This window comes from Lepidochelys kempii, chromosome 2, assembly GCF_965140285.1.
Source record: "Lepidochelys kempii isolate rLepKem1 chromosome 2, rLepKem1.hap1, whole genome shotgun sequence".
Lineage (NCBI taxonomy): Eukaryota > Metazoa > Chordata > Testudines > Cheloniidae > Lepidochelys > Lepidochelys kempii.
In genome coordinates this window covers 265,037,347-265,109,435 of record NC_136381.1, presented here as the reverse complement: position 1 = coordinate 265,109,435, position 72,089 = coordinate 265,037,347, and the positions used below count along the sequence as shown (strand labels likewise).

General features: G+C 46.3%; 1 long non-coding RNA gene across 1 annotated transcript; it reads right to left on the bottom strand.

The window, feature by feature from the left end:
* Positions 1-17,285: 17,285 nt before the first annotated feature.
* Positions 17,286-50,345, bottom strand: LOC140906093 (uncharacterized). The gene is made up of 4 exons (XR_012157040.2): positions 50,243-50,345; positions 48,256-48,284; positions 41,202-41,305; positions 17,286-19,055 (listed from the first exon to the last, which is right to left on the bottom strand). It is a non-coding gene; the product is annotated as an uncharacterized LOC140906093 (long non-coding RNA).
* Positions 50,346-72,089: the final 21,744 nt, after the last annotated feature.

Below are 72,089 nucleotides of genomic sequence, written 5' to 3'. Positions count from 1 at the left end.
CTGCACCAAACCAGTGAATCTAGCCCTTTATCTTCTGTCCAAGAAGGGCTTTTACATAATACCATTAAACTGTCAAACTTGCTGTCCTTCTGCTGGTTAATTTCCTTATGATATAAATAAAAGCAGGGCTCTGCAGTGTGTCCAGAAATCTGCCTTCAGGATCCTATCTACATTGTTTTAATGGATTGCTGAGTTTTTGATTTATTATTCCAAACGTTGGGGCAATATAAATGTTTCCTTTCTTGTAACGTCACAGAGATTTGTAATCTGCCTCCAAATGATATTCCAATCTGACCACAACAATGAGGCAGCGATAAATTACACACGGACTCCAAATCGAAGAACAAATAGATGTGATGGCTTGTGCTTTGATGTTGTTGATGTGACTCACAATCCGGCCTTTATCTGACAGTGAGAACTGCAGCTCAGAATTGTCAGCCAGGGCTGCAAAAGAGCCAGCAGAGATTTTCTTTCCTTTTAATGACAAATGATAGTTCTATTATTTCCCATCACATTGTGATAACAGCCTAAGTGCTCTAATTCCAACATTGGGGTGGGGGGGGGAGGTTATCCCATGAGGTAGGAAATTGTTGCCATTGCTGGGAAAATGTGATCTTTGCTGGGAATATGATAATTGGCACTCCAAAAGGGTAGGCGGTGGAGTGCTAGATTTCTCAGCTTGGCTAAAGCCATTGGAAATATTTTCATAGAATCATAGAAACATAGAATCTCAGGGTTGGAAGGGACCCCTGAAGGTCATCTAGTCCAACCCCCTGCTCGAAGCAGGACCAATTCCCAGTTAAATCATCCCAGCCAGGGCTTTGTCAAGCCTGACCTTGAAAACCTCTAAGGAAGGAGATTCTACCACCTCCCTAGGTAACGCATTCCAGTGTTTCACCACCCTCTTAGTGAAAAAGTTTTTCCTAATATCCAATCTAAACCTCCCCCACTGCAACTTGAGACCATTACTCCTCGTTCTCTCATCTGCTACCATTGAGAACAGTCTAGAGCCATCCTCTTTGGAACCCCCTTTCAGGTAGTTGAAAGCAGCTATCAAATCCCCCCTCATTCTTCTCTTCTGCAGGCTAAACAATCCCAGCTCCCTCAGCCTCTCCTCATAAGTCATGTGTTCTAGACCCCTAATCATTTTTGTTGCCCTTCGCTGGACTCTCTCCAATTTATCCACATCCTTCTTGTAGTGTGGGGCCCAAAACTGGACACAGTACTCCAGATGAGGCCTCACCAATGTCGAATAGAGGGGAACGATCACGTCCCTCGATCTGCTCGCTATGCTCCTACTTATACATCCCAAAATGCCATTGGCCTTCTTGGCAACAAGGGCACACTGCTGACTCATATCCAGCTTCTCGTCCTCTGTCACCCCTAGGTCCTTTTCCGCAGAACTGCTGCCTAGCCATTCGGTCCCTAGTCTGTAGCGGTGCATTGGATTCTTCCATCCTAAGTGCAGGACCCTGCACTTATCCTTATTGAAGCTCATCAGATTTCTTTTGGCCCAATCCTCCAATTTGTCTAGGTCCTTCTGTATCCTATCCCTCCCCTCCAGCGTATCTACCACTCCTCCCAGTTTAGTATCATCCGCAAATTTGCTGAGAGTGCAATCCACACCATCCTCCAGATCATTTATGAAGATATTGAACAAAACCGGCCCCAGGACCGACCCTTGGGGCACTCCACTTGATACCGGCTGCCAACTAGACATGGAGCCATTGATCACTACCCGTTGAGCCCGACAATCTAGCCGGCTTTCTACCCACCTTATAGTGCATTCATCCAGCCCATACTTCCTTAACTTGCTGACAAGAATACTGTGGGAGACCGTGTCAAAAGCTTTGCTAAAGTCAAGAAACAATACATCCACTGCTTTCCCTTCATCCACAGAACCAGTAATCTCATCATAAAAGGCGATTAGATTAGTCAGGCATGACCTTCCCTTGGTGAAGGAAAGTCATGACCTTCCCGTCATGCCAGTGGTTAATGGAATTTTTCACCATCTGATGTTCAGAGCTTTTGGGTAAAATTGTCCCCAGTATGGAGATCTAACAGCATGCCCATGCACCATTTAATTCCAACTTAAACCCTGTTTTGAGTCATTAGGAAAGATGTAACTGGCACATAGGCCTTGTGCTGACTCTCTGTGCAGGGGTGAATTTCACCCTTTGTCAGTGTTGTGGGGTACAACAGGGCCAAGTCAGTCACTCTTTGGTTGTTTTCTTAAACCACCAGCTCCTGGAGTGAAGTTATCACATAATCTCTGCAGCTTTCTCTGTTTTTTTAAAAGAGAGTTTCTAGCCCTTGTGGTTGCAGAGAAGAGCCTGAAAATGTGATGCCAGGGCACCTTAAAGGCTCAAAATTCAATTTTCACCAATCTGAATAAAAATCAGCTCCTTTTCAATTAATCAAGTCTCACTTTCTTGGTATTTGTGATGTCATTATCCCGCTGACCATAGGGTCTTCCAAGCAGGGAAGACAAGAAGTGAATTTCCATTATGAAAATCAAGGAGGAAAAAAAAATCTTCAACTACCAATCCCACTTCCTCCTCCTATGCTTTTCAGGCCTATTGTTTATGTCATACAGAAACAAAACATAAAAGGCATTTGTGATGGGTTGGATCACAGAAACCCCCTTGGGGCTGCCACCTGATGTGCCAAGACTACTTCTACCCCTGCTTTCCCTGCCCTCCCAGCTTGGGACTTCAGTGCCCTGCCTGGTTTGAGCCAGACCCTCTAGCCTGCTGCAAACCCAGACCCAGGTCTGAAGCACATCTCCTAACAGCTGTAGGCTTAAACTGAAAGCAGCTTAAAAAGTGTTCCTGTCTTTAACACTCAGATGCTCAACTCCCCGTGCGGTCCAAACCCCAAATAAATCCATTTTACCCTGTACAAAGCTTATGTATACAGGGTCAACTCATAAATTGTTCGCCCTCTATAACACTGATAGAGAGATATGCACAGGTGTTTGCCCCCCCCAAGTATTAATACATACTCTGGGTTAATTAATAAGTAAAAAGTGAAAGTAAGATTTAAGTGGTTCCAAGTTGTAACAGACAAAACAAAGTGAATTACCAAGCAAAATAAAACAAAACATGCAAGTCTATGTCTAATACAGTAAAAAAACTGAATATAGATAAAACCTCACCCTTAGAGGAATTCCAGGAAGCTTCCTTTTACAGACTAGTTTCCTTGTAGTCTGGGTCCAGGAATCACTCACACCCTTGCAGTTACTGTCCTTTGTTCCAGTTTCTTTCAGGTTTCCTTGGAGGTGGAGAGGCTATCTCTTGAGCCAGCTGAAGACAAAATGGAGGGGTCTCCCATGGCTTAAATAGACTTTCTCTTGTGGGTGGAGACCCCCTCCTCTCTCCTATGCAAAGTCCAGCTCCAAGATGGAGTTTTGGAGTCACCTGGGCAAGTCACATGTCCATGCATGACTCAGTTTTTACAGGCAGCAGCCATTGTTCACATGCTACCTTGAACGTCCTCATATAGACTTCTTATGTGGATTGGAGACTTTCAAGATCCATTGTCCGTGCTTCTTGATCGGGCATTTAACTTGCAAATTCCTTTCTAAAGAAGCTGACCAAATGCCTTACTAAGGCTATTTAAAATCAAACAAGTATACAGCCAATATTCATAGCTTTGAATGCAATAATGACACATGCATACAAATAGGATGAATAAATTCAGTAGATCATAACCTTTACAGAGATATGTTACATGGCATATGTAGCATAAAACATATTCCAGTTATGTCATATATACATTCATAAGCATATTTCCATAAAGCCTTATGGGGTGCACTGTCACAGATTGACCCATTTTCATCTCCTTTGCAGATCATTGCTATATATTTCAGTGGGTTAGTCCAAGCTAAAACATAGACTACCTCTTGCTCTGTGCCACAAAGCCACCACTGCAGTCCTAGATGCCCTAAACCTGATGGGCCCCAGCGTGAAGGGAACAGATGACCTCACACTCAGTTTAGTGGTTCAGACCCATCTCCAAATATTATCCCTACTTTGCAGACAGGAAATTAGCCCAAGCAGTAGATGGAACCAAGGCCAGAAGCAGGCTGAGAACTCAGGAGGTCTGTGTTTAGATTATTAGACCATACCTCTCCTCACACTGGATTAGGGTTACCACCTGGATGGTATTTGACCAGCCTGCCAGGGTTTTTTTTATGGATTTTCCAGTTGCCAGAAAAATAATTTAATCTGCAGGGGTTTTTTTACGGGTTTGAGTCACACTAGAGTGAGGAGACCGGCACTGTTATCAATCTCATCTATTTGTGTTCTGTCTCTAGATACTATAAGTGGCTGTTGAAGGGGTGGGGGTACAGAGTTGCCTTGTGGTTGGGGGTTGTGTTTGAGGCAGTCTTGCCTGGTGGGGAGGGTGCCGGGTTTTTTGCATTTCAAAGTGGTAACCCTACACTGGATAAGGTGGTGAGATGAATGTTCCAGAGGGACTTTTTTTAGATCCCTTTAATTACAAATAGTGGATTAGATTGCAATTTGGCCTACAAGCCTGCACAGTGGAGCAAGACCCTGCTTACAGCCCTGTGTGGTCTACCCAGGCCTTGGGTCCAGGTGCGTAGAATTAAACAGGTCTGATCACTCACTCACTCTCTAAATAAGATGGGTGAGGAGTGGGCAGGGATGGGTGGACCTTGTGCTCTCGTCTGCTACTTGCTGGCCAGAGGAGCTAAGCCAACACATGAGTATTGGAGTAATAACTTACTGTTGGTATAGAGTGTGAACCTCTTACATCTGGTGAGCACCTACTCACATGAGCAGTCCCACTCAAGCCAACGGAGAATAAGCACTCAGCAGTAGGGGTAAGTGGTTCACCATCTGGCCCTAAATTACTACCAGCATGGAGCAAGGCGGTACAGTGTTTCAGAGTGTGTCTCTGAGTCACAGTGCTTCATGGGGAGATGCAGCTGACTCATCGTTCCTTGCTCAGGGCTGGGCCTAAAGGCATAGTCTAGCCCAGCCAGACTGGTGGTAGGGTCTCTCCCCTAGGAAGCCAGTTTCTGCTTTTCTTGCCCCAGTCCTAGCCCATTTCTTGTTTAAACCTGGTACTGAAGGTGAATGACTCATGATACTGTAGTTCTGTTATAGAAGTTGGAATTCATACAAACAGAAATGACTCTGAGCAGCCATCTGCCAGACAGGAAGGTGTTAACAGTGGGCCAGTCACCCAGCGGTGACTCAAAATACAGACAGCACAGAAAGTGAAGGTCTCATCCTACCACAGGCTGCTGCGAGGCAAATGGAAATATTATCCATTGGAATGACGGGGCACATATCAACAAGCTGAACTGAACGGGACACCTCAGTGCAGGCTGCACAGGGTAGGGATACTGTTGTGAAGGAGAGGAATATGTGGTGTCCCTTTTTACAGAGTGTGAGGGTGAGCTACGGCGTTTGTCATCCTGTTACCAGGTGTTAGTTACAGGTTGTGAATTTCAAAACAGAATGAAACGCCTAATTGATCACCAACTATGATGAGCCAAATTTTCAAATGTGGGAGTCTAAATGGGCACATGTGGGCCAGATTCCAGTCTTAGGTGCCTTAGTGTTAGGTGCCTTCATAGGGCTAGATTCTGCCACCTCTACTCACATGACATGGTACCTTTGTCCTCAAGTCGGTCCCTTCATTTCAGTGGGGCTACTAGTGGAATCAATTGGTCATCAATGTAAAGGCATCAAAAGCTGGTCAAGTTTGCACAGAATCAGTAGGCCTGGATCCTGATGGGGCTTCTGAGCTCTACACTAATAATGAACGATTAGTGTGTCACTTTGAGCAGCCAAATACAGGATTTAAGAGCGTTGTATTAGGTGCCCTCTTTTGATTTGATTTTCAAAAATTCAAGCAGAGAAATGCCTGCCCATCTGTGCATTGAATTTTAGCATGCAGCTGGTGTGTTATGCAGCTAAATGGCCACTTATACTTTTAAATCCCTGGTTTGCACTTGCAATTTGCAGTAATTACATATGCACATTACACCCACAATTACAAGTGTGGTTTTGTGCTTGCAATTGCTAATGCGAGTCTTTTATCTTGTGTTCTGTAACTAAACGTTAGGCAGTGTTTTCCCCATGAATTGAAATTGGGGATGTGTTCAAATTTACAGGGGTGTAAAAGCCGAAGAGGGGTAAAACCATAAGGACGAAGGTGGTCTGTATGGCACCATAGTAAAAACTGAAAAATGTCTCACAACCATTTTATTAGATTTAACTCATGTTTTAAAATCATCACAAGTTAAAGTTGGCTACTCAAGCCTATTGTGAAGCACTATATCTACATCCTTCTTGGTTTCTTGTTGTAATTTTGCACAACTCTGTTAATGAACTTCTCGAATGCAATGCTTTCATCTTTGCTGGCTTTTCATGAGTCCAGTAGTCCAGTCCTTCATGATATGTTCTTGATCAGCCAGAAGGTGACTTCTTTCAGAACACAAAATTCTATTCAATGAGGAAAAAGAAACACTCAGCTGTAGTTGTTGTGACTGTGAGTAGCAAGAGATGAATTCCTACTTCTTTCATCCCAGGAAACAGAGCACAAAGATTGGGTCGAGTCACTAGTGATGATAAAGAAGAAGTTGAAGTCAAATCTTCATTTGTTCATCATATGCTATTCCACCCTGTGTTCAAAATTCTCTATTCTGTCCTGATCACATAGCCGACCCATTGCAGGTAGTGGCTCACTCTACTTAACTGTCGATGTTTTATAAGACAGGCATCTGTAAAAGCTACGTAGAGGTTGAGCAGAATCCAGAAGTCGTTGTTGAAGATTTGTGAGAATCAAGCCTGTGTACTTTTTCAGCTGGCTTAACAAACACTTCTTGTCCTCTTCACTTAAGGAGTCAGTATAAGTGCCTTCCTTAGTCAACTTCTATACTGAAGTCTTTGCTTCTTCCAGTATGTTTTCAATGGTTAACTCTCTGATTGATCCAAGTGTAGCTTCTACTGCTGGACAAAGATCTACGACTGTTGTATTAGATGCCTGGATGGCATTGTTTAGTTACCCAAGCGGTTTCAACAGTAGACTTACAAAAGAGAGAATGGCAATTGTCTTCTCTGAACTCACTCGCAAAAGCAGTCCACCAGCCTCACTATTTAGATCAATCCCATCTTGGTAGATACTTTCCAAAGCCAGTGATAATGGTTGCAGTAATTTTAAGGCAACAGCCAAGGATTGCTCATGAGAAAGCCAACAGCTTTTCCCAGAGTGGACTAAATCCCAGTCTATTTTTTCCAAGACGTTCAATCATTTTGGACTCTTGCTTAAAAAAAGAGTCTAAAAAGACATTAAATGTATGGCTTTTTAAATGTCTTTTGAAGATTCTGCAGCTCATACTATTGTAGTTGGAGTAGATGGCCTCTGCAGTGTGTATAAGAGAGATTAGGGTTACACTTTTCTCTGAACAAAGCTTGTACTCCATCCACTATGTCTTCCAGAGAAGTTTGCAGCTCCATGAAAGGCACAAGCAGCCAGCTGTTTGGGGTTCAATTGACAAGCATTTAACTCTTCTAAGATGTGGGTTGTCACAGATGCAGTGGATGTGTCTTCCATAACCTGAACAGCTATAAATGCATCTATTGACCTACCACTGACATCAAGATAATGTACACAATAACTTAATATTGGATGCCCATTTATATGCACATGTTTTGAATGTGGTGAGAGAGTTCTTCACTTTTTCAGCTGCTGAGTCTTTCACTGTTGCAATGCATGCTTCTAACCAGTCAGCTGAGTTTCTTGCAGAAAGACAGGGAACATTTGCTGGTCTTGTTCGGAACCAGTGTGCAACTTCAGGATTAACAATGCACTTAACATTGGCCTACAGTTTGTAGTGCGTGGTATTTCTTGCTAAAATAGAAAGTATGATGCAACAGCTATGTTTGTTCACATAAACTGTATGCCTAGCTATGTTTGTTCGCATAAATACTGCCTAGTATTTAGTTGTGTCTCAAGCAATCTTAACAGCCTCATTAAGTACTTCTAAAGCTGGCTTTGACAGTGACTAGCTTATAAGGCTTTCTGCATGTTGATGCAGTCCAGAGGCTTGGTGTTTTGCAGCCTTTTCATGTAGTTTGTCAGCACTGGCTTTGCTGATTGGTCTGGCAAACCAAGCTCCTCAATTGTTATTATATAAAGCCATGGTACACCCACATCTTGAATACCGTGTTCAGGTCTGGTCACCCCGTCTCAAAAAAGATATATTGGAATTGGAAAAGGTACAGAGAAGGGCAACTAAAATTATTAGGGGTATGGGACACATTCCATATGAGAAGAGATTATAAAGACAGGACTTTTCAGCTTGAAAAAGAGATTAAGGGGGGATATGATAGAGGTCTATAAAATCTTGACTGGTGCGGAGAAAGTGAATAAGGAAGTGTTATTTACTCCTTCACATAACACATAACACAAGAGCTAAGGGTCACCCAATGAAATTAATACGCAGCAGGTTTAAAACAAACAAAAGGAATTTTTTCTTCACACAATGCACAGTCAACCTGTGGAACTCCTTGCCAGGGGATGTTGTGAAGGCCAACACTATAACAGGGTTCAATAAAGAACTAGATAGGTTCATGGAGGATAGGTCCATCAATGACTATTAGCCAGGATGGGCAGGGATGCAACACCATGCTCTGAGTGTCCCTACCCTCTGTTCGCCAGAAGCCAGGAGTGGATGACAGGGGATGGATCACTCAATGATTGCCTGTTGTGTTCATTCCCTTTGAAGCACCTGGCACTGGCCACTGTCAGAAGACAGGATACTGGGCTAGATGGACCAATGGTCTGACCCAGTGCAACTGTTCTTCTGTAAAAATTAATTATAATATAACAATAAAAGTGTTTAGTAAAGAAACTGCCCAACATAACGACTTCTTGAGAAAGCGATGATGTGAGATAACGACCTTGGCAAATAATGCATTTTAAAAATCTTGGCCTACTAGGAAATGTATATTTATATACATTTCCCAATCATAAGTCTAGCATTCTGGAGCAAAGTCACTAAAACATAGTCCAACAAACAAATGTTCCTTTAAGGTGCCACTCCCTCATTTCCCTCCAGTGCATCCCCATTCATAGTTGTTGTCCTGGTCAGTGGAGACCCAGAGTTCAGAGGTGCTTTCATAGATTCATAGATATTTAGGTCAGAAGGGACCATTATGATCATCTAGTCTGACCTCCTGCACAATGCAGGCCACAGAATTTCACCCACCACTCCTAAAAAAGACCTCACACCTATATCTGTGCTATTGAAGTCCTCAAATTGTAGTTTGAAGACCTCAAGGAGCAGAGAATCCTCCAGCAAGTGACCCGTGCCCCATGCTACAGAGGAAGGCGAAAAACCTCCAGGGCCTTCCAATCTGCCCTGGAGGAAAATTCCTTCCCGACCCCAAATATGGCGATCAGCTAAACCCTGAGCATATGGGCAAGATTCATCAGCCAGATACTACAGAAAATTCTTTCCCGGGTAACTTGGATCTTACCCCATCTAAAAACCCATCACAGGCCATTGGGCCTATTTACCATGAATATTTAATTACCAAAACCATGTTATCCCATCATACCATCTCCTCCATAAACTTATCGAGTTTAATCTTAAAGCAAGATAGATCTTTTGCCCCCACTACTTCCCTCGGAAGGCTATTCCAAAACTTCACTCCTCTGATGGTTAGAAACCTTCGTCTAATTTCTAATCTAAATTTCCTAGTGGCCAGTTTATATCCATTTGTTCTTGTGTCCACATTGGTATTGAGTTTAAATAATTCCTCTCCCTCTCTGGTATTTATCCCTCTGATATATTTATAGAGAGCAATCATATCTCCCCTCAACCTTCTTTTAGTTAGGCTAAACAAGCCAAGCTCCCTGAGTCTCCTTTCATAAGACAAGTTTTCCATTCCTCGGATCATCCTAGTAGCCCTTCTCTGTACCTGTTCCAGTTTGAATTCATCCTTCTTAAACATGGGAGACCAGAACTGCACACAGTATTCCAGGTGAGGTCTCACCAGTGCCTTATATAACGGTACTAAAACCTCCTTATCCCTACTGGAAATACCTCTCCTGATGCATCCCAAGACGACATTAGCTTTTTTCACAGCCATATCACATTGGCAGCTCATAGTCAACCTATGATCAACCAATACTCCAAGGTCCTTTTCCTCCTCCGTTACTTCTAGTTGATGCGTCCCTAGCTTATAACTAAAATTCTTGTTATTAATCCCTAAATGCATGACCTTACACTTCTCACTATTAAATTTCATCCTATTCCTATTACTCCAGTTTACAAGGTCATCCAGATCCTCCTGTAGGGTATCCCTGTCCTTCTCTAAATTAGCAATACCTCCCAGCTTTGTATCATCTGCAAACTTTATTAGCACACTCCCACTTTTTGTGCCCAGGTCAGTAATAAAAAGATTAAATAAGATTGGTCCCAAAACTGATCCTTGAGGAACTCCACTGGTAACCTCCCTCCAACTTGACAGTTCACCTTTCAGTAGGACCCGTTGTAGTCTCCCCTTTAACCAATTCCCTATCCACCTTTCAATTTTCCTATTGATGCCCATCTTATCCAATTTAACTAATAATTCCCCATGTGGCACAGTATCAAACGCCTTACTAAAATCTAAATAAATTAGATCCACTGCGTTTCCTTTATCTAAAAAATCTGTTACTCTCTCAAAGAAGGAAATCAGGTTGGTTTGGCACGATCTACCTTTTGTAAAACCATGTTGTATTTTGTCCCATTTACCATTGACTTCAATGTCCTTAACTACCTTCTCCTTCAAAATTTTTTCCAAGACCTTGCATACTACAGATGTCAAACTAACAGGCCTATAATTACTTGGATCACTTTTTTTCCCTTTCTTAAAAATAGGAACTATGTTAGCAATTCTCCAATCATACGGTACAACCCCTAAATTTACAGATTCATTAAAAATTCTTGCTAATGGGCTTGCAATTTCTTGTGCCAATTCTTTTAATATTCTTGGATGAAGATTATCTGGGCCCCCCGATTTAGCCCCATTAAGCTGTTTGAGTTTCGCTTCTACCTCAGATATGGTGATGTCTACCTCCATATCCTCATTCCCATTTATCATGCTACCATTATCCCTAAGATCCTCTTTAGTCTTATTAAAGACTGAGGCAAAGTATTTGTTTAGATATTGGGCCATGCCTAGATTATCCTTGACCTCCACTCCATCCTCAGTTTTTAGCGGTCCCACTTCTTCTTTCTTTGTTTTTTTCCTATTTATATGACTATAGAACCTTTTACTATTGGTTTTAATTCCCTTTGCAAGGTCCAACTCTACTTGACTTTTAGCCTGTCTCACTTTATCCCTACATATTCTGACCTCAATAAGGTAGCTTTCCTTACTGATCCCTCCCTTCTTCCACTCCCTATATGCTTTCTGCTTTTTCTTAATTACCTCTCTAAGATGCTTGCTCATCCAGCTTGGTCTACAACTCCTGCCTATGAATTTTTTCCCCTTTCTTGGGATGCAGGCTTCCGATAGCTTCTGCAGCTTTAATTTAAAATAATCCCAGGCCTCCTCTACCTTTAAACCCATAAATTCTTCAGTCCAATCCACTTCCCTAACTAATTTCCTTAATTTTTGAAAGTCAGCCCTTTTGAAATCAAAAACCCTAGTTGCAGATTTATTTTTGTTAATCCTTCCATTCAGTTTGAACTGAATTAGCTCATGATCACTTGAGCCAAGATTATCCCCTACAACCATTTCCTCTATGAGATCCTCATTACTCGCCAAGACCAGATCTAAAATGGCATCCCCTCTAGTCGGTTCAGCAACTACTTGTTGAAGGAATCCATCAGCTATCGCATCTAGGAAAATCTGAGCCCTATTATTATTACTAGCACTCATCCTCCAGTCTATATCTGGGAAGTTAAAGTCTCCCATGATCACACAGTTTCCATTAGTATTTACTTTATTAAAAACATTAAAAAGGGCTCTATCCATATCCAAATTAGATCCCAGCGGTCTATAGCACACCCCAAGCACTATCCCAGGGGAGGCTCTAATAGTTTTCTTCCCCAATTTAATTATTGCCCAGACAGACTCAGTCATATCCATTTCATCGCTTCTTATTTCTTTACATTCTATCTCATCATTGATATACAGTGCTACTCCACCACCTTTACCTTTATTTCGGTCTTTCCTAAACAGCACATACCCTTCAATACCTGTAGCCCAGTCATGACTACTATTCCACCAGGTCTCTGTTATACCTATAATATCTGGTTTCACTTCCTGCACCAGTAACTCTAGTTCCTCCATTTTGTTACCTAGGCTCCTTGCATTAGTGTACAAACATCTTAATTTTTGCTGTTTGGCCTCACTCACATTCTGTACCCTATTAGGCACGGTTATTTTACTACCAGTATAACCTATTAGACTTGTATCTACACTGCCCTTCCTCCTACCTACAGCTGTATCCACTCTTACTTCATTTTCTTTCCACTCTATGCTAAATTCTGGCGTGGAGATTACCTGGACATCTCCCAACCATCTCCCCCAAATTCCTAGTTTAAAGCTCTCTTAATCAGTTGTGCCAGCCTCCATCCTAGAAGTCTATTTCCTTCCCTACTCAGATGAAGTCCATCCCGAGAGAACTGTCCTCTATCCATGAATGCCTCCCAATGGCCATACATCCCAAAGCCCTCCTTATAGCACCACTGCCTAAGCCATCTATTGATAGTCATAATCTTGTCACACCTTTGTTGCCCTTCTCTAGGAACAGGCAAAATCCCACTAAAGATCACCTGAGCCTCAATTTCCTTAAGCGTCCTCCCCAGCCTAACATAGTCTCCCTTAATACTTTCCAGTGAGAATCTAGCCGTATCATTTGTTCCCACATGAAGGATAATTAGGGGATTCTTTCCCGCTCCCTTTAGAATCCTTTTTAACCTCAGGTCTACATCCCGTATCTTAGCACCTGGAAGACAGCACACCCTCCTATTTTCTGGATCAGCTCTGGTTACAGGCCTATCTATTCTTCTCAATAAAGAGTCCCCAATCACATAGACCTGCCTTTTCCTAGTGACGGTGCTATTCTCCAGTCTATCCCCTGTTCCCTCTGGCTGCAAGTTTTTTCCATTCCCATTCTCCCTTGTAATCCTTTTTAACCCATCCTGTATCCTCCTGGGGCTCATATTTGGTGTAATCTCCATTAACTCTTCCCCTTTTCCTATAGGACTAACCGCTCTTCTCTTCTTCCTTGCCCTGTCACCTTCAGTGACTACCTGCTGAGCCCCTTCTTCATTTTCCAACTCTGCAAACCTATTCTGAAGGTCTATTTCTCCTTCACTAGCCCGTCTTTTCCTCTGCCTAGTTCTTTTAGTCACATGCTTCCACTGACCACTTTCCTCACCCAGTCTCCCCTCAAAATTCCCTAGTCCTGCTTCCATCTGCAAGTCTGAGCTTTTCCCTTCAGATACCTCATGTCTTTGCTCCATAATCTGCTCAAACCCCTTCCTAAACTCTACCAGACTTTCCACCTGCATCTCCAAACCTCTGATCTTTTCCTCCATCAGCTCTATCAGACGGCATTTCATGCAGACAAAACTCTTACCAGGTGCCCCCTCCAGGATCATGTACATACCACAGCTTCCACATCCAGTCATCTTCATTGTGTCATCTGCTACATGGGTCACTCCCACTGCCACCTCTGAATCTGTCATAGCCTTCCCACCTAAATCCTGTTAATCTGGGAAACACAAACCACACCAAAACACCACCACCCACAGCAAAACCAAACCCCACACAAGCACCACAAGACAAACTCCGCTTTCAAACTCCCACTCAAACTCCCCTGTTTACAGCTCTGTTTGCTAGCTCCTGTGCTGCTGCAGCTGTCTGTGCTGCTGCCTGACTGGCTGCTACCTTTCTAGGACCCCTAGTCAGTGAAGCCCCGCCCCCTAATCAGGGCTCAGCTTCTCTCCCAGCACAATGAGTTCATATGAGTTCACCTCCCACCCGAGGGGGAAGAAACTACCTTGCTTATTCCACTAGCTGCTCGCCATTTGCTCCAGCCGCTCGCTCTGGCCACCATTGCTCTTCATGCTCTTCATTTACTCCACTGCTCCGTTGCCAATGGCCCTGCCCCACCTGCCACTGTGACCTTTGCGAGTCAATCTCTTGAGGTTCCACCAGGCTCCCAGTGATTTCAGCTCTCAGTGCAGGAACCTTGCTGCTAGTGCAGGCTGGGCCGTCTCTTCCACAGAAGAGCTGTCCCGCAGCAGGTCTGAGCACTTAGACCTGATTAGAAGTGATTTCAGATCTAGGGGTCACTTAGCAAAACGAAAGATTCTCTATGGAGCCCAATCAGCTCTATCTTTAAACGGGGAGAGGGCAGGTCAAATCGTGCCCGTGACTCTTACGCAGAGCCCACACCACCATGCATCACCGCTGTCCCCCACCCTCTCTCTTCCCTGGGATCTGCCATACAAAACCCTTACTTAGCTTGTGCAGTTCAACTGAGAGTGGGTGACCCCCTCAATCAGGACAGGCTAAATACAGTCCTTCTGCCTTTTACTCATACAATAAGGATAACAACATGTTATTACCCCACTGCTTTCAGTACTAACGAGTTTTGTAACCCAACAGCGGCCAAAATTGACCACTTGGGCAACACAGCTCTGTCTGCTGGATACCGAGGCAGAGTAGGCGTGTTCATGTAAATACAGCCTGTCCACCATCTGCCACCCAGCTCATCACTAGCTGTCAGGGGAGAGCTCATTCAGACCTTGCTTAGAAATCATAATGTGAAATGATCAGGTTGGCCAACATCGCCGAAATGAATGCACCGACATGTTCATAAAAAAACAACAGCTACGTGAGGAAGCTAGTCTTGGATCACACTTTTCAAACCTATTATACTTTGTCAGGTATAAGTCTTTTATCATACACTGTATATGCTAAAGCATGTATTAATGTTTCAATTTCAATTCAGATTTCCAACCAACGACTGAATTGGCAACACTGCATGTAACTAGTTGACCACTGGGCGGGGGAGATGATGGGGAAATTTAGGGGAAGTGTACACCCTAGGGGGGTTGTAGGGAAATCCCTGTCTCTAGGATAGTCAAAACCGGACTTTGGAAGGCAAGAACTGCACATGGCGGATGTGCTTCCAAATCATTTTTTGTTTCCTCTACTGTTCTGCTATGTTGCTTGAATCCAATGCACGTGTGCCCCACAGTTAATCAGTGGTGCTCCATCTCTACTTTCTGGACAGCCACTGGAGAGCTGCGGAGAACCACAGAATGCATGCATCTCACCACTGCATTGAAAGGATTGTGCCAGAACGTTGTGTCATTTGGGGCCTGATCCAAAGCCCACTGAACTCAATCAGACTCCCGTTGATTTCAATGGGTGGTGATGACGTTGTGCCATCATGGCTCACGAGCTACAAAATGATGCCATGGACAACAGAGCAGCGTCATTTCTCCTGACACCCCTAGCTCTGTCTGAGTCCCTTTCTCCTCCTTCCTGGCTTCTGGAGAAGTCCTCTTCCAGCTTTCCCTCCCCCACTGCTGGCTAGGTGAGGAGCTTCATTCCTACTCTACCTGGTGGAAATCCCCAGAAATCCCTTTCCTTCTGTTTCCCTTACAGATGGCTGCCATCCCACCACTGGTCTGTTTTCTCAGTGCTCCCTGGGCGGCTTGAGTGTGCAGTCATCACCATTCTTATTCTTCCTGAGATCCAAGGCTGTGGCAACGAAGCCAATCAAGCTGACGGAGATGCACATGGGACCTTGAAAATCTAGCTGCAACTCTAGCTTCCCAGAGTGAGCCTCGCTGCTGTAAAACACACGATTTAACAGACCCGGAGGAGTGATTTATGCACACATGTACAGGGCGACCATTCAAATTCATCTTTCACTGCCCTGGGTAGCTGCAGTAACCGCTACACCTCCCTGGATTTAGACGGGGAAGATAACAGTGTACAGCAAACATCATGGGTTGAGATTTAAGAATGCCCAATGCACGGGGGAAATATCATTTATCCATCTCCCATTGTACTAACTTATGGGTCAGATCCTGCCCTCTCTTACATCCTGGACAACCCCACTGAAGTCAATGGGAGTGCATGGGGTGACAGGGTAAAATATATATCCCCTTTCTCCTCTCAAAGTCATTACCATGATGTAACTCCAGTGTAGGTACTTGTGATCTAAAATCAAGTCCTCCTGGGGTGGGAGGTGTCCCATGTAATGCTACAGAAAGGTAAGGAGGAGAGGTAGTACCCTGTAAAACTGGGAAGGGTGGTGGTCTGGATTGTGCACCGCACTAGGCATTGGGAGACCTGGGTTTTATTCCTCCTACTCAGCTACTCAACTTCTGCGATTGTGGAGGAGCAGCTTCGTCTGTTCCCCCTCACTCCCTTTGTGCACTGAGATTGCAAGCTCTTCTGGGCAAGTGTTTTCTCTCAGTGCTTGTGCATTGCCGAGCACAACGGAGCCTCTGACCCCCGTGTAATATTATTAATAATCACAGACTGAGTGTCACTTCCAGCAGCGCTGCCTGGCGCAGGCTTGTTTTGTGCTTATCCCGCTCCCGAACGTCTGGAGAGGTCTGTGAGAATGGACCGAGGCACAAGAAAAGCAGGAGCAGGCTGTTTGGTGGCTTGATGAAAGCAATGAGCTTTGCAGAAAGAAAACTTAATGCTTTGGTTTCAGAGTAACAGCCGTGTTGGCCTGTATTCGCAAAAAGAAAAGGAGGACTTGTGGCACCTTAGAGACTAACCAATTTATTTGAGCATGAGCTTTCGTGAGCTACAGCTCACTTGCATCCGATGAAGTACTCCTTTTCTTTTTAATGCTTTGGGTCTGCTCCCTCCCGCCCCCCGCAACCCGCCCGTCGCTGGACAAGGAAAACCGAGAGCTTGCTTATGGAGAGGGAGCGGTTGGAGTGGTGGGAATTGCAAGGGGGCGTAACTGGAAACAGGCCGTTCCTGTAACCACCACATGCAGTCATCTCATAATGCAACCGGGCTCACTCTGCCATGCTCTGGCACTCGAGTGCTGAGCTGCTGTGTGAAATAAACTGTCAGCTACCATCATCGTCAGGCGTTTATTGTAACTGTAGAAGCGGGGACGGCTCTTGGCTCGCTGCGAGCTCTGTGGCCTGGCTGAGGCAATCCAAAAAGGTGGTCACAGCCAGGCCTAGCTATCAGGGATTGCCTGTTAATACAAAATGCCATTATCCATTTTGTTAGCTGTAAATGACCTTTATTTACATTTCCACTTAGCTAGGTAGTTTCCTTCAGCTCCCAGGAATTCAAAGCACAGACGTGGCATTAAGACGTGTAAAACGCCCCCATGTTTAATGAAAACATCTGATGCGTATAGAAAGCCGTAGTATTTCTCTCTCTCTTTTTATATATATCAAAAACAAATGCAAATAAAAGCGTCACCCCTTTTCCCCACCCCCTTGCAACAGCAATGCCTCGAAGGTGAGATTCTCTGCCAAGGAGAGTGGAAGCAGCCCTTGTATTTTTATTTTTACAAAAGAAAATATTTCGGATATTGCATTACAGGGATTGTTCTGTCAGGGATTCAACTAGGTTGATGAGAGCAGGTGAAATGTACATCGGCAGAACAAGAGGAAAGGACCTGGGGTGGGATGTTATTTCCCCCCGCCATCTCCTGATGGATGCTTTACAAGAATAGATCTCTGTGTTGTCATCATTAGCTGGTTTGGAGTTGGGCAGAGAAGGAGAGACAGAGGAAGAGACAGAGCAAGAAAGAGAGAGAAAAAATGATAGAGACTGAGGCAGAAAATGGAATCTCAGTTGACCCCACGCACCAGCACTGACTATAGAAGTTCCCCAGACATCCCCCTTCCTGCTCCGAGCATATCCCCTGCACCGCAGCTTGTGAGGAGGGCCCTTTCTGCCAGTCCCAGTGGAATTTTCTCCCGGCTGCTGCAGGATTTCTATGTTCCCCATGCAAAATTAGATCAAGCCCCAGAATGCTCCGTGCACTGGGGGTTCCTGGGGCAGGGAAGTGCAGAGGTGGATCTGGGTCTGCCCTCGCTGCACAGGGTAAACTAGCTGGGAAGAGTAGCATTAATGCCTGAGGTGGCCATTTTTCACTGGCATAGCTGGCTCCTTGGGGCCCCTGAGCAGGGGTGAACTTTCCCCAAGAAGACTGTGGTTAAAAAAGACCTAGCGGGGGAGAGACACACAGAGGAGGAGAAATGAGGGGAGAGAGACTGACAGCTCCTCCCCAGTGGCTGGAAAACTCTCTGCTCCAGCTGTTTCACATGGACCCCACTATTAGATGGTTAAGCTCCTCCCTCAACACACACCACCCCCCAAGCTTGCCAGCTGCATCTGCTGTGGTCTCCGCCACTGTGCTGTGCTCAGACAATGAAGTCTGTCCACAAACAGCCCCAAACAAGAAGGATCTGGTTGCTGGGTGGGAATGGGGGTGGGGAAGGCGAAGTTTCCAAAATAGAATGTGACCCAGAAAAATTAAAATGAAAAGCAACAACAAACAGGCAGCCAGCAGCACAAAAAGAATAGGCCATGTTCTGTTCTTTTCCCTCCATTCCCTCAGCTCCTACTCTGTAATTAAGTGAAAATGCTGGAGGTTTGGTATTTTTAAAACTGTCCTCCGGTTTCCTCAGATTCTTGTGTTCTTTTCCTGGATAAACAGGCTGCAGAGGCTCTGGGGGAGCTATTCTCCCAGCCCAGCCTGCTTTGGGGTGGGCTTTTCCTTGGCAATTTTTTTCTTCTGTAATTTCTAATTTTGTCGCCCTGCTTCATTATTCTTCATAGGGCTGGAAAGTCCATGTGCCACTAGGAGGAGAGGTTTCAGTTTTTGCTGACCCAGCAAAAATGGCTTGGCATGTTGCATGACAGGCACTTGAATTCAAGTGGCAAGGAGGGGAAGGTGATTAATCATTTCAGGGCTTGTGCTCTTAAAGCAGCATATGTGCTATTGATTTTTCCACTGAAACTGCTGGTAGCACCAGCAGGACCCCATGTAGACGCTTTCTGCAAAAAAAAAGAAAAAAAATAGTTTAGTCAAAGCAGTTTCAAAACAGTTCAAAAACTGTTCAAAAACAGTTTCAATGGAAATTTTTTGATCCGCCCTATATCCCAGAAAAAATGAGTGTGGCCACAGGAGCACTGTCTGCACAGTGGTTCCCTTGAAGGCCACCACTTCTTCTGCTGAACTGGTGGGAATGACTTTTTGGAAATCCCCAGCAATAGACCAGACTTGAGGGACTGATCTTCAAACAAAAGGAAGAAGTCTGACTCCCCGGGGGGGCGGGGGGGAGGGAGGAAGAAGACACTTCCTTTGAATCTAACTCGGGTCACATTGCAAACCATCATGCTCTGTTGGTTAGCTAATTTTAAAACCTTGGGAGGCAGCAAGTCCAGAGGAATGAGCATAATTTATAAATGCCATGTGCTGTTTCAAACCCTCTTTCTTCCAATCCCTAGATTCTATGATCTCAGGTTGTACACAGGTTTATATATACACACAAACTTAGAATCATAGAATATCAGGGCTGGAAGGGACCTCAGGAGGTCATCTAGTCCAACCCCCTGCTCAAAGCAGGACCAATCCCCAATTTGTGCCCCAGATCCCTAAATGGCCCCCTCAAGGATTGAACTCCCAACCCTGGGTTTAGCAGGCCAATGCTCAAACCACTGAGCTATCCCTCCCCCCTTGCCAGATTGGAACAGAGCTGAGGTCCATCTATTCCAGTATCCTGTCTCTGAGCAGATGTGGGGTAATCTACCCCCAGCATTTGGTCTCCAAGAGTTAGAGATTGGCTTAAGACCCTAAGCCTGAGGTTTCATAGCCCTTCCAAAATGATTCACCATTAATTATAACAGTTTAAGACACAGGGCCAAATTTCTCTGTCCGTTAAGCAATGCAGTCACTTTAAAATCCACTGGGTCATGCTGGGTTGACAAAGAAGAATATCTGGCCAAGGATCTTTGAGTCCCATCCTATCCCTTTAAGAGGAAGGATGCCATTGAGCTTTTTAACTGATCTTGGAATGACAAGATCCATGTTGAAAGCCAGTGAGAACAGCTGAGAGCTGGACCTTGCACTAGCTGGTCACAAAAGCCACCTCTCTCCCATATCCCATTATCTCCTTGTCCAGCACACACACACAGCCAGCTGCTTCGGCTCTGCGGAGTTGGCACAGCTGTGTGCTTATCTCCTGCATCAGCATCCCAGGCCCAGCGCTGCTGACAGTGTAGAAATATTTCTGTAGGGAGGCTGTGGGAACTGCTTAGAGACTTCCCCGGTGCCTTGCTTTCAGCGGGGAATAAGTAACAACATGAACGGCCTGTCTAAATCGCTTGGGCTATAGCTAAAGAACAATGTGATTGGAAAGGTCAGACATGGCCAGCTAGGACCGTGTTGACATAGATAAGGAGAAAATCTGGTTCAATATACAGGGTAAGTGTAAATAACAGTGTTCATTAGAGCTGAGCAAATAATTCACAATGAATAATATACTCTGCGATCCACATAGGGTTGCCAAGTTTGTAATATTTAAAAACAGGACACTCCAGCAGGAATGCCGGAACCTCCCCTACCCCGCCTCTTCCCCCTCGAGGACCTGTCCCTGCTCTTTCCCTTCACCCCAGGCCTCACCCCTGCCCCACCTCTTCCCCCAAGGCCCCGCTCCTGCCTTGCCCCTTCCCCCTGAGGCCCCATCCCCCGTTTGCTCCTCTTTCCCCCTCCCTCTGTCGCTCACTGCTTTTCCCCTCTCTCCCCCCTCGCATGGCTTGGGAGGGACTAGCTTGCAGACCTGGGGCAGGGAGCTGCAGCCACCTGATTGCAGGTAGGAGATGGCCCTGGCTGAGTAGGGGCTGGCGTGGATGATGACTCAGTGCCTCCCCCGCCCGCAATAACTGGACTTTGGGTGTCCGGTCAACAGATCTGACCGCACACCATCAGGTCCCCTTTTCGACTGGACTTTCTGATCGAAAATCAGACACCTGGCCACCCTAGATCCACAACGGTGCAAATTGGTGTTGTTCCATTAATTATAGTGGAGCTATACTGTTTTACACGAGCTGAGGATGTGGCCCAAGTAATGCAGTGTATTATTCATTGCAGGCCAGATTTTTCCAAAGTGACTAGTGATTCCAGGTGCCTCAATTTTGGGGAGCCCAGTCTTAGACCCCTTTAAGGTTCTGAACACCCATTCACTGAAAATCAAACCTCCAAGCATCTCAAGTTTGGTACACAAAAACTGAGTCTACAGCCGTCTTTTCTGCTTGGGAAATGGCCATAAGCAGATTGCAGTTCCTTTAGGTCTATTTGTTATTCAAAGTTTACTCTGTAAATTGATTGCAAATACTTGAAATTTAAGTCACGCCGTTAAACTTTGATTGGGTAAAGAAATCATGCACTCTTGTTTCTTTTCTCCTCATTGGATGAGCATGCAGATTCTTCCGGTGTGAACACATCGGTGTGTGACTTTAAATCTTGGTTCCCATAAATACCCACGCATGCAATATTTGAGAACATTGGCATCAATAAAATGTGATTACATGATTGTACTTCTCTAGGTTCCCAATCCAAGTCCCACAGAAGTCAACAGAAACATTCTGCCTTGAATGAACTTTGGAACAGGTCTTTCATTACAAAACTATCCTCTGGTACTGGAGCTAAAAGGGAAGGCTTAGAACTATGGTGGTGACCAGAAGTAGCCTGTTGTGGTCACCACCACCGGTAAGTAGAAGGGGACACAATAGCTAAGACCCTGATCCAGTGCTCATTGAAATCAATGGGAAACTTTCCATTGACTTCCATGGACAATGGATAGGGCCCTATGCTAGAGAATTACATCAGCATTTCCTAGAAGCTCTTGGGATCTGATTTATTTCCTACTGGTTGCATGCTGGGCTCCTTCACCCTTGGTAAAGCATGGCTATTTGGAGGGCCATGAGTGTGAGTATGTGTGTGTGTTCATTGCTTTGGAAAGGTTTGTTGAGGTGGCATATCAGAGCAGTGTGGTACATTTGCCCTCCCTTGCCATGAAAGCAGCTGGTGTCCTCCTCATAGGTGCATGGGATATCATCCTCTGCCAGGACCATGTCCATGGGATTGTATCAAACCTTTGACACCTTCTGAGAGAGGTTGAAAATGATGGCTTCCCCCTGAGTCTCCTTCCTTTGTAACAGCAAATCCTCCCTTTCGTCTTTATTTGAGGCCTCCCTGGGGCTTCTGAGTTCACTTTAATCAAACCAGATGATCTGTGGTTAATGATAACCCTAATGGGTAGAGAACTATGTGGCCAGCTCAGAACAGAACAGGCACGTTTCCCTGAGACCGAATCCTTGAGTGCCCCCTTAATGATTCCAAGAAGCCCTCTGCACACTGCTTCCTGTCCACAGTCCAATATTTGCAGAGCGGAACATGGAAGGAAGGATGTGACAGAGGTTAAGCTGCTGGTGAGCTGGGACCATGGCCTAGGATGCTGACCCTTCCTATCTCAGTGTTTCCTTGCACTCTGTCTGCCCACATCCACAACTAGGACTTCTACATGCTACAGTAACACAGACAATCATAATAAACTATTTAAAACCCTTCCAAGGGCGAGAAACAAGCACCATGAGTCCAAGAGTTATCATCACCCTCATTTCTGTGGTACCACAGTCCTGTCAAATATACCGTACCGGGGTTGTCACCTGCAGCACACCCCCTCATAGCCTGGAGCAGTTCCGCAGCAGCCCTGCCTCAGTGTCTTCTTCTCCTCAGGCCTCCTCGGTCAGTGACTCACAAAGGCTTATGTCCAGTAAAAACCTCTCTTAGGGGGGTTGAGTTTATAAAGATGAACATTTCAATAAAGAGAACACTTCCTCTCAGCCTTCCTAGCTGGCTCATAACCCCTTCTGCTCCCTATCAAGCAGCAACTCCCAGGACACCTTACCAGGAGTTGTCCTATAGTTTCTCAGGACAAAACCCTTTTTCCTACATCCCACAACTCTTTGCTGGCTACCCCCCTCCCCCCAGCCTGTGCTTCCCCAGGCCTCTCTTATCTACAGCCAGAGATTTGAGTTAGACACACGACCCATCTGTCACATGACATCACTTATTATTACATTCTCTGCACCTGTAGAGACTAGTTAAGTTTAGCCCCGGTGAATTGGGGCCCATCTACCCTTAAATGGCCCAGCTGGCCTGTGAAATAAATATACAGCAAGACAAGGTCCCGTGGAACCCCTGCTGAGCTAAAGTCACAATCCAGGAGCCAAGATGGTCAAGACAAGTAGCAAACATGAAGTTGGTAGCACCCAAAGGACTCGTGGGAAGGAGGGGCCAAAGGAAAGCCAGCACCTTTGAATCCGAACCCTTGTGAATGTCCAGGAGGCAGGAATGAAGAGGTTCGACCTGGATCCCTGAATCTAAACCTGCCCATGAGGAGTTGGATTGGATCCACAAGCAGAAGGGGCCTAGTCTACAGGCCCAATGGAGACAAGTGCTGAAGTTTAGCTGCGAAAGGTGATCTCCCCTGATTTCCTCCACTTGACATGTTTTTCACTGGTGGCCCCAGGCCCTGTTTGGCCATAAAATCTCTTGGGGGCTGCTGAATTTAAACTCCAGGCCTGGTTCCACCTCAATGCCAAACCTTAGCGTAAACCTAATGCCGACCTGAACAGCTTGGGTTCTTGGGGCAATCTGAATGAGGAGAGCGATGGTGTTTTATGACTGCTGATGAGCACAATGTCTCAAACAAGGCACGGAGCCCTGCGTGGATGAGGACAAGAGGCTCAGACTGAGACTAGGTCTGGCATGCCCTGCAGATGTCCTGGCTTGACTGAGAGTGGCACCTGCTGCTACTGAGTATGATCTGATGGAGCAGCAAGGAGAGAAGCTTGCGCAGAATGCAGTGAGCAGGACAGGACGTGGGTAGCAGAGAAGCCCCCGTGCCTGTTCAGTCCTTAGCCCCACTGCTGCCCACGATGGATTGTGGGGCATGGACACCTGTCTACGAACACCTGGACTGAAGCCACCAACTCATTTTGCACATGCCAGCAAGCCATCACTGGAGTGCAGCGATGAGGCCCAATCCTGCAAACCTTCCCTGGCAGGTAATGGTGTGTAGGATCAGGCCCATGTGCTGACCATCATTCCCTACCCCCCTGGTCAGGGCTGGAACTCCTGACCTTGACACAAAAGATTTCATGGGCCAGATTCTCCACTGACTTCAATGGAGCTATGGCAATTTACACCAGCTAAGGATCTGGACCCATGTTTCATTATTGCCAATCGCAGGAGCCCTCCACCCAAAACCAAGTGTAGTCTCAGTCATCTATAGGGGCAGATCCCCAATGGGCTAGCTCCACTGATGTCTTTACGCCAAGAGAGGATTTGCCTTGTAGATTTTTCCATAATGACTAAGAGCCACAAATGACCATATATAAATTCTAGGGCTTCTCTCTATTCATTTCCTAGAAACAAAATATCTTACCCTTGATAGGAAACAAAACAAACCCTCCGTCTGTAGTTGTTCTCATTTAAGCAGTAATATGTAACAGAGCGTAACCAGTACTGGATTGATGTGTGAGGCTGGCAGCCTTAGACTTGAATGGCATCCTAGCAGCTCAGCAGGAATTAATGCCATACAATTGTCATACTGTGCTACCTTAATGTGATCATAAGGCAAAAGGGCTAAAAAAAAAAAAGCCCCAGCAAATATTTATGTTACTAATTAAAGGATGTAACTTGCCAATAATGAGTCTTGATTGTTACACAGCACAATTCATGGCTTGGAACTTATGGGTGAAATGCACCCATAATGCAGAGAGTCAGCACAATGTCTATGCACCACTTAAGTCCTATAGTTGTGATCTACAGCCTACTGAAATACCTGGGCCTATTTAATCATTGGAGTACAAAGCCAGGGTATCATTTAGTGAGGCAGTGTGATCTAGTGGATAGGGCACTGGTGAAGGCGTGAGGAGCCATGGGGTCTGAAGCTGGGTGGGGGTTGGTCCTGCTTTGAGCAGGGGGTTGGACTAGATGACCTCCTGAGGTCTCTTCCAACCCTGATAGTCTATGATTCTATGTCACTGACCACTTGGCTTCTGATTCCCCTTCCATCCTTTGTCTGGCTAGTGGGTGTCTATATATACACACGCTCTTTGGGGGCAGAATCATAGAATCATAGAATCATAGAATATCAGGGTTGGAAGGGACCCCAGAAGGTCATCTAGTCCAACCCCCTGCTTGAAGCAGGACCAATTCCCAGTTAAATCATCCCAGCCAGGGCTTTGTCAAGCCTGACCTTAAAAACCTCTAAGGAAGGAGATTCTACCACCTCCCTAGGTAACGCATTCCAGTGTTTCACCACCCTCTTAGTGAAAAAGTTTTTCCTAATATCCAATCTAAACCTCCCCCACTGCAACTTGAGACCATTACTCCTCGTTCTGTCATCTGCTACCATTGAGAACAGTCTAGAGCCATCCTCTTTGGAACCCCCTTTCAGGTAGTTGAAAGCAGCTATCAAATCCCCCCTCATTCTTCTCTTCTGCAGGCTAAACAATCCCAGCTCCCTCAGCCTCTCCTCATAAGTCATGTGTTCTAGACCCCTAATCATTTTTGTTGCCCTTCACTGGACTCTCTCCAATTTATCCACATCCTTCTTGTAGTGTGGGGCCCAAAACTGGACACAGTACTCCAGATGAGGCCTCACCAATGTCAAATAGAGGGGAACGATCACGTCCCTCGATCTGCTCGCTATGCCCCTACTTATACATCCCAAAATGCCATTGGCCTTCTTGGCAACAAGGGCACACTGCTGACTCATATCCAGCTTCTCGTCCACTGTCACCCCTAGGTCCTTTTCCGCAGAACTGCTGCCTCACCATTCGGTCCCTAGTCTGTAGCTGTGCATTGGGTTCTTCCGTTCTAAGTGCAGGACCCTGCACTTATCCTTATTGAACCTCATCAGATTTCTTTTGGCCCAATCCTCCAATTTGTCTAGGTCCTTCTGTATCCTATCCCTCCCCTCCAGCGTATCTACCACTCCTCCCAGTTTAGTATTATCCGCAAATTTGCTGAGAGTGCAATCCACACCATCCTCCAGATCATATATGAAAATATTGAACAAAACCGGCCCCAGGACCGACCCTTGGGGCACTCCACTTGATACCGGCTCCCAACTAAACATGGAGCCATTGATCACTACCCGTTGAGCCCGACAATCTAGCCAGCTTTCTACCCACCTTATAGTGCATTCATCCAGCCCATACTTCCTTAACTTGCTGACAAGAATACTGTGGGAGACCGTGTCAAAAGCTTTGCTAAAGTCAAGAAACAATACATCCACTGCTTTCCCTTCATCCACAGAACCAGTAATCTCATCATAAAAGGCAGAAGGTATCCCTTGTTGTGTGTGCACATTTTCTAGGGCCTAAACAGCAGTTGGGGCCTCTAGGTGCTGCAGTCATACAAAGAAAAGTACCCAATCATGTCCCACCTCAGCCTTTCCCGGATGGGTATTTTTTCAGCTGTTAGGTTGTTCAAGGACTGTTGGTGCCAACATTTGGTGACTGGTCACCTAAGGAAAGTCGTTGTGTTTCTGGTCTCTGACTGGAAAATTGAAACTTTTTTCAAAAGACAAATAATGGAGGTCAACTAATGCACATTCCAGCATGAATCTTCAGAGAAAAAGCAATGATGCGTGGCTGTGTGTGTGTGTGTTGCTGTGCTGGTCTACAGAGGATAGGAGTTGTTACAGCTCTCATCTACAAAAAAATGATGCTTTAGCTCTAGCTACAGAGCTGATGTGTTTAGCTCTGGCGGGTCCTGATCCAGTCCCCGGTATATCAGCCACGGTGGTGTATGTCACACTGAAACTTGTGAGAATGCTGGGAGATGCAAACAGTTTTCTATGAATAAATCACATCCCATGGGAGACAGGGTCCATGAGAAAATGTACAAATCAAGTTGTTTAATACTCTACCTTCTCTATACACAGGCATATTTGTCAGGCCGCCACCACTGCATGACTTTGCACTGAACTGACTATGCCATTATAACCTCTGTGTGGTTATTAAGAAGGCCAGAGGGGCCATTTCTGGGGGCATTTCCTCCTCTTTTCCCATTAACTTATATCCTCAGGAGAATGTGGTCCTCTTTCCAGTGCATTTATATGTGATGGATGTGACCTAGTACATTGCCTGTGGGAACTTTGGATCTGATTCTTAGAATCATAGAAGATTAGGGTTGGAAGAGATCTCAGGAGGTCATCTAGTCCAATCCCCTGCTCAAAGCAGGACCAACCCCAACTAAATCATCCCAGCCAGGGCTTTCTTATGTACACTGATGCCCCAAAGGGCCATAGAGTAGATATAAATACAATGTAAACATATTTTAAGGTCCCTTTACCTACCAGGGTGGTATAAAGAGGGACTTGTGTTGATGGAAGATGAGGTGCTTTTAACTTTTTAATGCCCTGACTTTTGTATGCATCAGCTGTCAACCTCAACATTGCATTAACATATCATATTTACGGGGACTGGATGATTTGGGGTGGTGGGGTTGACAGAAGTTTTCAAATTTTGACAAAAAAGAGAAGAAAATCACGACAATTTCCTCTCCCCGCCCTGCTCTCACTGTCTGTCTGTCCATGTATGTAATACAAAAGATGCTCCTGTACCCTGTGCTTTGTTTCACAGGAGCGGATTTGATTCAATAGAATTCTCACTCCAGGGCAAGAGAAATGTTAAAAGCCTCAGAACTGCGTGTGTGTAATTGCCTTGACCTTCCAGGTCTGTCTGTGGGCTGCAATCGGGAGTGCAAGGTGGTTATGAGGCATCCTGAATGCAAATGGATTATATATTCAGTTGCAAGTAGGTGAAGAGGGTTTGGGGAGTGGGAAAGAAAAGTGTATTTATTCCTTTTGATTATTAGCACATGAAAGGTACCACCCCCAGACATGTTCCAGAGTCTTTCCTGTTTTGCAATTTATTTTTTTTTCTTTTCCAAAGAAGTGATTTATATTAAGGGGAACCTGGGCCGATTCACGTCACTAACCTTCAAATGTCACAGCAGGATGTATTTTTGCTGCTAATCTAGGAGATGTTTTCTTTTGACAACTGCTGTTGTTCTAGCAAAAGCAGGTAAATTCAGGGCATAAATCATGTGCATTAGGCTGCAGTCCAGCATATTGTTATTTGCTTCATTCAGTGCCTTTCTCTCAAAGATCTTTACTGTTGGACGTCCTCAAGCATTGTTATTTATTTGTGTTACCACTACTAACACTGTACCACACATCCTGGTTCTGCTTCATTTCTCAGTTACTCTCGTCGACAGTGGCATGACGCCAAGGCAGTTTAGGATGATTGACATCTGCTGAGGATCTGGCCTGAGAGAGAAATGGCCTATCTGCATTTCAGGTACACCAGTGAGGTCAATGGAGTTAGGGCAGGTCTACACTTAACCTGTTGCCGCTGTGCTGGTGTAGCGCTTCAGTGAAGACACTACAATCCCGATGTGTGAGTTTCTCCCGCCTGTAGTCAATCCACCTCCACGGGAGATGATAATCCACCTCCAAGGGAGGTGATAGCTATGTCAATGGGAGAAGCCCTCCTGTCGACACAGCACTGTCTACACCGCGGGTGAGGTAAGTATAACTGCATCGCTCCAGGGCGTGGATTTTTCACACCCCCGAGCGACGTAGTTATATTGATGTACATTTATAGTATACACCTCCCCTCTGTCCAGATTTACACAGGTATAAGTGAGTGTGGATTAAGCTCAGATTTGACAGAATTTTACACGCGCTTTGCACAAATGTAAATGATGTCACAAGGTGTGAGGCAGTGGAGAATCGGACTCAGGTTGGGCTGTACACTTAGCTGATGTAGTCACCAGCTGAGGATCTGGCCCTGTGACAGGGTGTACCCTGGCCCAAGAAATGGTTCTCTGAGAGGAAAAGAGCAGTGAGTATTAGACCTCTAGGCTTGCCTAGAGAGACATCCCAGGAGCAGCCATTTTGGAAACCTCTGAAATCTGGTCCTCCGGCAGCTAGACGGTCTGGGGACCAGCACCAACCAATCAGGGCTCAGCAGGCTGAAATAAAAGAAGCTGCCCGCTGCTAGCAAGACAGTTCCTGGTGGGAGCAAGTGGATTGAGGAGGAATGCTCCCTAGGACATTGCCAGTGGACCCAGGCGATGGCAGAAGGCACCATGCTGAGTTAATTTTGGAAAGGGAATTAAGCCCTGATGGGTAACAAACTGTTTTAGTTATAACTGATCCCAAAGGGCAAGGATCTCCTTCTGTTTGAGTTTGTTGCTCCCTGGCAAGAGTTTGGACCATGAGACCCAGCTGGAGGGCTGAGCCACAGAAGACCCTCAGAGGCTGACTTATAGCTTGCACTAGGCACAGCGGACACTGGGGATGCTCAACAGGACAGTGGGGTGGGAGGAGGTATTGTTTCATGATCTCTGTGTGTATATAATGTCTGCTGCAGTTTCCACGGCATGCATCTGATGAAGTGAGCTGTAGCTCACGAAAGCTCATGCTCAAATAAATTGGTTAGTCTCTAAAGTGCCACAAGTACTTCTTTTCTTTTTGAAAGTAGTGAGTGCAACTGACCACAGGCCCCATTAATTTAAATGGAGCTATGCTGATTTGCACCAGCAAAGGATCTGGCCCATGGTATGTTATCAACAGCTGGCTGCATATACATATACGTAGTGGGTTTCTAAATTTAAGAGATTTTAAAATCTGCAAAAATTATGTGGCTGTGACTGATGCTTCAGTATAGCCAGGGTTTAGGATTGTTTTCAGCCAGTCAGATCATTTAATTCCTACCTTTTTACATACTCTGTGCCTGTGGGAATGCCAGTATCTTTCCCAGTGTTAGCTCTCCCTTCATATTTGTCCTCCCTTCTTAAACTCCATCCTTCTCTCCCTTGTTTTCATCTGGATTGACTGAGAGTCAATAAATATAGAGCCCCGCAGTGGATTTACTTGTCAGAATAGAACCACACTATAAGGTTTTCCCTCTATATTTACTTACACTGCAAGGGCTTTGGGGCAGGGCCTTTTGTTCAGTGTTTGGACAGCACCTAGCACAATGGCATCCTGCTCCATGACTGTGGCTCCTGTGTGCAACAGCAATACATATCAATAATGATTAATGATCTTTAGGATGGCGTGGACTGCACCCTCAGCAAGTTTTCAGATGACACTAAACTGGGAGGAGTGGTAGATACGCTTGAGGGTAGGGATAGGATACAGAGGGACCTAGACAAATTAGAGGATTGGGCCAAAAGAAATCTGATGAGGTTCAACAAGGACAAGTGCAGAGCCCTGCACCTAGAACGGAAGAATCCCAGGCACTGCTACAGGCTGGGGACCGAGTGGCTAGGCAGCAGTTCGGCAGAAAAGAACCTAGGGGTTACAGTGGACAAGAAGCTGATATGAGTCACAGAATCATAGAATCATAGAATATCAGGGTTGGAAGGAACCTCAGGAGGTCATCTAGTCCAACCCCCTGCTCAAAGCAGGACCATTCCCCAATTAAATCATCCCAGCCAGGGCTTTGTCAAGCCTGACCTTAAAAACTTCTAAGGAAGGAGATTCTACCACCTCCCTAGGTAACGCATTCCAGTGTTTCACCACCCTCCTAGTGAAAAAGTTTTTCCTAATATCCAACCTAAACCTCCCCCACTGCAACTTGAGACCATTACTCCTTGTCCTGTCCTCTTCTACCACTGAGAATAGTCTAGAACCATCCTCTCTGGAACCACCTCTCAGGTAGTTGAAAGCAGCTATCAAATCCCCCCTCATTCTTCTCTTCTGCAGACTAAACAATCCCAGTTCCCTCAGCCTCTGCTCATAAGTCATGTGTTCCAAACCCCTAATCATTTTTGTTGCCCTTCACTGGACTCTCTCCAATTTATCCACATCCTTCTTGTAGTGTGGGGCCCAAAACTGGACACAGTACTCCAGATGAGGCCTCACCAATCTCGAATAGAGGGGGACAATCACGTCCCTTGATCTGCTCGCTATGCCCCTACTTATACATCCCAAAATGCCATTGGCCTTCTTGGCAACAAGGGCACACTGCTGACTCATATCCAGCTTCTCGTCCACTGTCACCCCTAGGTCCTTTTCCGCAGAACTGCTGCCTCGCCATTCGGTCCCTAGTCTGTAGCTGTGCATTGGGTTCTTCCGTCCTAAGTGCAGGACCCTGCACTTATCCTTATTGAACCTCATCAGATTTCTTTTGGCCCAATCCTCCAATTTGTCTAGGTCCTTCTGTATCCTATCCCTCCCCTCCAGCGTATCTACCACTCCTCCCAGTTTAGCATCATCCGCAAATTTGCTGAGAGTGCAATCCACACCATCCTCCAGATCATTTATGAAGATATTGAACAAAACCGGCCCCAGGACCGACCCCTGGGGCACTCCACTTGACACCGGCTGCCAACTAGACATGGAGCCATTGATCACTACCCGTCGAGCCCGATAATCTAGCCAACTTTCTACGCACCTTATAGTGCATTCATCCAGCCCATACTTCTTTAACTTGCTGACAAGAATACTGTGGGAGACCGTGTCAAAAGCTTTGCTAAAGTCAAGAAACAATACATCCACTGCTTTCCCTTCATCCACAGAACCAGTAATCTCATCATAGAAGGCGATTAGATTAGTCAGGCATGATCTTCCCTTGGTGAATCCATGCTGACAGTTCCTGATCACTTTCCTCTCATGTAAGTGCTTCAGGATTGATTCTTTGAGGACCTGCTCCATGATTTTTCCGGGGACTGAGGTGAGGCTGACTGGCCTGTAGTTCCAGAATCCTTCTTCTTCCCTTTTTTAAAGATTGGCACTACATTAGCCTTTTTCCAGTCATCCAGGACTTCCCCTGTTCGCCACGAGTTTTCAAAGATAATGGCCAATGGCTCTGCAATCACAGCCGCCAATTCCTTCAGCACTCTCGGATGCAACTCGTCCGGCCCCATGGACTTGTGCACGTCCAGCTTTTCTAAATAGTCCCTAACCACCTCTTTCTCCACAGAGGGCTGGCCATCTATTCCCCATGTTGTGATGCCCAGCGCAGCAGTCTGGGAGCTGACCTTGTTAGTGAAGACAGAGGCAAAAAAAGCATTGAGTACATTCGCTTTTTCCACATCCTCTGTCACTAGGTTTCCTCCCTCATTCATTAAGGGGCCCACACTTTCCTTGGCTTTCTTCTTGTTGCCAGCATACCTGAAGAAACCCTTCTTGTTACTCTTGACATCTCCCGCTAGCTGCAGCTCCAGGTGCAATTTGGCCCTCCTGATTTCATTCCTACATGCCTGAGCAATATTTTTATACTCTTCCCTGGTCATATGTCCAAACTTCCACTTCTTGTAAGCTTCTTTTTTATGTTTAAGATCCACTAGGATTTCACAGTTAAGCCAAGCTGGTCGCCTGCCATATTTACTATTCTTTCGACACATCGGGATGGTTTGTCCCTGTAACCTCAACAGGGATTCCTTGAAATACAGCCAGCTCTCCTGGACTCCTTTCCCCTTCATGTTAGTCCCCCAGGGGATCCTACCCATCCATTCCCTGAGGGAGTCGAAGTCTGCTTTCCTGAAGTCCAGGGTCCGTATCCTGCTGCTTACCTTTCTTCCCTGTGTCAGGATCCTGAACTCAACCAACTCATGGTCACTGCCTCCCAGATTCCCATCCACTTTTGCTTCCCCTACTAATTCTTCCTGGTTTGTGAGCAGCAGGTCAAGAAAAGCTCCCCCCCTAGTTGGCTCCTCTAACACTTGCACCAGGAAATTGTCTCCTACGCTTTCCAAAAACTTCCTGGATTGTCTATGCACCGCTGTATTGCTCTCCCAGCAGATATCAGGAAAATTAAAGTCACCCATGAGAATCAGGGCGTGCAATCTAGTAGCTTCTGCGAGCTGCCGGAAGAAAGCCTCATCCACCTCATCCTCCTGGTCTGGTGGTCTATAGCAGACTCCCACCACTACATCACTCTTGTTGCTCACACTTCTAAACTTAATCCAGAGACACTCAGGTTTTTCTGCAGTTTCGTACCGGAGCTCTGAGCAATCATGCTGCTCCCTTACATACGGTGCTACTCCCCCACCTTTTCTGCCCTGCCTGTCCTTCCTGAACAGTTTATAACCATCCATGACAGTACTCCAGTCATGTGAGTTATCCCACCAAGTCTCTGTTATTCCAATCACGTCATAATTCCTTGACATCACCAGGACCTCCAGTTCTCCCTGCTTGTTTCCAAGGCTTTGTGCATTCGTATATAAGCACTTGAGATAACCTGCTGATCGCCCCTCATTCTCAGTATGAGGCAGGAGCCCTCCCCTCACAGACATTCCTGCCTGTGCTTCCTCCTGGTATCCCGCTTTCCCACTTACCTCAGGGCTTTGGTCTCCTTCCCCCGGTGAACCTAGTTTAAAGCCCTCCTCACTAGGTTAGCCAGCCTGCTCGCAAAGATGCTCTTCCCTCTCTTCGTAAGATGGAGCCCGTCTCTGCCCAGCACTCCTCCTTCATGGAACACCATCCCTTGGTCAAAGAATCCAAAGCCTTTTCTCCGACACCACCTGCGTAGCCATTCGTTGACTTCCACGATTCGACGGTCCCTACCCAGACCTTTTCCTTCCACGGGGAGGATGGACGAGAACACCACTTGCACCTCAAACTCCTTTATCCTTCTTCCCAGAGCCACGTAGTCCACAGTGATCCGCTCAAGGTCATTCTTGGCAGTATCATTGGTGCCCACGTGGAGAAGCAGGAAGGGGTAGCGATCTGAGGGGTTGATGAGTCTCGGCAGTCTCTCTGTCACATCGCTAATCTTTGCCCCCGGTAAGCAGCAGACTTCTCGGTTTTCCCGGTCAGGGCGGCAGATAGATGACTCAGTCCCCCGGAGGAGAGAGTCCCCGACCACCACCACCCGCCTCCTTCTCTTGGGAGTGGTGGTCGTGGAAGCCCCCATCTCAGGACAGTGCATCTCATGCCTTCCAACCAGCGGAGTCTCCTTCTGCTTTTTCCTCCCAGACATATCATCTGGTCCACTCTCCGCAATGGTACCTGTGGAGAGAACAAGAAAACGGTTAGTTACCTGTGTCCGCGTTGTTGGAACCCGGACATTCCCCCTTCTTCTTTCGGAGGTCACATGTTGCCAAGCTTCTTCACTGGCCTCTTGGCTCCGCTGTGCAACCTGCTCTAAATCTTTAGAGCTTTGTGCCCGTAGAAGCATATCCTGACTTTTGTCCAGAAAATCCTCCGTTTCTCGTATGCAACGCAGGATCGTTATCTGTTGCTCCAGACCTTCAATCTTCTCTTCCAATATGGAGACCAGCTTGCACTTTGTACAGACAAAGTCGCTTCTGTCCTGTGGAAGAAAGACAAACATGGCACATCCAATGCAGGTCACAACAGCTGAACCCCCACCTTCCATATCACCTTCCTACTATGAGCTTCCTCAGAGAAGTTGGCAAGATGTAAGCCTCACTGGGCTCACTCCAGGCGAACTCCCAGGCAAACTCCTGCTGTGTGCTGCTCTGCTGTTCCCCGCTGCTCAGCTGATTCGCCGCCGCTCAGCTGGTTCGCGAAGCTCTGGCTATTTTTAAACAGTGTGCCCTTGTTGCCAAGAAGGCTAACGGCATTTTGGGCTGTATAAGTAGGAGTATTGCCAGCAGATCGAGGGACGTGATCATTCCCCTCTATTCAACATTGGTGAGGCCTCATCTGGAATACTGTGTCCAGTTTTGGGCCCCACACTACAAGAAGGGTGTGGAAAAAATGGAAAGAGTCCAGCAGAGGGCAACAAAAATGATTAGGGGTCTGGAACACATGACTTATGAGGAGAGGCTGAGGGAACTGGGATTGTTTAGTCTGAGGAAGAGAAGAATGAGGGGGGATTTGATAGCTGCTTTCAACTACCTGAAAGGGGGTTCCAAAGAGGATGGATCTAGACTGTTCTCAGTGGTAGTAGATGACAGAACGAGGAGTAATGGTCTCAAGTTGCAGTGCGGGAGGTTTAGGTTGGATATTAGGAAAAACTTTTTCAGTAGGAGGGTGGTGAAGCATTGGAATATGTTACTTAGGGAGGTGGTGGAATCTCCTTCTTTAGAGGTTTTTAAGGTCAGGCTTGACAAAGCCCTGGCTGGGATGATTTAGTTGGGGATTGGTCCTGCTTTGAGCAGGGGGTTGGACTAGATGGCCTCCTGATGTCCTTCCAACCCTGATATTCTATGATTCTATGAATAATGTTTATTCATTTTGTGTGCGCCTGGGGAGGTGATTGACTTTACTGGACAGATTTAAGAAGTGTCCTTAATATCATCAGTGGGTCTAAGCAGGGTTGCTTTGAATTGTCTGATAAAACATTTCACCTGTATAGCACATACTGTAAGGAAACCAGCTAATTGTGAACAAACAGAATCACTTGTCCCATAACCTCAGCCATACAGAACACAACGCCATCCACAGCCTCAGAAACAACTCTGACATTATAATCAAAGGGGCTGACAAAGGAGGTGCTGTCGTCCTCATGAACGGGTCGGATTATGAACAGGAGGCTGCCAGGCAACTCTCCAACACCACATTCTACAGGCCACTATCCTCTGATCCCACTGAGGAGTACCAAAAGAAACTACACCATCTGCTCAAGAAACTCCCTGCTACAGCACGGGAACAAATCTACACAGACACACCCCCAGAGCCCTGACCAGGGGTATTCTATCTGCTACCCAAGATCCATAAACCTGGAAATCCTGGACACCCCATCATCTCAAGCATCGGCACTCTTACAGCAGGATTATCTGGCTATTTGGACTCTCTCCTCAGACCCTACGCTACCAGAACTCCCAGCTATCTTGGGGACACCACCGACTTTCTGAGGAAACTACAATGCATTGGTGATCTTCCTGGAAACACCATCCTGGCCACTATGGATGTAGAAGCTCTTTATACCAATATTCCACATGAGGATGGACTGCAACCTGTCAAGAACAGTATCCCTGATGAGGCCACGGCACACCTGGTGGCTGAGTTTTGTGACTATGTCCTCACCCACAACCATTTCAGATTTGGGGACAACTTATACCTTCAAGTCAGCGGCACTGCTATGGGTACCCGCATGGCCCCACAATATGCCGACATTTTTATGGCTGACTTAGAACAACGCTTGCTCAGCTCTCGTCCCCTAACTCCCCTACTCTACTTGCGCCACACTGATGACATCTTCATCATATGGACCCACGGAAAGGAGGCCCTCGAAGAATTCCACCTGGATTTCAACAATTTCCACCCCACTATCAACCTCAGCCTGGACCAGTCCACACAAGAGATCCACTTCCTGGACACTACAGTGCTAATAAATGATGGTCACATAAACATCACCCTATACCGGAAACCTACTGACTGCTATACTTACTTACATACCTCCAGCTTCCATCCAGGACACATCACACAATCCATTGTCTACAGCCAAGCCCTAAGATACAACCGGATTTTCTCCAATCCCTCAGACAGAGACAAACACCTACAAGATCTTTATCAAGCATTCTTAAAACTACAATACCCACCTGGGGAAGTGAGGAAACAGATTGACAGAGCGAGACGGGTACCCAGAAATCACCTACTACAGGACAGGCCCAACAAGGAAAATAACAGAACACCACTGGCCATCACGTACAGCCCTCAGCTAAAACCTCTCCAGCACATTATCAACGATCTATAACCTATTCTGGAAAATGATCCCTCACTCTCCCAGACCTTGGGAGGCAGGTCAGTCTTCGCTTACAGACAGCCCCCCAACCTGAAGCAAATACTCACCAGCAACTACACACCACACCACAGAAACACTAACCCAGGAATCAATCCCTGTAGCAAACCTCGTTGCCTACTCTGTCCCCATATCTACTCTAGCGACACCATCAGAGGACCCAACCACATCAGCCACACCATCAGAGGCTCATTCACCTGCACGTCTACTAATGTTGTATATGCCATCATGTGCCAGCAATCAAGGCCGGTGTAACCACTAGGCAAAGTAGGCAGCTGCCTAAGGCACCAAGATTTGGGGGCGCCAAAAAGCAGTGCCCCAAAATTGTGTTTTACACTATTGCTGGAAAACGATTGAATAAAGAAAAGAGAAACATTGTTGAACTTGCATTTTAATCATTATGCAGTATTCATTTTTGAAAGTTTATAATAAGCGATGCTCTGGGGGGAGGGGTGGGGGAGGCGGGGGGGGGGGGGGGGCAAGGTGGAAGTTTTGCCTGGGGCACAAAATATCCTTGCACAGGCCCTGCCAGCAATGCCCCTCTGCCATGTACATTGGCCAAACGGACAGTCCCTATGTAAAAGAATAAATGGACACAAATTGGACATCAGGAATGATAACATACAAAAGCCAGTAGGAAAACACTTCAATCTCCCTGGACATTCTATAACAGATTTGAAAGTAGCTATACTTGAACAAAAAAACTTCAGAAACAGACTTCAAAGAGAAACAGCAGAACTAAAATTCATTTGCAAATGTAACACCATTAATTTGGGCTTGAATAGGGACTGGGAATGGCTGGCTCATTACAAAAGCAGCTTTGCCTCTCCTGGAATTGACACCTCCTCATCAGTTATTGGGAGTGGACCACATCCACCCTGACCGAATTGGCCCTGTCAACACTGGTTCTCCACTCGTAAGGTAACTCCCTTCTCTTCATGTATCAGTATATTTATGCCTGTATCTGTAATTTTCACTCCATGCATCTGAAGAAGTGGGGTTTTTACCCACGAAAGCTTATACTCAAATAAATCTGTTAGTCTTTAACGTGCCACTGGACTCCTCGTTGTTTTTGTGGATACAGACTAACACGGCTACCCCGACAGCTAATGTGGGCATGCATTCTGCTGCCCTCTGCTGGATAGGATCAGAACTGCTCATGTGTGTTTCATGGACCTTGTATTACTAAGAGCCAATGGAGATTAGTTTAGTTCAAATGGCTTTTGCAGTAGAAATTGAGCTCTGTCCTTACCAGGAACCTCTACAAGTATAGTCTGAAGTCCGCGGAAGTTAGCGGAAAGACTCCTCTTGGCTTCAATGAGTTCTGGATCAGGCCCCAAGCATCCATCATAGTGGCAACCATGAAGCCATGGATTTTTTAATGTGTTGGAGTAAAGGTGAGCATTTCACCTTGATTGTTTAATTGTGATTCTGTCTCGATGCATTAAATGTGTGTTCTGAGAGACACACTGTAACTGTACCGTTTGTTTGTATTTTACCCTACAGACGTTCAAACAAGCCTTAATTTATGGGAATTCAAAGCTCTACCTACACCCCACTTCTAAGGCTGGGGTACCTCCATTACATTTAGTGCACACATTTCCTTGGGTCACAATCCACATATGCCCTTGTGCCATGAATAGAGCTGGTCAAGAATTTGACTAAATGTTGCTGGAAAATGCTGAAAGGTCATGGGAACATACCAGATTTGACCCTCCCAAAAAAGTATCTCAGTTCCAGGATGAAATATATGTGCAAAAGGAGAGAAAGCACCACTATCCGAAATATCCCAGTGGTTAGATGGCTTGTCTGGGACATGGGGAAACCCATGATCAAGTCTCTGGTCTGACTCTGCTGAGATCCCTAATCACCAAGCTATTCTCTCTGACTTTTTTTTAGAAAAACCTCAAAAGATCTCAGTATCATCAGGATGTGGAAAGGGAAAGTTTTCAAAATCTCAACAAGAACATGGGATGGGAAAACCCTTTTCCACTCAGCTCTAGCCATGAATATCCCTTAGAATTCCCAGTTTGAGAAACTCACAGGCAAACATAAATGGAGCTGCCAAGTTATTGATGGTTTCAGTGTGAAGTTTTCTATCCGCCAATGCTTGAAACAGGGCATAGGTTCAGAGGCTGGTGCATCTGTGGATGATCCTGGGCTGACTTTCTGCATTTGCAATGCAACCTGGAAGCGGGTGAGGCCAGGCAATTTAAAGGTTCCCACAGCTCTAAGCACAAGCCACTTCCCAGACGCAGCTTTGTCCTGGGCATCTTATTTTGTCCTCAATGGCAGCATCGTGTACAAAATGCCCAACCAGGTGAACCACAGAGACAGCTGCAGCAAAACAAGCTACATGGAATTCCTCGTTAGGGGCCAGATGGGAATCCAGATTTCTCACCTGCCTAATCTGCCATCTGTTGACCCTGGTCAATATTCCAAATTGCACCAGTTTAATTTTAAATTGGTTCAGAAAACAAATGTAGTTTAACCGGTTCAATACACAGTGGAAATACACTTAAATTTGAAAACAAAGTGTGGATCATTATAACTAGATTCAAACCAGGTTTATATCCCTTAAATTGATTCCTTACTGGATTAAGCTAAATTAATGTGTGCCAGGTTCCAACGGGTTTAAGAGCATCTACACTGTGTTTTGCACCAGTTTAATTTTACTGGTTTAGAATAAAAAAAGTCTCAGTCCTCAGCTTCAGCGCGCTCCAGGGGCTGGGCCCAGGGTATCTTAAAGACCCTGGTGCTCTGGGATGAAGACCATGATTGAGAACTGCATTGCTCTGGCACAAAGAAACATTCTACCAAAACGGGTAAAATTAATCTGTGCAGCAGACAGAGTTTTCTTGGGGCCAGTCCAAGAAAACAAACTCCCCCAGGAACTAGGATCATCCCAAACGTCCCTGTCTTCTGCTCCAAGTGCAAGGGGGCAGGTCTTTGACCTGCCTTCTCTGAGAAACACAGAGCAACGTGTACGGGGGAAATGTCTAATCACTGCAGGCCTGCACCCTTGTGGCTGTGTGTGGCCTAGTGGCTTTTCTCCTCCTTTGATGTCCCCTGCTGACAGCCACCCAGCCCTCGTGGGCTACCTCTTCCTATGAGCTGCCCTCCCCGCCCCCCCGGTCACTTTTAGTGCTTCCCCCTTCAGGGAAAGCAGGGTCCAACACACCACTGGTCTTGGCGGTGACACGCCAGAGTTTAGGTCCAACTCCAGGCTTTTGGGGCCTACCAGCTTTTGGCTCTGGGGTCTTCCTGTTCCTGCCTTGGGTGGGCCAGTACGGGAGCCCAGCCCAGGGAACCTGCATGAAGCAGATGAGGTGTGCTTGTTCAGAACTCCTGCTGTGTCCTTGGCCTGCAGCTAGGCCTTTCTCGCGGTCTCTTCTCCAGCTGACTCTTCTGCAGGTCTCAGAACAAAGGGGATCGAAATTAGTTGATAAACAGAAAGGTCCTGCACTGGGCCTATCTGCCTCCAGTCAGCTCTGACACTTAAGGGTCTTTAGTCTGGCTCTCACCCCAGCTGATCCTTCCTTCCAGGCAGCTTCAAGGCAGCCTCTAGTTACGGTTCTAGCCGCAGCCAGGTCCTCCTTCACTGGCTGGCTCAAGAGGCGCATTTCCTTTCCCAGTCGGCCACCAGTGAGCGGGTCTTTTCCCTTTTTATCTCTGCACCTCCCCCTGGCTTGATCTTGCACAAATATAATAGGGTGGAACTGATTGGGCCCAAAGGCTCTCATTAACCCCTTCTTGTTCAGCGTTAGGTCTGTGTACCCCATCATATGCATATTTAAAATAAAAACAAAAGCCTACCAAAATAAAACACTCCACTGCACACAAAATGAATGAGACTAACGGGAGAATGAATCACACATGAGAGATGTTAGTCACATTGCTTAATCAGATACTGTGGTGATGTGTGGTATAAAGACCTGTATAGAATAGAAATGACACCTTTAGTTAAACAGGTGCAACGCCGAATATGGACAAGGCCTGAGCTGAACAACCCAGACACTCTGTTAACAAATGAAACCAGAACTATGAGAAAGCCAGAGAAGCAAGGAAAGCTTTATGTTTCTCAAGGTGAGGACAGGATTTCATAATGACATCCAAATGTAATTGCCTGGTGTTTCACCCTAGTAATTCATCTGGCTTTGCCAGCTCCCCTGAAAAGCCACCCAGGGTGTGATTTTCATGTCAGTGACAGGAAAAGAGCAAAGAGAGAAATATCTGGGTTGGGTGTTTTGTTTTGTTTTTTGCAGAGAGAGAATAACAGTGAAGAGACAAAGTGAGGTGAGCCGAAAACGGGATGAAACTGACAACCTGAAAAGTCTCTGCAATTAAAAAAAAAAAAAAAATCCCCCCTGACACCGGATGATCGAAACTTACATGCCAGAGAAGGGAAAGGGCTATTAGGTCCAGCTGAGATTCTTCGTCTGCCAATGCAGAATTGTTTGCTATTTTATACTTTATCCAGTCCAGTTTTCAATTTCCTGAGGGGAAAAGCAGAGCACAAGACAGGCATATTTTACACAGACTTGGACTATGCAATTCAACATGTGTGTATGTATCTCTCTCTCTCTGTATATATATATACATATATATAGGCAGGAACTTTGTTTTCCGCTTTCCTCTGTAACATGGAGTGTGGATCGGCTGCGGGGCTCATCAGAGCTTATCTCACCTAATCAACTCCCTCCCTTCTCCTGAGTACTGAAATGCTTTATTCTAACCCACGTTACTGGACTCAATACAGGGGTAACTGGATGAAATGTGATGATGTGTGATACGCAGGTGGTTAGACTAGACGATCTAATGGTTCTTTCTGGCCTTAAATGCTAAGTAACTATGAATACCTTACAGCCAAATCCTCAGCTAGTGTAAATCAGCAGTGGAGCTATACTGATTGACGCCAGCTGAAGAGTCTCCACCATGAAGATCTAACAGCCTAAATGCCCAATCGCGGAAACATTTCTAGGTGTAGAGGCTGCCCTAGGAGGAAACGGGGAGGGATAGCTCAGTGATTTGAGCATTGGCCTGCTAAACCGAGGGTTGTGAGTTCAATCCTTGAGGGGGCCATTTAGGGATCGTGACAAAAATTGGGGATTGGTCCTGCTTTGAGCAGGGGGTTGAACTAGATGACCTCCTGAGGTCCCTTCCAACCCTGATATTCTATGATTCTATGAAAGGTGTAAGAAGGGAGACTCACTCCTTGCAAGATTTCAGTGGGGCACAGTGCAACAGCTTGCAAGAACAGACCCTCAGTTTGCACAGCAGGGGGACATACAGGCCACCGGCAAATATCAGAAGGGTGCTAACGCTTGCCAGTAATAATAAGAATCTGTCAATCATGGGGGGACGGTGCACAGAGATGGAAACATGAGAAGAAATGTTCGGCGTCAATGAGGCAGAAGGGTTTGGAGAAAGCACAGACAAAGCTCGATTCACACAAGGTGGCAGTGCAGATTGTCAGCAGGGGTTTCATCAGCTGAGAGCTAAAAATATCCAGGTGTGTACAGTCACAAGGAGAGGAAAAAAAACACAGACACAAACTCTGCTGGTGCAACTCCACTGGCTTCAATGCAGCTTTGCCGACTTGCGCCAGCAGAGAATTTGGCCAGTGGGACTTCTCTGGGAGAGTTTCTTGCTCTTTTATTCATCAGGCCAATTATGACCATCTAGTCTGAGCTCTGGTATGACACAGATCATTGCACTTTTCTGGATTCATTCCTGTTTGAACTAAAGCGCAGCTTGTAGAAAAAACATCCAATCTTGATTTTCAAATTTTCATTGATGAAGAATCCTTTGGTAAGGGACCCTTGGTAAATTGTTTCTGTGGTTAATGACCTCGCACCTTATTTCTGGTCTGTATTTGTCCAGCTTCAATTTCCTGCCGCTGGCTCTTGTTAGACTTTTGTCTGCTATGTTAATCAGCCTGCTGTTATCAAATTTCTCTTCCTTTTGTAGGTACTTCTAGACTGTAATCAAGTCACCCCTTAACCTTCTCTTTGTTAAGGTAAATAGATTCAGCTCCTTGAGTCTATCACTGTATGGCAGGTTTTACAATCCTTTAATCAGTCTTGAGGCTCTTCTCTGAACCCTCTCCAACTTTCCAACATCCATCTTGAATTGTGGACGACAGAACTGGACGCTGTGTTCCAACAGCTGTTGCATCAATGCCAAACACAGAGGTAATACAACCCCCCTACTCCCACTCCTGTTTGTACATCCAAGGATCACATTAGCCTTTTTGGCCACACTGGACCAGAACTGGATGTGCTGTTCAGTTTATTACCATTTATTTTTCATGTATTTAGACCTTGTAGACCAATTAAAGGTGCCAGATGAATAGCTCAAGAGCCTAGACTCCTCTATGTTCCCACAAGTCAAGTATAGTCTGGGTTAGCTTCGCCTTGCGTTGCCTCTTGATATGCCCTCTCCCTAACCTGGAGGGGACCATATCAAATGACAAAAGAGGGTCGTTGAGTCTCCATGGCCCATTCATTCCATGGCCTCCAAGCCAAGACCATCAAAAAGGAACTCAATTAGTGGTGTTATTATTTGAGATGTGGGCACTTAACCATTGATAGCCACCAACTCATTTGTCATACCAAACAGCCATCAGAGAGTAACAACATACAGTCACTGATGACCTGTACTGGATTTGACCCTGTAACCCAGAATGTTTTGATCATCATTTTTCTTGAGGATCCTTCCAACTGATCATGATTGAGGCTGGAATTGCTTTAGAAAAGAGGTGCTGAGTTTTTGCTCTTTTGTTCTTCTCAGTTCTGGAATACCTTTTGTTCTTGTCTTGCTTTGAGATGATGACCTGCTTTCTTCTGACTCATAGACATATGTTAGTTACCTCCTTGAAGAGTTGATCTCAGAAGCAGAGTGTGTGCAGAATTCCCACTGATTGCAGTGGCAGATCCTGGTCTGGAAAGGTGACAGGACTGGACCGTTTCCCCTTTGGTGTTTAACTTGCAGGCCCGTATTTTCAAACTTTGTTGACAAATGTTATATTTAGGCACCTACATAAGAGTAGCCTGATTTTCAGAAGTGCTGAGCATCCACTCCTCCCCGTGACTTTGACAGGCTCTGTGTATGAGCAGCACCTTTGGAAATCAGGACAATTTCATTTAGGGGACTAAGTTTGGATTTAGGTGACTAACTTTAGACAGCTTTTTAAATGTAATTCGCCACCAAAAGATACAGATAATTCAATGGGAGCTAGGCACATAGGTGTTTTTGACAATCCCAGTCGGTACCTATCAGCAGCTTTTGGTGCCTAAATCTCTTTCAAAATGGAGGCACCGAAATGAAAAGGCCATAGAGAGTTCAGCAACCTGCAGGTCCCATTGCTCTTGTAAGTATTAAAAGAGAGAGGGTGATTAGTACAGAAGATAAGGGTTATCAAGGTAAGGATAACAGCAGAGTTGTGGGATGGAGGAGGTTTGTTAGTAGAACTGGTCAGGAATTTTCCAACTACACGTAGTTTCATCAGAAAATGCCAGTTTGAGGGGGCAAAACATTTTGTCAGACCTGTCGCAGGTTCCAGCAAAACACAGGCAAGTTTCCATCTGGCAACTCCCTGATTGCCTAGTGAGATGCTGGGAGTTTGGATGCCAGGGTCCACAGCTCCCGGAGGAGCCCTGTCATGCAGGGCCGTAACTAGGGCAAGGCAAGAGGGAGTGTGGGGAGAATGACCGGGCTGCAGTGGCAGGTCCCCGGGCAGCGAGCGGGCTGTGACTGGGCTGCGAGAGGCAGGTGCCCCCAGGGGGTGAGTACTGTCGGGAACATCTCATGGCAGCTGGGCTCCTTGGGCGGGGCCGGCTCCTGGGGGTGTCACTGGCCAGCACCGGGCTCCTTCAGGGCAGAGGCAAGAGTGTGTCAGGGGACAGCTCCAAGCTGTGCCACCCGCCCTTCCTGGGGAGCACCTGGCCATGCAGGGGGAGTCGGCTCAGGGAGCAGGGCAGGTTGGGTTGCTGGGCAGCCAACAAGTGCCCTGGATCCCTCAGTATGTAGACTCAGGGGACTGAACGGGACAGGCAGCTCCCACCAGCTTCAGAGCTACCGACTCCTGACAGGAGGTGACAGTTTTCAAACTGTGGGGTGCATCCCCCTAGCAAGGCAGAAATCTGGGGGGGCCATGTGGCCCTGCATACCCCCCATATGTCACCTCTAGGGGGTGCAAATATGATTGCTCACCCTGAGTGCTAAAATGCTTAGTTACTGCTCTGCTGCCATGAGAACTGTCCCAGGGCTGGGGACCCAGGGGCTACCCCGTTTCCTGCTATGAAGCAGGAGAAGTAGAAGCCCTGTGAGTCTCACTTCTACCCAGAGCTCCAGGACAGACTATGCCAAGATGTCCACACTCCCGGTTGGAGCCTCATCTCTAGCTGAGGCTTGGCTCCAAAGTGAAATCAACCAAAAATGCAAAATGTTATGAACCAAAAATTGTGAGTTTTGGCCAACTCTGGTAATGAGCAGCACAAATTCCCCTCCCTGGAGGAAGACCAGAGGAAACTTATGCTTAGATAAGATCACCCATGATTCTTGAAAAACAAGAAATGTTCAAAATTCACAGCCTAAATTTTGGAGGGGAAGCCGTGGTATAGGGAATTCATTTTGATATCTCCTGAGATTTTCCCAGGCTGAGAGCCTCTCGTCTGATAGAAAACAGATCTCAGAGTTATTTCAGGGATCTTCCCCCTCAAATTCCTGTTGCTCTAGTGTTAGGAAAAGTTTGTGATTTGTTCAAAGGTAGAAGATTAGCTAGATAGCTGGATGGATTGGATAAGAGCATTAAGATTTTGAGATTGTGCAACCTCTAACACTCTCAGATTAAAAGGCTCATTCCAAGCTTTGTAAAATGTAAGCTAACAATTTCTAACTTCCGGTCGCTCGTTCCCAGTTTTACTGCCAAAAAGAAAAATGGGAAAAAAAGACAAAACAACTTTTGCTCCGAGTATTCGCGGGTGATTAACATGATTTGTACGAGGCTCTTTGATTCCACGTCATTATTTGGTTTGGAGCCATTTTTCTTTTTATGAGAAGGCAGCAGAAAATGGGCTTTTTGGCCTCAGCCACCAAGGAGTCCAGGCTCGGACAGCTCAAAGCACAGCAAACACGGAGCCTATTGAAAGAGAGAGCTGGTGAAAAGAAAGCAAGCGGCATTCCAATGAACTCAGACAATTCGCCAATGAGAGTGCAATGTACAAGCCGCAGGAGCTCGCTTGGCTTCAGTGGGTTACCCACACCTTCTCATCTGATAACAAATAGGAACAAGTGCATTTTTTGGGAGCCAAGTGCAAATGCTGGAAGAGAGAATGTCTTTTGAAGCAGCTGGCCCACTTCAGCTTGGACAGAAAGAAGCTTCATGAAGATGCAATGGATGCTTTGAGTCCTGGAAGCAGCAAACATTATTGTCTCAGATCCTTGCAGCAGCCCTGCCTGGCCTCTCACTAGGACTGCTGTGAGGGGAATCCAAACCTCTGTGATTTGGATTCAAGCTCCTGGACCCTGAACTGAGTCCAGCCACTGTTTCAATCTCAGGGTCCCTAGACACACTCCCAGGGTGCAGACCTTCTATCTGGCACCCCCCACTCCCCGAGTCTTGGAACCCGCTGTCTAGCAGCCTATCCCTTCTGGTGCAGCCTATCCCTTCTGGTGGACACTGCAGATGCCCCAGTATGCAAGCACACCCCTCTCCTGGAACTCCACCCTAAAGGTGTGAAGCTTCTGGTTCTATCAGGGGCTGTGCCACCATCAACACACACACACGCTCTTTGTTCAGTCTATCAACTTCATGCTCTTTATAGTTAATCATGGAAAGCACGAGAAAGCACAGATCACACAAACAATAAAACATCCTAAATGCAATGTCCCTCATTACCTCACCCTTCCCTTGGGAGCTCTGGGGGCATCACCTCTGTTCCATCACACATAGGCAGTGGCCTTCCCATTCTTACCTACCCTGCCCTGCAGCAGCTTCCCTCATCATGGTGGTGGAATCTCCATCCTTAGAGGTTTTTAAGGCCTGGCTTGATTTAGTGGGTGTTGGTCCTGCTTTGAGCAGGGGTTTGGACTAGATGACCTCCTGAGATCTCTTCCAACCCTAATATTCTATGGTCTTAATCTGGGGAAAAATGGCTCCTGCCCCCAGTTCCCCCCTCTGAATGTCTTTATAGACTACTGCTTTATAGACCACCTTTGCTATTTTCCTGTTCTGCATCTTGGTAACTTTCCATCACCCCCCCACTCCTCCCCGCTTCAGACAAGAGGAGGAAGTGTCTTCTCCCAGGTAGAGCAAACCTATTGTCCCAAGGTGTCTTACTTTGAACAGACAATCATTAAGTGCTGATCATTCACCACTGTCTCTGGCCTGGCAGAGACATGGCAAAACCCTGCTAACTCATGGGGGATCCAAGTGCATGTCGGCTTTCCATGGTACAGTAATTTCTTGATACAATTTCAGAAAATCACCCACAGTTCAGAAGTGGCAGAGTCAGAACCCCCAACTCATTACAGTTATTACTGATAATTATTTGTATTGTGAAATGGCAAGAGGTGTCAGTCAGGGATTCTATTGTGTTCAATGCCGTGCAAATACCTAATAAATAAAAGACGGCCCCTTCCCAGAAGAGCTCACTATCCAAATAGCCAAAGCAGATGCAGGGCAAGGGATGCAACATACAAAGAGGGGTTGATCAGAGACAAAAGTGCTTTATGTACTGTACAGTCTTGCAAGGGTGCTCAACTTCCATTGACTTCTGGGACAGTTCAGTAATGGGTCCCAGATTTTCATGCTGTCACTGCTTTGGGTGTCTATTTGCCACTTTCATTTGGATGGCAAATGAGACCAAATCCTCCCCCAAAAGATGTGAGCTTCCCGGTGTGTCCATCCGTCTTGCCATTTGATCCACAAAGTATCACCTCCATCTTCCACTCAACAGCCCTGACTTCCATCCATCTCCAATGCTGTTGTAAACACACCAGGGATCCATTTTGGCTCCAAATTTAGATTTAGTAAAAAAGTGATCTTTTAAGGCCATAAAATTAAAAAAGAATCTGGTGAAAGAAAAGTTAAAACAATGTAAACACCCCCACGCTTTAATGTTCACAACCCAACCATTGCAGTATTGGGGTTGAACAGGAGAACTAGAAGTGAAAATAACTGGAAACTGACTAGAAACCAGAGCAAAACTGACCAGTCTCTTTTCATCATCCAGGCAGGGAAAAATGGGAACCAAACAACATAAATAATGCAAGCTGTTAAATTTCTGACCATATTTTTTCTTTCAGCTCTCTCTAATTAGGGTGGTCATTCCCCTCTGCTGGCTCCAATTCCATTTTCTAGCCACATTTTTTATTGTTAATTGTCATTATTATAGAAGTGCCCATAGGACCCACCTGAGATCAGGTTAGATTATGAACTCACCAAATCAGTGACTGTCCCGTAGAGTGCTCCTGTAAGTAAATAATAGTCATTAACAGCCTTCTGTGCTAGATGCTGTACACAGAGAGAGAGAGAGAGAGAGAGAGAGATACCGCCCCTGCCCTGCAGAGTTCACAATCTAAATACACAAGACAAACAAAGAAAGGATTATTCCTCCTCCCATCCTGCAGATGGGGAACTGAGGCACAGAAAGGGGGAAGGAGTTGCTTAAGGCCACACAGGGAGTCTGTGACAACCATGAATTGAACCCAGCTTCCCTGAGTCCCAGGCCAGGTTCTTAACCACGAGAACATTCCTCCCCTGCTTTGGTTACTCATCGACAGTTCACACGACCATGTATGTTTCTGGCAACAAACTATCTAGTCGTCATGTTTTGGTAGCAAAATATTTGGACAACAGAGCTTCCAAGTAGAATAATTTCCAGTGCAGAAACCAGCTGCAGCCACTATCCCAAGGCCAGTCCAATGGCTATCAATCCTGGATTGTCAAGAGGCCATGTTCTAATCGTTTCCCACTAGGCTGGCCAATGACCGATGAGCTTCCGCTTCAGCTTGCGTAACGTCTGGGCCTGACTTCTAATGGAAAGAAGAGCTGCTTCTGTTTGTTCTGTTCTGAAACGGTGTCTGGAGGCCATCTCTGGGAGAGCCCTGCTCGAGAAAACCACATTTGCATTAGACAGACAACCCAGAAGCACATACACCTGCTCAGCCATAGAGTTTTTCCAGATGCTGACTTTCTTTTTGGCTGGTAAAAATTGCATGCCTGAATCCTCGGACAAATTTTTACAGTCCTGTTTTACTGGCCGTGGCGAAACTCACTTCCGGGCAGTGTGCTCTAGCAACATCTAGAAAGCCATTGTCAGACAAATGTGTTGAACCTCTGGCCTGATCTTTCAGAGATGGAAAGGAGTTTTGCAAGGAATACCCCGGAATAACTATTTCTCTTTGATTGCTAATGTATTTAATTGAATGGCCATCTTCAGCCTTCAGGGCTTCCAGCACACCTCACTGGCCGGGAAGATAACATGGTCTCGTGGATAGAACGTTGGCTTCTGTGTCAGGTGTCCTTGCTTTGCCTCCAGTACTGAAGAAGTCTTGACGCTGTCATTTATTATTTGGATTCTGGTAGCTTCAGCTGAGAGCAAGGTCCTACTGCCTCACTAGCTTAACAATCTAAATTATGGGGGGGAGGGATAGCTCAGTGGTTTGAGCATTGGCCTGCGAAACCCAGGGTTGTGAGTTCAATCCTTGAGGGGGCCATTTAGGGATCTGGGATAAAAATGGAAGATTGGTCCTGCTCTGAGCAGGGGGTTGGACTAGATGACCTCCTGAGGTCCCTTCCAATCCTGATAGTCTATGATTCTAAACAAGACAAAGAGTATGTCCACACTGGGGCTGGAGGTGTAATTTCCAGCTCAGGCAGACACACCTGCACTAGCTGGGGTGGAGCTGGCATGCTAAAAGTAGCAGTGTAGCCATGCCAGCAGGAGCGGTGGGAGCCACTGGAGTACGTAGCCAGGGTTTCAGATGGGCTCATGCCTAGGGTGATGGTGGCACTGCTTCTATTTTTCGTTTCCGAGCTCAATCAAAGCTAGTGCTGGTATGTCTGCCCATGCTGGAAATTTCACCTCCAGCTCCAGTGCAGATGTACTCAAAGAGGGGGAGGAGAAATGAAGGTGCAGAGAGGGGAAGGGATTGCCTAAGTGCTTTGTGGCACAGGGCTGGGATTATTCACATATAGTTGAACATGTGCTTCGGTGCGCTGCTGAATCGGGGCCTCCGTGACCCATGCAATGTACATCAGGTTCCCAGAAAAGTCAGGGCGAGGTACCTTTGTGCTCACAACCACCTGTCTCATGTGCGGAGAACTGTGGCAAACACGGCTTTGAAATCCAGGCCCGCTATGCACGGTTCAGTGTTTCTTGCCCTCTGGCTCTCTGGGGTCCAGCTGTTGAGTTGTAAAATCTCACCTGCTCCGTAGGGAAGGAGTATGTTTTCCCAGCATTTGATGCAATTCAATGGAGTTCACCATGCAAATCTGGAAATCACCTCTAGGAGAGATGGTGGTTTCAGGTCATCTTCCCCAAAGTGATTTGTGGAAGCCGTTAGTTTAATATATAAGAACGATTATCCTTTTGGATCTCATTTGTTATGTCCTTGTGATGAAAGGGGAAAAGGGAAACAAACCCTCATTAACTTTATTAACAGAACAGTTAGTGCAAACGGAAACACAGCAAAGGGACAAAATACACAGTCACTCAGTTATGCAAAGCTAGTTAATAAGTCTCCTTGTATTGCATGCATATGGCCGTAGGTAAAAGTGATGCACTTCTGGGTGAATGATTTGTTAACTGCTGTGTCAGTTAGGGACACACACACACACACACACACACACCTGTGAGGAATCTAAGTCCCCCAATCTCCTAAGCAAAACCAGCTTAAAAATCGTGATTTTGCCGCACATTTAATAGTCTAAGGCCAGAAAGGAACATTGTGATCATCTAGTCTGACCTCCAGCCTAAAATAGGCCATAGAACAAGGATGTCCAAACTTACTAACCCTCTGAGCCGAATACGACAATCTTCAAAAGATTGAGAGCCAGGACTCCCCTGCTGGGGCTTAGGGCTTCAGACCTGTGGTGGGGTGGTGGGGCTAAGGGCTTCTGCCCTGTGGGTTTGGGGGGTCTCGGGGCTTCAGCCCCGCAGGGTGCGCCTGTCAGTTATGGCTTTATTGAGCCCCGTCAGGCACCTCCCACAGGGCTGATGCCCCAAGAGCCCCCTCCCTGCCGGGCAGAAGCCCCTAGCCCCATCACCTCGCCACAGGTCAGAAGCCGCAAGCTCCCCCAAACAGTATAGTAGGTGGAGAATGGGGGTGGGGGGGTGAGAGCCACACTTTAACTGTAAAAGAGCTGCAGTCTGGCTACCCCTGCCGTGGAACGTCCCCAGAATAATTCCGGTTTGAACTAGTGCAGATCTCTTAGGGGGGAAAATTCAATCTCGATTAAAAAACTGCTGGCGATGGAGACTCCACCACAAACCTTGGTGACTTGCTCCAGTGGCTAAGGCAATTGAATGGCTTTTGCACAGAATTCATGCCCCAGAATGCAGCGGGGGGCATTGTGCCGCTGGAGGATATTGTGTTAGCTCTGAAGAAAACCAGAGGTGCTGACAACTTCTGGTCCTTGCATTTCCTCTGGCAGCTGTCTCAAAAACAGGGGGTAAGTCTCTTCTCCGAGACAAATTCCCACTCTGGTAATTGCATTCTGCCGACCTAAGTTCCTCCTGCAGGATCAGCTGAACATAGTATTTTTCCACTTCTTGTCCTAAACTACTGCATGACTACTGCTTCAATGGCAGCCACATTCCACCCCAGAACTGTCTGCATTCCAGGGGTAAACAAGTGATCCTAATATACTGTAATGTGTGTGCTCTGGCAACCTTCTGAATTAAACTCACTATACAAATGCTTCTGCTATTTGTATTACAGTAGTGGTTAGTGGCCCCAACCAAGCTCAAACCCCCTTTCTACTCGATGCTGTACAAACACACAGTGATGGACTGTCTCTGTCCCAAAGAGCTTCCTCACAAATAGACAAGATCGAAATGGAAAGAGACACACAGACTTGTGAAGGGACTCATCCATAGTGAGGACTAGAACCCATATCACTTGAGTCACAGAAGAAGAGTGCTAGCAGGAACCTCAAGTAACCATGTGAACTTAAACCGCTATCCTAGCCACAGGACCACACTACTTCAGGATGACCTGTCTCCTGTTTTTTTGCTGTTGATATGATTTGCAAAACTTTGCTTTGGAGGGAAATTAAAATGTGTTGCCTATATTGGAATGTCTCCACATTTGTCATACAAGTGGTGATGGAATCTCCTTCCTTAGAAGTTTTTAAGCTCAGGCTTGACAAAGCCCTGGCTGGGATGATTTAATTGGGGATCGGTCCTGCTTTGAGCAGGGGATTGGACTAGATGACCTCCTGAGGTCCCTTCCAACCCTGATATTCTAGGATTCTAAGATGGGGTCAAGCTGAAGTAATTATATATTTTCTCTCTCTCTCTCTCCCCCCCCCCCACATATATATACACTCAGCCTTCCAGAAAATGCAGTGTAGGTTTCTCTCATCAATCTCATGGGTCATTAATGATTTTGGTGCCCAAAATGTTCCTGTGAAAATAAAAACGTGAAAGTAGAAACAGTCAGAAATAAATTTTGCAAAAGATATCTATTCTGGGCAGCAGAATCATTAATGACACATGATAGTGGCAAGAAAAACCTACCTTGCCTCTTCTGGAAGGCTGAGTTTGCTTTAACGGCCCAAGACTGGGACTCAAGATACCAGGGTTTGATTTCCCAGCTCTGCCACAAAACTTTGTGTGCGATGTTGACCGGGTCACTTCATTTCCCTGTGTCTCAGTTTCCCATCTGTACAATGAGGATAGTAGCACTACCTACCTCATAGGGGTATGGTGAGGATAAATACATTAAAGACTGTGAGGCGCTGAGATGCTATGGTGAGAGGGGCCAGATAAGCAGCTGGATAGAAGAAATGAAGCAGCAATTCTTTTAACGTGACATTGACCTGGTATCTCTCTATTTTCCCTTCCTCCAGCAGCTATTCCTGCTGCTTCCACGCGGATCTAAGAAAATGACACAGAACAGTGGGACTTTTTGGTGTTAATATATTCTCCCTTTTTCTTAGGACCCCAGTAAAGGGGGGCTAGATGAGCTCTGATCCTCTCTGCTGAGCTGGGCCTCGCAAGGACCAGGACTACTAACACTGTGTGAGTTTCAGTGGGGAAGACTGAGGAGCAGCAGAGCGGGAAAGCGATAGGAGGGTGGCTGAAGGGCAGTGAAGAGACTATGGGATGTGCACAGTAAAGAGCCAACAGAGCTGGGGAGGGGTGGAAAAGAGGCAATGGAGCGGGGAATGGGCAACAGAAGAGCAAGAAGCAGACAAGAAGCAACAGAGAAAGGAGGCAGTTGCCCATCATCTGCCCTGATCTAGCAAGTGGCGTGGGACTTCTGCACCCAGCTAGTCATTCCTCTGCTTCAGTCAGTCCTATCACAGGCGTTCACCAATCTCTGCTGAGCTCTGACAGCTGCTCCTCGGCTCACTTTTGCCCTGGAACTGCCAGTGCTGATCATTTGCCATGGAGACAGGCAGCGAGAGAGGAGACTGTTCCCGGGTTAAGCAGCTCCCCCATCTGGCTGCCAGGATCCATGGGGACGGGTTGGCTGGACTGGAAGGAGGAGAAGCAAAAAAAAAAAGCCCAAATCCCAGTTCTCTCTTCAATCCTGTGGCTGCAACTCAGCAGCCCTGGCATAGACACATGTCACATAGCCAGAGCAGTTCCCTCAGTGCTTGGCCACGTGGGACTGGGATTGCTCCAGGGCTAGATTTCCCAGTTCTCGGAACCCACAATTGGGGCCAGATTTCCCAGTGTCCCCAGTAGATCACATTTCATTAGGAAATATCTCTCTCCCAACAACTGCTACAACAGCAGAATGAAGGCGGTGGGCAGGCTTCAGTTCCGGGCCAAAAACCAGTTCCTTTTTATTTTGTTTGAGAAATGCAAATGTGACATTCTCCTGTGGGTACTGTCAGCTCCCATGCAGACCACAGGCATTACTGGCTCCGAAAGCGGGTGGATGCACAGTGACATTCATTGCTAAAGCTGGAACACGCTCGGAAAGTCGGGTAGCTGCTCGGTTCCATGCAGATCTATTTAAAATTCCAATCAATGGGGGCTGGTTTTTCGGCACTGCTTGTTCCCCATGGTTTCTTTTCATGTCTGAGGTGTTTATTGGATTTTAGGGTTGCACAAACTAAAAGAAACAGCCATCAGTAGCTGATTGGTTTATTTAGTCAAGCCAGGGTTATTTTGGAAAGTCACCACAGCGGGTTTAATTTCCACCTGGCATACACATGTGGAGATGGAAAACTGCTCACTGCATTTTTAACTGGTCTTCGTAGGCCTGTGGTTCTTGGTTATTATTTGCACAGGTGGACTCCTGGGGCTTTGCAGAAATGAGGTGGCTAAATGAGAGATGCAACAGTGCCCCCCTCTCCTATCCATAGAGTTGGGAGTGGGGTGAAGTGGACAGGGGACGTCTAACCGCTCTGTGCCTCAGTTTTCCCTCTTGCCTATTTAGATTTTAAGCTCTTGAGGGCAGAGGATCTCACAAAGGGTATGACTACACTGCCATGGGGAGGTGTGACTGCATCACATCAACATACCTCAGCTGGCTTTAAACTAGCGAATAATCACGGTGAAATGGTCACAGCACTGGTAGCCGCACGGGCCAGCCTCGCCTGCCCAGGATGCTAGGTATATATTTGAGTGGCCACTGCCCGGCTTCAGTACAGTTGCTACTGGGGCTAGCTTTAATCTCGCTAGATCAGACCCAGCTCAGGTACGTCTACCCAGGCTGCAGTCAGTCCTCCCGATCGCAGTGGCGATGTACCTGACGTGGCTGCACCGCGTCTAATGCAAAGGGGTCCTGTTCTTGACTGGGAGTGTTAGATGCTACTGTAATATGCATAATTATACTGAGATCAGTGAGGCAAACGAGACTGAGTTTCAACGTTGGCTTGTCAATATCTGGTTCCGATCACGGTGGAACATAGGAAATTGCCGTCATGGATCAAACTCATGATACAATGAATCCAGTGTCCTGTCTCTGATCGGAGGAAGGTACAGGAACTTTGTACCTTAGGGAAGGGTTCTGTCCCTCACTTTGCCCTATATGCCCCCCAGGCATAGGGGGCATGCCGGGGTGAACCTGGGGAAGGAAGGCATGGAGTCATAGCACATACTGCAATGACCATCCGGGTTTGCACCAGAAGCGTCACTGAGGAGGAGGCTGCCAGAACTGAGAACAGGCCAAGAGCCATTTTAGTCCCACCGCAGCAGCTGCGATCATTAGGGTTGTTACAGGATCATTGATTGTTTATAGATACACTAATGCACAGTGGTCCCCAAACTGTGGGGCATGGAAGAACGTTTGGGGGAGTATGGCAGGGCCTGGGGCCAGCCCCCAGAGGCGTGGGGACGGAGCACCGCTCGGCCCCTCTCTGCCCCCAGCTCTGCTCTGGTCCTGCCCCCAGCTGCGGCCCCGGTCTCAGGTCCTGGTCACGGCTCCGCTTCTGGCCCCAGACCCACCCCCAGCTGTGTCCCTGGCCTTTGCCCCTGGCTCCAGGCCCAAACACAGCCCCAGCCCCAGGCTCGGCCCCTGGCCCCAACCACAACTCCGGAGGCCCACAGCCCTGGCTCCATCCCCCACCATGGCCCGGCTCCCAGGGTGGGCGCGGGCGGGCAGGACATAAAACATTTGGGGACCACTGCTATAGAGCATGTGTGTGTGTGTACGTGTGCATACGCTCTCGAGACCACATACCCGCATGACACAAAATGCAAGAAAGCTTCATTTACCCCCCCCCCCGTCCCCCCCCGGCACTGTAAACCAAACCACCCTGTCCGGCTGGAGACAACTTTATTTGGAACTCAGCCCTGGACAGGTAAAAAGCTGCTTAAGTCAACTTTATGTGACACTGTTTTAAGAGAGTCGCTCTCCTGACTGTAACCACAGCATAAGGAGACAGTTTTCCCAGACTGAACGGGCCCCGCGCTTGTTGTAGACAGCAGGTACTGTTCCCTTCCATGAAGTATTTCTGGAATGTCTCGAAAACACCCAGGGTTGGGTTAAAATAGAGTGCAGGGTTCAATTCACCTGATGCTGCTTGGGCAGGCACATGGTTTGGGGGGAGGCTGGAGGAGGCAGGCAGCCCATGCTGTGCCCATGAGCACACACAGCCGTTTTGAGTCCCTGAAAATTAAACACAGAGGAAAGATCCACAGGGCAGCCAAAGACAGACAAGTGTGTGTGAATTGCTCTGCGGTGAGAGGTCAGCCGGGCGAAAGGTCAGATTGTGCTAATGCCCTGAAGCATATCTCCCGGCCGAGGAGCTGTGTGCATTCTGCAAAGGCAGGGGGCGCTGTTGTTGTCCCCATTTCACAGGGGGAGTTCCTGAATCACGGAGGTGAAGGACAATATTTTCCAAAAAAACAACAAGGAGTCCGGTGGCACCTTAAAGACTAACAGATTTATTTGGGCATAAGCTTTCGTGGGTAAAAACCCCACTTCTTCAGATGCATGGAGTGAAAATTACAGATGCAGGCATTATTATACTGACACAAGAAGAGAAGGGAGTTATCTCACAAGTGGGGAACCAGTGATGACAGGGCCAATTCGATCAGGGTGGATGTGGTCCATTCCCAACAATAGATGAGGAGGTGTCAATTCCAGGAGAGGCCAAGCTGCTTCTGTAGTGAGCCGGCCGCTCCCAGTCCCTGTTCAAACCCAAATTAATGGTGTTAAATTTGCAAATGAATTTTAGTTCTGCTGTTTCTCTTTGAAGTCTGTTTCTGAAGTTCTTTTGTTGCAGGATGGCTACTTTTAAATCTGTTATAGAATGTCCAGGGAGATTGAAGTGTTCTCCTGCTGGCTTTTGTGTGTTACCATTCCTGATGTCTGATTTGTGTCCATTTATTCTTTTCCAAGATGGTTTTGGGATGTCCCCGTATCTGATTTGCAGCGGGGCTGAGCGCTCAGCTTAGCTGCAGTCGGAGGGAGCAGATCAGCTTTTCTCAAGCCCCGGGTGTCTCAAGCAAGGCACCAAATATTTGAGGCACCCTAAATCAGTGGCCACTTTGGAAAATATTTTGTTTAGCACAAAGTCAGTGGAAAGACCAAGACTAGAACTGCAGATTCTTAGGCCTCTGCGCCTGGCTTGAACCACTAAACTTGCCACCACCGTTCCGCCAACCTGATATATTTACCCAGCATAGTGGGGGTGCTTGCTACGTTCAGAGCTGCCTGGCTTCCCAGGCTCACACCTTGCATGGACGTGTGTAACTAGGGCTGAGTTGTGGGTAGGACTAACAGGCAAGTCATGGTGCCTTCTCGTTGCATAGAGATGCATAGAGTTCCTGTCTTTCTATCTTCCCCATGAAGAGTCATCTGCAACTCTAATGAAATATATAATAACAACAGCTATTTCAGAGACGTCTACCCGGTTATTAGCATCGCGTCACTAAACACCTAGCCCTAGTGGGACCCCCAGGTCAGCATGCGTTGTAAGTAAGCTTAGAACAATTCGATTTGTAGTGATAAATGTCGATAAATGTCCATGTCACTGTACACACGCAAACTGATTTCCATCACTGATATCAACGTTTACAGCTAGGCAAAGTATGAAAAATGCAGCTTGGGACCGACGGGATGATTCGGGGAGGTTTATTTTGGCTTGTGATGTTGATAATTTGCATTTAGACAGTTATAAAGCATTACCTTTTTGAATCTCAGTGTCTGCGGTCATTAATCATTGCCTGACCGCACCGATGTCTGATCCTCCCCAAAGTTCCCACAACTGTGAAAATTTAAATGGATAAAAATTGGAAAAAAAAAGCTTAAAACTCAACATCACTATTACCCACTGGAACGATAAATAAATAAATAAATTAAATTCTGCCAAGTCTCATTATGACTCCAGCTGTGCCTGCTAGACAGAGTATATGGGCCAGCAAGAAAGAGGGGGCTTTTTAGCTCAAAGTGAACGATACCAGCTCATGCTTTCGGCCCTGGAAATCACCAGTTCAGTCCTGCTATGGCAGCCATCGTGGCAGCATTTTGCTGTCCCGTCCCATCTTCTTACTAGTCCATGTTCAAAGAGTCCTATGCTATGCCTGCCCTGCCAGCGTCTCTGCTCTACCAGGCATGTTGCTGGTAGCTCATCATGCTAAAAAGAGTAGGGGAGCCATGGCACGCTGGCATGCACTAGCTCCCCCGCCCCCAAGAACGTACCCAGGGTCCCGGCAGGTTTGTATCCGGGGTGGTTAGCCCCGTGCAGCTGCCCGATTAACTGCGGCTACATGACTATGTTTAACATGCTCGCTCAGATCAGAGACAGCCCGAGTATTTCCGTGTGAGCTGGGAATCACACCCATCGCTCACCGTGTAGCAATAGCCATCGATCCTACCACGGTTAGGTCACATCTAGTCCAGTCCCGGGGCCCATGCAGGAATGTTCCCCGTTTTCGAGTGTTTCATAATCTTCTCTAGTCAAATGTTCCAAGGGATGGGACTTTACTTGGGAGTCTGTTCCACAGTCTAATACACCTCACTGGCAGGATCATGAGTCAGACTAGGACCTTGTCTACACTTGAAAGTGTAGACAGCTATGCCAGTATAGCTATACCAGCAAAAGACCCCTAGTGAGACACAGCTTGTACTGTATAGCTTAAACCAGTCCCCTAAATGGAGTAAGCTATATCTGCAAAAGAGAGACAAGGTGGGTGAGGTAATATCTTTTATTGGACCAACTTCTGTTGGTGTGAACAGGTCTGCGGTCATGGTCTCAGGTGGTCTCACCCCACCCAGGGATCACGGTCTCAGGCAGTCACCCCATGTGATGGGTGTCCACCCCAGACAGGACTGGAAAGGGTTAAGGAGGCCAGCTAGGCCTATTAAGTCCACAGGCTGCACCTGGGGGGAAAGGTAGGGAGCAGGGAAGTAATTGCAAGCAGATACAACTGTGGAGGAATAGGTGGGGCCTATAAAGCCGGGAAGCTGGCAAGAGACAGGGGCTGCTGCTGGAAAAGGGCAGTCACTCCCTGGAAAGAGAGAGGAGGGTTTGGAGGCTGAAGAGAGGTGTAGGCTGCAGTCTGGGGCATGGCCCCTATTGTGCAAACAGTCAGTCTCTTAACAAAGAGCCCAAAGGAGCGGAGCCCTGCACGACGTGCTGGTTCTTGAAGTGGGCGGTGGTTGGAGAAGGCCCTGCCTGTGGGCCTTACCCACTATGTGGTCCCCTCTTAGGTTTAACCTTTTATCTGGCTCCCTGGAGAAGGGGATTCCTCTCTCCTGCAGCCCGTCTACCACCATTTGCCTGGGCTTCTGAGCTCCTTGTAACCTGCTCCTCCAGTCAGAGCACGCTCGGCAGGCCGAGAGGGGCCCTGCTACATGGGCCCACTATTGCCTTTTAACCCCTTTGGGCCCAGTGTGGGGTTTGTGTACCCCATCACAATTATTGTTAATAATAACAATTGTTTAAAGTCTGCCCATCCTGGTTTCGTTCAGGACTAGCAGGGCAGAGATGCCATGGAGCCTTCTTGAACCCGGTTGTAAAAATGGAAAACAAACAAATTGGAAACACTTTTCCCATGTTTTTAACTGGTTTTGATATTTTGATGAAAAATGTCATTGTTGAAGAACAAAGAAGAAAGCATCTTTCACCATCAAAATTCTGATGAGAAATTACTTTGAGAAAATCAAATGTTGAAAAATTTCAACCAGTTCCGGGATTGATCTTTACCTTTTTTTCCTGGTACTGCATTTGCTTAGCTTGCCAGCTGCTTGGGGGGCAGGGACTGCCTTTTTGTTCTGTGTTTGCACAAGCTGAGCAAAACTTTGTTACAGTATCTGACTGGTGCACCTAGGAGTAACTGCAATACAAATAATACATAATAACTGGCTGATCTGACCCAACAGGAAGCAGGAAGTATCTGAACAATCTGGGAGAGAGGGTCCTCGTGAGAAGTCCAGCTCCTTTTTTCGCAGATAATTCAAATAAGCATCTGAAGTTTTGGGTGCTTATCCAAACCCGTAAGGCTGCACAGTTGTAGTTCAGGTCTCAGTCCTCCTGTGCCCATATGACTGAAAGATCAAGGCCTTGAAACATGCTTTTGGCCCATTGGTTTGTAATCTTTACTAAGGCAAAACTTCCATTAATTTCAATGGAAGTTTTGCCTTAATAAAGAGGAATAAAATCTGAGAAAAGACTTCAGAACTAGTTATTATTATTTATTATACTTCCATAACATGAAAATAGAGTATTTGTAGATAACACTTTCATCCCCAAATTTTCTATGAACATGGTATACAGGAACATTTTTAACAACAGCTAAACTGCACCTATATCTGGGGAGGGGTGCATCCGTTATTTGACACATTGCACAATCACGTAGGTTTTGAAGTGAAGAAGGGTGCTCGCTTGTAAAGAAAGATTCTATATCTAGAAAAAGTGATGGGGGAACCAGCAGAACCTGAATGTAATCCCCCAAACTGAAATTAGCCCAAGGCTTTGGAGTATATACCCTTCCCCTGGCAAGAGAATGCCATGAGCTCTACCATGAGCATGGGTGCTGTGGACCTTGGTTTCACATTTCTTCTGAAAGTCAGCACTTCCAGCAGCATAGAGCTAGAGACATGGCTTAGCACTGACTCAGAGAGCAGGCTGAATAAACTAGCTCTCACCATATTGTAAGAGAATCTAAACCACCATCACTGCTTTGGCCTTTTCTTGGCGGTCTCTCAGCTAAATATTGATTAACCCCGTGTTGTTTGTGAGCTAGAATGATACTGCAGTGCCAGGTGAGATATGCTGAAAGCAAAGATCTAGAGCAGATAGCAACCTATATGTGATCTATCTTAGGCACTTATCTGGCCACATTAGTCTAGTATGGGAGCACCTCACAATCTTTACCGTCTCCACTACCCCCCTGTGAAGTGTGGCAGTGCTATTAACCCCATTTTATAACTGCGGAACTGAGGCACGAAGAGAATAAATTACTTCTTCAAGAACACATCTGTGACAAAAACAGGAATTGAACCAGGTTGCCCAAAATAGCACACTGATCATTGGATCATCTTTCTTCTCAGCGTGCACTTTTGAGACAATATCAATGTATCAGTCACTACCATGAACTAAATAGTAATGAGAACTCTTAGCTTAATTCCTATCAAGTGTTGATCATAAACAGAGATATTTGATGTTCCTGTTTGTCCCTGTTTTGGTTTTATTTAATCAATGAATAATCAGTAGGGCCCTACCAAATTCACGGCCATGAAAAACGCGTCACGGACCATGAAATCTGGTCTCCCCCCGTGAAATCTGGTCTTTTGTGTGCTTTTACCCTGTACTATACAGATTTCACGGGGGGAGACCAGCGTTTCTCAAATTGGGGGTCCTGACCCAAAAGGGAGTTGCAGGGGGGTCACAAGGTTATTTTAGGGTGCTCACAGTATTGCCACTCTTAGTTCTGTGCTGCCTTCAGAGCTGGGTGGCTGGAGAGCGGCAGATGTTGGCTGGGCACCCAGCTCTGAAGGCAGCGCCCTGCCAGCAGCAGCGCAGAAGTAAGGGTGGCCGTACTACTAAGGAAAAGAAGAAAAGGACATAGCTAGCTCTGAACCAAGAGTAGGCTCCCTGGGTTGAAACAGTTGGGACCCCTTACCCCAGGTTCTCATTCTGGCTCTGGGAGAAGAGTGGGGGTCATTACCTGCTCCTGCAAACCCCCTGCCATTTTTTACTTTGAAACTTTTTTTTTCTCCACTCCCCCAAGACCAAGTCCCAGCTCCTGTCTCTAAAGGTCGTCTGTTAACTCTGCTTTTGACTCTAACCCCTGTTGTGCCAAATCATCTTTAACCACCCCTAACTAATTTACAACCCTTCAGCAGCCCTTGCTGAAGCACCAAACTTGATAGATTACTGGCAGCTTCCCATAATGCTGCCCTAACTTCAAACCTCTCACAAGTGGACCGAAGTGCCTCCTTTCCCTGGATGGCATCCAGTCCCCATGGGCAGGGACCTTCTTCTGCTACCCATTTACCAAGGAGGGTAGGCTCCTCAGCGAAACCCCATCCCTCTGGGTCCCCTAACACTTCCTCCATTTCCTTTTTAATCTCATCCCAGGTTGACCTCTGCACCTGGTATGGGCCCTGGTTCTTCCTTATCCATTTATCCAAAAAATCCTTTATCCTGGCTTGCCAGAACCGGCAACTACCATCACGAGAATTTGCTATACCCCCTCCAAGCAGCTGCGCGGACTGTTGGGGAGGGGGACTTACAGGCTGCCACTCACCTATCTGATGTGATGCATCCAAGTAACCGGCACCAAGATGTTAGTGGGCTTATTCCTTCACCCACTTACTTCCCTGGTTCTTCTCGCATGAACAGCGTGCAACAATACCCAAAGTTCGAAGGTGCAAACAATTCGATGTTTATTGGGGTGAACTTTTAGCAAGCAATTATTCCAATTTCCTTCCTTAGTGTCCCCCTTCCCAGCTCTGACACCATAGAGCCTTACCTGTGTCCCTGTTCCCATTCCCTGTTCCCATTCCCTCCTTAGCGAAACATAATTTCAATTTCCCCACCCCCATTCCCTGTTCCCATTCCCCCCATTACTTTCTGATTGACTGAAGACTATATAGTAAAACTCAAGTTCTGCTTAGCTATACCTTAACCAATCATTTTCCTGAAATGTAACTAACCAATTCTAACATATTGTAACATAATTATTTAACCAATTATATCCCACCACCTTAATTAGTTTGCACCCAGCAAAATTAATTATACAGCAGACAGAAACAATCCCAGAACCAGACAAAAATTATACAAACAATAGAAAAATGAAAACTACAGTAGTAGAACAACAAACAAATAAGAATTTTACATTCCAGCTCTTGTTTAAGTAAGTTCTTTCCAGACAGGATGCTATCAAGCTGAGGGTTTTTTTACATCTTCTAGGCTCTTCCCTTTCCCTGGTGGTGATGGGCATTATCAGGACAGGACTGTATTCCTAACAGCCCAATAACACCTTATTTCAATGTGACTAGTTTGGGATGTGAGGAGGTGACCGGTCGCTTCCCAGCTTAGGGCTGCCTCTGCTGCTTAGCCAGAGGCCTTAGCCCAAGCACAGGGCCTCAGACTGTCACAGTAAGAGAAGGCCCTATAAACAGGCAGACAGTGATTTTGATTCTTTCTTTTATACCTCAATAACTAGCTAAGTGGTAAGAATACCCCTAAATTCTTAAAGTATAGGCCTTTGCAAACAGACCTAAATATCTATATCCTAACACAGTGCTGCAACACCCCCTGCCCCCCGACATCCTCACAATAACTTTGTGACCGCCCAATAACTCCCTTTTGGGTCAGGACCCCTGCACTGTGAAATTTCAGATTTAAATAGCAGAAATCATGACATTTACAATTTTCAAAATCCTATGACCGTGAAATTGACCAGAATAGACTGTGAATTTGGTAGGGCCCGAATAATCAGGAGTTATCTGTGAAATGGCACACGCGGAACATGGCACCAGGGACTAATTAGCCTGCGCTATATAGATTAGCTCCTGTTCATAAGCAGGAGAGGAATTCAAGGATCCATTGCAGCTTGGACGGCGCCCCAGACTGAAAATGAAAGATGCAGCTTCAGCTGTTTGTTTCGAACCATGTGGCAATGCTGCTGAAATAAAGGTTATTTTGGAAAGCGACGGAGTACTACAGAGCCTTCATTCACTCCCTTTGACTAGGTCACATAAAGGGCTACAGAGAAGATAAAGTTTTAACGAACGCAATTTCCTCTCTTAATTAAATTACAGGAAATTAAAAAGACGCAGTTCACAGCTTACGTGAAAAAAGGTGATGTTTGTCCCCTGAAAAGAGTTCGGGTTTCCAGTCATTTAGCTCTGGGTTTCTCTCTCCTTCCTCTGTCCGAATTCTGGACTCAGTGGGAAAACACCCCACTCACACATTGGGACTGGCCAGAGAGACCTTTTTGTTCCTGCTAACTGGCCCTATTCTCCAACCAGAGAAACAAGTAACTTTTCTAATTGAACTCAAGGAGGTTATTGTTAGTTATATTTGAGTAGCACCTGGTGCCCAACTGAGATCAGGGCCCCATTGTGCTAGGTGCCGGTCAATCAAGAATAGACAGTCCCTACCCTGAGTAACTTGCCGTCCGAATAGACAACAGGGAACATTACTATCCCCATTGTACAGATGGGGAATCGAGGCACATAACAATCAAACGATTTGCTCAAGATCACGGAGGATGTCTGTGACACTGATCTCTAGAATACCACACTAGTGCTTTAGCCACAAGACCCTCTATCCTCTTCCCATTGCTTGGCGATCTCTTTGCACCTTTCCCCAAATTTTGGCATGCCCTTACAGAGGGTATATCCCTGGGCTTAAATTCTCGAGTATTTCTCGGAGCCCCCTCAACCCTCCCTCAATATGCAATAAAAACTCAGAAACCTGGTCTTCCAAGACTTCATGACACAGGGCATCTCTTTAATGTAGCTAACCACATTATTATATGCTTCTTCTGACCCGTCTAGTGCCCCGCTGTTTCTGGACACAAGCACACGTACCTACAGACCGCACAGTCAGTACGGCTGTCTGTAGAAAGGGGTGGGTTTTTCTTTTCTATAAACAGATCTCCAAAAAGCCACTGGGCAGTTATGAAAGGGTCAAGGGGGGTTATTCTCTGCAGCGCACATCAGGCTCCGAGCCCTGCTGATATACACAAGAAAAAAGAAGAAAAAAAAAAAGGTTTCCTTGTGAAGGGGGTGCAGTTCATAAACCTTCGAGGCGTTGGTTTATTTTGGAACCTTCTGTGGTTAGATCGAATCAGCTTCAAACACAGAGCTACACTCTGTCTCGGTGATTTTTCTCGGGTAGATGGAAGGTACCTCGATACTAAAAGGGAAATTGTCCCTCTGTGCATCCAGGTCAAAATAGATGCCAGGATGTTTTTTATAGCAAGACTGCAATGGTTACTTAGTGCCCCCAAATTCTTGAGGATAATAAATATTGGAGCTGGTTCTGGTTTTGGCTCCCTGGCGCTGGATACAAGTTGTCACTGTTCTGCAGTGGCTCCCACCTTGTGTGAGAAGAGGCTGTGGAAGGAGAAAAGTTGACCCATGTGTGGGGAATTCGGTAAATATATTCCTTCCTCCGCCCCCCCTCTTTCACTTACAGACTTTTTTTTACTGGTGATTTTAAGTCAAAAAGAATTTTGCCGGGTTGCATCGTTCCCATGGAGCCAATCGAACAGGAACCACAAGACTCAGCCAGGATCTCCCTTCACTCAGACAACCCCGAGGACATTTTCCCCCTTGGGCATTAAGTTATCCAGTGAAACTCAAGAGATGGCCTTGAATATGGGGTCAGGGAGGTGCAGTGACACAGCTGGATCAGACAAGGCTGCCAGACCTACAGCTGCAGCCAGCTCTGCCCCACTAAATAGGCAAGCTTGGAAGGGAAACAGACACAAAGGATTCGGAAGTGACTTGCCCAAGGTCACAGAGCCGATCAATGGAAGAGCCAGGAGTAGTTCCCAAATCACTTAAATTGAAGGCTACTGTCCTAACCACTGGACCATACTGCCTTTTGGTTACCAGTCTCCTGATTTTCTCTATAAATATGATTGCCAAAACCCATTGTGTGCTACTGTGATGTTTGCTATTCTTGCTCTGGTGCGGGGTATGCGGTTCTTCATGCTGATCAACGCTTGAGTAATGAGTATCCTGTGTTAAACAGCCATAGAACAAACAACTGATTGTACACTCAGAGCTTGTGGTTGTTAGTATTAAAGGGTCTAGATCAAAGGCAAGCTTACTAAGGTGGCTGTGATTAACATTACCCTCATGATGGGTTATTAGCAGGTATTGAATCTAGGACCGTCAGGTAAAACCCAGGCTCTCAGCTCATTTGGGCTAAAGGAGCAACTGCATTGACTAGCACCAGTAGTAAGCTTTTATCCTATATTTGCTCCAGCCATTAGCTGGAATCATTATACACTTAGCCAGCAAGTCAGATTATTATCTGTTGAATACTAATCGTTCTATGGAAAGCCCAGAGGTGACAATGTTAAAAGAGACTATTAGATGAGAGATCATTTTCTAACCAGGGAGATAGTGTCCTGTAACAGGCTGGCAGCGTATATGCCCAGAGGCAATAGATAATACTCTTACTTGTAGTAGATAATTAAGAATTATGCCTTTTAGGCATCGATTTATCAAAATATTTAAGCATACTAGTAGTCGCATTGACTTTAATGGAGCAGCTCACAGGTTTAACATCATCTCAATCCTCCACATGCCATCAGATGTTCCTTTGGGCATGAATAAGGGGCTGCCATACTGGGCTGCTCTTTGCATGTCCCCAGTGTTAAGCCCCAAAAGTTTTCCCTCTCTGAGCACTGTTCAACAGAGAGATTCTTGCAGCTGGCCCTTTTTGAGTGTTACTCCGGCTGCCTAATGGCATGCCTGACATGGCAGGCGCCTGGTTCATTCCTAACACAAGTCCTAAATACACCCATCTTCTTTTCTGGATACTTTAGAAATAAGGGGTTGTCGAGCTCTCGGATGAATCCTGACAGTTGGTATAAATTAACTCCATTTAATACAGAGCACTTTTCTAAGGTATTTGCACCCTCTTTGTTGACAGCTCAGGGATTGGACCAAGGATCTCCAGAGCTAAAAAGCGTAGACTAATATAGCTTAGGCTAAAGAGCAATTGACGATGGATATTAACTGTAAAAGCTCATCTCCTCTAGGTATCACCAAAGAGAGGGACCTGTAACACGTTCATTAGTGAGTACAAAGGCATTTAGATGTCTTTCTGTACTTTTCACACCCCATATGTAAAGATTTGGCTTGGGAAGATTAGATTTTTATTGGTAAATGTCGATTTCACCGTACACAGGCAAAACTGACAAAAAAGGGTATTTCACCGATACTAATCAAAATTTACAACCAGTCAAAGTCAGAAAAATGCTGCTGGAGAATGTAACGTTTGATCTGAGGAGATTTACTTTGTATATTTTGATGTGCTGTCGACAATTTGTGTTTTAATGGTTATAAAACTAACTTTCTGACTCTCAGCGTCTACTACCATCAAATAATCATTTCTACATCCCAATTGTCTGATCCCCCCATAATTTAAATCGATACAAATTGAAAAAAATGCTTGAAAATAAATATTGTTGCTATCCGTCAAATTGATAAAAAATAAAAATCAAATTCTGCTAAGTCTAGTTAAGAGAGACGAGGTGAGCGAGTTAATATCTTTTATTGGACCAACCTCTGTTGATGAGAGTGAGATGAGCTTTCAAACTGACACAGGTTTTCCTCAGCTCTGTTTAAGCATGACAGCTGGTCTCTCTCACCAACAGAAGCTGGTCCAATAAATGGTATCGCCTCCCCCACCTTGTCTCTCTAATATCCTGGGATCAACATGTCTACAACAACACTGCCTACAAGCCTGGTTAAGATGGGTCTAACATTGGATCTACACTGGAGTTGCAGCTAGCAAGAGATGTTAAGAGTAACAAGAAGGGTTTCTTCAGGTATATTAGCAACAAGAAGAAAGTCAAGGAAAGTGTGGGCCCTTTACTGAATGAGGGAGGCAACCTAGTGACAGAGGATGTGGAAAAAGCTAATGTACTCAATGCTTTTTTTGCCTGTCTTCACGAACAAGGTCAGCTCCCAGACTACTGCACTGGGCAGCACAGCATGGGGAGGAGGTGACCAGCCCCCTGTGGAGAAAGAAGTGGTTCGGGACTATTTAGAAAAGCTGGACGAGCACAAGTCCATGGGGCCGGATGCGTTGCATCCGAGAGTGCTAAAGGAGTTGGCAGATGTGATTGCAGAGCCATTGGCCATTATCTTTGAAAACTCATGGCTATCCGGGGAAGTCCTGGACGACTGGAAAAAGGCTAATGTAGAGCCCATCTTTTAAAAAGGGAAGAAGGAGGATCCTGGGAACTACAGGCCAGTCAGCCTCACCTCAGTCCCTGGAAAAATCATGGAGCAGGTCCTCAAGGAATCAATTCTGAAGCACTTAGAGGAGAGGAAAGTGATCAGGAACAGTCAGCATGGATTCACCAAGGGCAAGTCATGCCTGACTAATCTAATTGCCTTCTATGACGAGATAACTGGCTCTGTGGATGAGGTGGATGTGTTGTTTCTTGACTTTAGCAAAGCTTTTGACACTGTCTTCCACAGTATTCTTGCCAGCAAGTTAAGGAAGTATGGGCTGGATGAATGCACTATAAGGTGGGTAGAAAGTTGGCTAGATTGTCGGGCTCAATGGATAGTGATCAATGGCTCCATGTCTAGTTGGCAGCCGGTATCAAGTGGAGTGCCCCAAGGGTCGGTCCTTGGGCCGGTTTTGTTCAATATCTTCATAAATGATCTGGAGGATAGTGTGGATTGCACCCTGAACAAGTTTGCAGATGACACTAAACTGGGAGGAGAGGTAGATATGCTGGAGGGTAGGGATAGGATACAGAGGGCCCTAAACAAATTAGAGGATTGGGCCAAAAGAAATCTGATGAGGTTCAACAAGGACAAGTGCAGACTCCTGCACTTAGTACGGAAGAATCCTATGCACCGCTACAGACTAGGGACTGAATGGCTCGGCAGCAGTTCGTCAGAAAAGGACCTAGGGGTTACAGTGGATGAGAAGCTGGATATGAGTCAAGACTGTGCCCTTGTTGCCAAGAAGGCCAATGGCATTTTGGGATATATAGGTAGGGGCATTGCCAGCAGATCGAGGGATGTGATCGTTCCCCTCTATTCGACATTGGTGAGGCCTCATCTGGAGTACTGTGTCCAGTTTTGGGTGGGGTCCCACACTACAAGAAGGATGTGGAAAAATTGGAGAGAGTCCAGCGAAGGGCAACAAAAATGATTAGGGGACTGGAACACATGAGTTATGAGGAGAGGCTGAGGGAACTGGGATTGTTTAGTCTGCAGAAGAGAAGAATGAGGGGGGATTTGATAGCTGCTTTCAACTACCTGAAAGGGGGTTCCAAAGAGGATGGATCTAGACTGTTCTCAGTGGTAGCTGATGACAGAATAAGGAGTAATGGTCTCAAGTTGCAGTGGGGGAGGTTTAGATTGGATATTAGGAAAAACTTTTTCACTAGGAGGCTGGTAAAACACTGGAATGTGTTACCTAGGGAGGTGGTGGAACCTCCTTCCTTAGATATTTTTAAGGTCAGGCTTGACAAAGCCCTGGCTGGGATGATTTAGTTGGGGATTGGCCTGCTTTGAGCAGAGGGTTGGACTAGATGACCTCCTGAGGTCCCTTCCAACTCTGATATTCTATGATTCTATGTTTCTATGATTTGAGTTGAAGGCTCATAGTCTGGTCTTTAGATTTTCAATGACCAAACCTTCTTTAAGATGGTAATTGCAGTTACTGCCAAGGTATGTGAAAGTTAAGCACATGCTTAAGTGCATTGCTGAATGGGACTATTGCAAGACATAGTGCTCAGATTCACCGGTTCAATACCGATCCCCCCCTTAGAAATTTAAATTTGGACTAGTCCCCTATCTGTTCAGGCATCCACCAACCTCCCTCTCCTGCTCCACGTCCCTTGGCAAAACACAAACTCTGCTACCTACAGCCCTGACTTGGAGTTGAGCTGATCATTCTGACTCCATGGCCCATTCAGCACGTGGCTTCCCTGCAAAGCTGACCATAGGGAAGCTGGGGAATGCCAGCTATAATCATGCGTAGTTGATCGGGACACTTGTCCACTCAGAATTGGATGGAGAGCCACCAAACTCAAGTCACTGAACAGCAGCAACCTTTGGTTCCTACTGACCTGGCCTGGCTTTGAACCAGTAACCTCGAAATGCGGCTGTTAGTAACAGCTAACACGCTCCTCTGTGAAAGTAGGCAGCACCCTTACCTTTGATTAAAGTCCAGAGAGTGCAGGGGCAATGACATCCCTAGCGGGATCAGACACAGGGCGCGAACCCAGAGTAGAAATATCAGGGGTCTCTACCCCTTGAACTAAAACACCAGCCCTGGTATTGCCTGGTCAATACCAGACTCAAACCTCTTCTCCACTTCCAACCACCAGAGGGAGACAAAGAGCCACACTGGCGGTGCATCCACACTGCAGATGTAGTTGTGATTGCAGAGCCGGTGGGCACAGCTGTGCAAGCTTTAATCTAGCTAACGCGGGTAATAAGAGTGACCCAAGCATATACCCAGGGCCCCTGGCAGGCGTGCACGGAGATGGCTAATCTACACTGAAGCCTACACCACCACATTCTCACTACATTTGAATAATTGATTTTGGGGGGGTCAGTGGCCAAACCCAAAAAATCTGCGGGGTGGAAAATGTGTCTCAGGTCAAACCAAAAATGAAATTTTTCATTTTGTTGCATTTCTGACCTGAAATCACAAAGCGTTTGTATTGCCCCAAAACTGCACGTTGCAGTGACTAAACTGTTTGACCAAAAAGTTTCAGCTAGATCCACTCACTTCCTGCTAAGGGATGCATTCGCAGGGTCCAACGTGGCTGCATGGAGCCATGCTAATGGCCTAAAGGTCTGTGGACGCAGATCCTTTCGGAAGGTCAGGAATCTGAAGGGGATGGATCCTTACTGAAAGTGCTCTCAGAAACAGTGCTAATGCCCCTTTGCACAGATGCACAAAGCTAATTGATGCATGTTAATGAGCCAGTTATTTTTAGGTGCTTGCACCCAGCCATCACGTCTTGTTGTTGGGAAACTGCCAAGAGCACATTTGCTAAAGATTAGCAGCACATCCAGCTTCTGTTTTCCACGGGGAGGGGAAAGAAATGAGAGCCACGGAACCAAAGTAATGGAGAATGTTTTACGAATGGAAGAGGGCCTTTCCCCCCCGCCCTGCCACAGAAGTCTTTGAAATCTGTTCCTTTTGGATCTCTGCCGTCTTTTGTGCTCAGCCCCCTTCCAAGGAAAGCACAGTCGCTTGGTGGCAAGAGACTTGGCCCAGTTGCAAAATGCAGGCTTTTTACATTAAGGGAAGGACTGTGAACAATTTTGCCTTTATCACCACAAAAGAGACTGTAAATCCCTCACAGTTATGAAGTTTGCTGCAGTAATCCAATCCCCAAAGCCAGTCGTTTAACTTAGGATAAATCTTTTCATTATTATTATATGGTTTGTTGTTTTATTTTTTTTAAAAAAAGAGCAAAAATTGGCTCCAGTGTGGCTTGAAAATAAAATTTGCAGCCAAAATACTGTTTTATGAACATGCTTTGCCTAACTCCAGCATACCAGGAGCTGAACGGTCCAAAGGATCAGACCAGATTTCTCCATTAGGGGATGGAGCTTAGTCAATTTCTTGGCAAGCGTTAGAAAGTAAATATTTCCTCTCTCTCCATTCCTGGCTGAATTTGGTGCTACTGAAGCTGATGGCCTGATTCCCGACGCTGGTTTTGTACGATCAAGCAGGCACTTCCCCTCAAAATCCCAACCTGCTTTTTCAGCACCGATCTTTCCCTAAAGCAGAGTTTGCTAATGAAAGCCAAGTGCATGCAGAAGAAATGAACAACAAACCCCTCACATCAGCTCAGAGTCCCCTCTGAGATTCTCTTTTCTTCTTTTACCTAGTTATTCATTTGCCTGAGGAGTGACATACTGTACAGCCCCCAGGCCACGTTTTGATTGTACCATGGTAATTTTATCAACTGGCTGCCCGCTGCCAACACAGCTGGGCTGGGCAGAGGCGCCGGAGCTGCAGATCTGCTGACAGAGCAGTGAGGGCTTTTCACATCTGCCAGCTTTGGTTATTATTAGTTATTGTGGTAACTCAGAGAAGCCCCGACCAAGATCAGGGCCTAACATTGCTAAGCGCCCTACAAATCAGTAGTGTCAGCCTCAAATGTTCAAAGCTCATGAGTCAGGCCCCCCACCTCCGATCCATGAGATTGGCCCATAAATGAGATATTTATTTAAAAAAAAAACATATTTTATCTTTTGATATTTGAATTCCCCTTGCCCACCCCCGATGGGTGTGGCATTAATGGTGCCAACTCTACCAGATTTACAGAGCAAGGGAACTTTCATTCAGTTAGCCCGGCTGATGGGCACCTGGGTTAGCCTAGCCCAGGTCTGAGCAGTCACATTGCCAAGCAATACTCAAGCCATACTGTGTCCACACTGGGTGGTGTCATGAGG